Raw genomic sequence first — 72,089 nt, 5'->3', positions numbered from 1 at the left:
TGCTATTCTGAGGACACTATAAAATATGATAAATGTATATAGTCAGTGACTAATTGCTTTCTTTATTTTTTTAAAGCCAAATTTGCTTCCAAATAGCGATTCATGGGAACAACAATGTAGTGAAAAAGTACTGGAATACAAGTAGAAGAAGCTAGGTTCTTATACTTTTTCTTATTCCACCATTGTTTGACTTCATTTTCTCGTTAGTCTTCACAATTCTTTCTAGCATAATGTTAGCAAGTTGATCTTTAGAATTTATTTCTTTCAGGAAAAAAATATATCATGTGGGCTCCAGAATGAAGGCATCTAAATCCTCTTCAAAATCCTTTCCAAATACTTTTCAGACTTAACTGAGACTTCTTTAGTTGAGAATAGGAATAGTTACTTTAAGACTCTCTAAAATGCAAATAAAATTTAGATGAAAACCAAAATATACAGGCAATCAGGTTACTTAATGTAGAAAATCCCAGTATCTGGGTAATTTAGCAAATATCTTCATTTGTTTACAGTCTTGCAGACATAGCCCAAATCCCACGAGAACGGAAAAACTTCCTCCCGTGAAATTCACATCTTAAAAATGTTTTAACTTCATGGTATCCTGTACCTCTTGCTGTGATGCACTAAGAATACAGTATTACTTAACATAATATTCCTGCCAAAATACATAACCTGAATCAAATCATGAGGAAACATCAGACATACCCAAGTTAAGAGACTTTCTACAAAAAAAAAATGGCCTATAATTTTTTCAAATGTCAAAGTCATACATGACACAGAAGACTATTCCAGATTCAAGAAGAGTAAAGAGACATGACAACTACATGGAATGTGTGATTCTGGATTGTGTCCTGGAACAGGGGGAAAAAATTAACATAGAAAATATTATTGGGAAAACTGACAAAATTTAAATATGGGCTATTTATTAGATAATATTGTTGAATCAATGGTGATTTTTTGGAATTTGATAAATAAACCATGGTTATGTGAGAAAACATCATTGTACTTAGGAAATACAATCTGAAGTACATGGAGGTAAAGGGGCACAGAGTCTGCAACCAACCCTCAAATGTTTCAAAACAATTATCATCTATGTACATATCTAATGAGAAAGCAAATGGTAAAGCAATACATACATATATATATGTATATATATATACATATATATATATACACACACACACATATATATATATAGTGGTAAAGCACATGAGGCAAAACATTAGCAATTGGTGAATATGAGTAAAGGGTAATCAGGAGTAGTTCTGTATTGTTCTTGAGACTTTTCTGTAAGTTTAAAATTATTTCAAAATAAAAAAGTAAAAGAAAATAATGGTAGATACATTGGCTTCTATTTTAAAACATAAATTTTAAAGTGGAAGAGACTGAAGAAAACCATTTAGCTCAAGCATTTTATCTAAGAGGAAATTGTAGCCTACAGTGCTGAAGAAAACTTCGTAAGATTGCAGAAGCAATGAAAAAACTGCTATCTCCTGAGTCCCCACCCAGTATCTTTTTCTAGCAAACCACACGAATTCTATAAAAAGGTGATAGATCACAAATACCAAGGTATCATTTCACTGGCTAAGACACTGCTGCCAAAATCTCCAAAGTTCCTCGTAGTACAAACCATTCATCCTCAAACAGTCTGCGCAGCTGGCAGCTTGCTGGGCATGAGAATATAATAACGGAAGACCTGGCAACTCAGAGACAGTGGGGAAGGAGGGTCCTGGTGCATACATAACCCCAAATGTGGCCTTTGATCTTATTTTAAAGCTGAAATTACATGTAAGGGGGTCAAATCTTTGGTTAACAAAGCACTTATAGGCACTTTCTATAGATAACATTTTGTTGGTTTTTATGTTTTTTGTTATGTATTAAAGATGATAGAGTCAAAAGTGCAAATGCTAGAGTTCTTAGAATCCAACATTAACATGCCTTCCCATACTATGGGTTTTCTTATACCGTACAATCAAAGCTCATTAGAAGGAAAGATGAATGAGTCTATTTTCTAGATTAAAATGCCAGCAGTTACAGAGAAAGCAGAGAGGGGAGAAAGAAGGAAAGAGGGGGAAAAAAAACACATAAAGAAATAAGGAAGAGGTAAGAATTCCCTTAAGTAATCTACATTATTTGAACTTTTTAAATTTACTGACTAAACACTGAATTGTAAATAAATTAATAAAATGCCTTTTTATGTGCAAATCAGCCATTCTTTTTGTTTGTACCATAATATATGTATTTATGTTACCTATCACAGCCTCTAGTAAGGTATCAATAACTTTTATCATTTTATCCATTTAAAAGGCAATAATTGAGTGTTCAAGGAAAATACCATTTTCAAAATGCTTAAATCTCTAAGTTAGTCAAACATCTGCCAATCAACCAAAGTTTCATCTGTATTTGCTATAGCAGCACTAACATTTGAAACCACCTAATACCAAACAATCTGAATGATAATCCCCCATCCCCAAGTAATTCTTTTTCCTCCTGAATTGGCTAAAAATTTAACCAATATATAAATCGAAGAATGTGAACTTTTAGACTAGATCAGACCCATGCTTCAGCCTGCCTGCCCTGAGACCACAACTAAGAAGCATGTGGTGTGTTGTGGACATGCCTGTTGGTGCCTCTCTGGGCCCCCACATCCCAACTTTGTTTCCCATTTATTGAGGACTTTCTGAGATAGTAGTGCTAGACAGAATTCCCAGAAGCATCAAGCTATCACTTCTGGAGTATCCACAAAAAGCCAAGTACTTATGGGAGAGGCAAGATAACATGTGGTCAAAACAGTGGACTGTGGGTCAAGTCACCCACTGTTGAGTCCTAGCTGTGCTGTCTACTGTTCTCTCTATGTCTGAATTTCCTCCTCTGGAAAATGGAGTATTAAGGTAACCTAGATCATAAGTCTGGGGCACAGAATCCGGTAAATGACTGTTAGCTATTACTATACAGTTTATTAACAATATAAAATTTTCTTTTGCACATATTTTACAAGAACTTTTCATACACACCAATGTTTTTTTTAAAAAAAAAAGATTTTATTTTTAAGTAATCTCTACCTCCAATGTCAGGCTCAAACTCACAACCCCAAGATCAAGAGTTGTGTGCTCCACCACTGGGCCAGGCAGGTGCCTCCCAATGCTTCTTAAAGTAAGATCCATGGGCCTTCTGCATCTGGCACCTGGATTTGTCAAAATGCAGATTCCAGGCCTTTACCCTAGACTGGATGGAATCTTGTGGGACTGGGGGGGAAGGGATACTACATTTTACATTTTACCTAGGAGTTTGAGAACCAAGATATTATTCACTTATAAACACCCATTTACTTTGCTCATTTATAATTTAAATTTTCTATCCCACAAACCACAATGCATAATGATAAGAAGACAAAATGTAAATAAATTATCCTTGTATAACATATGCATAACATACCCAAACCTAAAAATGGTGTCTTGGCTGGCAAACAGATGGAGACTGTTTAAAAGAACTTCAGTTAAATCTGTTCCCTAGGTTTCTGAGAAGCTTTGCATTGGGCTATATTTAAAAAAAAAATTTTTTTTACATTTATTTATTTTTGAGAGACAGAGAGTGAGCAGGGGAAGAGCAGAGAGAGAGGGAGACACAGAATCTGAAGCAGGCTCCAGGCTCCGAGTTGTCAGCGCAGAGCCTGACACAGGGCTCAAACCCACGAACCGTGAGATAATGACCTGAAAGTCGGATGCTTAACTGACTGAGCCACCCAGGCACCCCTGCATTGGGCTATATTAACAGCTGGTGTTTACTGGCAAATATGGCATCACTCCTCAAATTACGTGTTGCCCACAAAGTAGCAAAGCTAGTCTACAAAATGCAGGGTTGCCAGTCCTCACCAGAAAGTCATAGAGTAACATAGCTACAAAAATCCAGAAGCCTAGTCTCTGGCTCCTCTGGGGCACTTCTCACCTATCTTGCATTTTAGAGTATATTCATTCATTCATGCATTCATTCATTCAAAAAAGTGTTTCTTGAGCACCTCCTATACGCAAGGCACTGGTCTTATGGATGGTGGATGCCCTAAATTTCTTAATCCAGCTCTTCTGCCACCACATTTATAAATTCACCTTCAGTTCTCTAGAAGTTTGTGGGAGCAGGGGTGGGTAGAATATTTAGAAAGAAAGAATTTGCAGAACTGAAATAGCCTGACATTAAGATCTGTTGTAATAATATGTATTTTGGTGGATTTTCATCCTTTTTCCCTAACCTAGAAAAAAAGCTACCTGGTGTGTACGGAGGGGTACACACTTGTAACTTTAGAAGCCATGATGGAATTTTGCTGACAGCATCCTTGGGCAGGACCGAAGAGAACTCCAATGGAAATATGCCATTATGTCTGCCTCTTCCAAATTTTGACCATATTCTCCTTCTGAATTTCCCTCATTCAGAAAAATAAGAGCTCATGAGATCATTCCTATTAGTGAGGTTGGTCTATCCAACCTCAAATTCTGACTCTGGCAGTGGCACCAAGGGATATTTGGAGGGATACCTGATGTTGACCTCAAACATGAGGAATAGACCCCCATCTAAATCTTGTTAAGGGAAATTTAAGTTGTTTTTAAAGGACAGTTTGCTCAGTATACAAGAAATAAACAATATCAAGCTTTTACTGTTTGCCTGGATTTTCCCTAGGTAAATTTGTTTGTCTGAGGTTAGAGCTCACTGTGCTTGTTCCTTGAAAAAAAGTGAAATTGTGCTGGTTTTATTGAAAGGATTATTTAGATCCCATTTACCACAAACTTTTTTCAGCTTTTTAATTTACTTTTTTCAGGTATAATTTTAGCTGTCACTGCAAATCCCCAGTATTGTCAAATACACTGACCATGCCTTGCAATAAAAAAAGAAACCACAGTCTAAAGAACTTAAGGTTCCATGAATTTCAGAAAACACTTTGGAGAAGCCCCATTTCCCTTCTATCTCAATTTCTGAAATCTTCGGACAAATTTGTTTTGGAATTAATAGCAAAATTCCAGAAGGTCATGCTGTACTATTGTTGGAAATAAAATTGTGTAAGAAAAGCCAGTGTCAGTATTTAGTTACCAAATAATTCTGCCAGGTGGTATTTGTAATACAGACTACCCATGTACTCTGAATAGTTTTGTCTTTTTTTTAGCCCTTCCAAATTCATAGATCAATCTTAATCTGACAGCAATGTTATGCTTTCTTCTGTAAAACTTGTGAGCCAGTACTTACTCCCAACAGCACATGGTGTATCCAAAAGTCATTTCTCGACATACGAAAGCTTCAGCTGTATTTGTTTCCCCTTGTTTCATTATTTTTCTTTAGGGGATATATTTCACCTCCATACCATCTCAGTTTGCTTGTTTGTTTATTAACAACTCTAAGGTATTCAGCAGGATTTTCATTCATACATCGTCAACATACTATCTGATTTCGTGGAAAGAGTACAGGGGGAAAAAAGGATTTTATTACATAAAGCCAATAAAAATTATAGAACTGCATAGCCACATTTAAAAAGTTTTTCTCTTTGGGGTGGTTGGGTGGCTCAGTCGGTTAAGCAACTGACTTTTGATTTTGGCTCAGGTCATGATCTCACGGTTTGTGAGTTCAAGCCCCACATCGGGCTCTGTGCTACAGTGTGGAGCCTGCTTGGGATTCTCTTTCTTTCTCCCTCTCTTTTTGCCCCTCCCCCACTCCCGCTGTCTCTGTCTCTCTGAAAATAAATAAACTTAAAAAAAACTTTTAAAAAACATTTTTCTTTTCATATTAACATAATGAGATTTTCTAAAAATTATACTTGAAAAATAAAAGAATTTGACAATTCAATTAACTTATTAGAGATGACTAAGATCCATTTCACCAACAAACCTGGTGGGGTCTTCACATACATAACTGAGAAGACACGAAGTAGAGACTGGTTATTAGCTGATCATCGCCAGTGGAGAGGATATAATTCTTCTCCAGTATTCATTCACCAGTCAAATCACACCCACTTGTTTACAGCCCAATTCAAATCCCTCTTTTCCATGAAACCTTCTTTGATTATCCCAAGCAACATACTTTCTCTGTCCTTTGCATTCTATTATACTGGCACCTATTTGAAGACCTAAAGGAGACTAACATCAAAGAATCTGTGAGGAATCATGCCAAAAAGGACATACATAGAGGTCCCCACTGTCAGCAAAACTGTCCAAAATATGCCATCACTTTTAGTCTTAGGAGGTTAAGTCTCCACTATGGAAAAAGGAAAATTTTGGTACTGGATATGTTTACAAGGCACAAATTTCTGAACTCAAGATAACCACAGCCTGGCTATGGATCTATATAGCTTACTTGGTGTCTTTTCCTCTCCTCTATCTTGTCAAAGATAGCTCTTTTTCTAATCTATCTGGAAATCTTACTTTTTCCCTTACAATGTCCTTTTCCCAGTTCATCTCCAAGGAAGAAGACAAAGAAAGGGATACTAGTACCTGTCCTTTCTCTCCTGATCCATAGAGAGTTCAGGGTTATGTCATGTCCTCATGGAGCACTACCTGATTGAAGGAACCTGGACTTTCATAGCTTTATGTATTTCTCTGTTGGGAACCAGATACAACAGAGTGTGCCTCAGGGACTGTGAAAGAAATGGGAGGAAAATGTGAAAAGACATAATAGATACTGAGATTTCTTAACCTGGGAGATGGAATATCAGAGGGTAATTTGATAATAGATTTTAAATATTAAGGTTAGATGCAAAAGAAATAAGCTGAGAAACACTGGAGTAAGAAATGAAAGTTAGATAAAGAAGTTAATTCTCATAGATAAAAGAGTAATAAATTACCCAAGAGGGTAGAATATGCTTCCTTGTTGGTGTTCAACAGGGGGGAGTTTCATCTGCTAGAAACAGTTTAAATAGAGCAATGTGCAAGACAAAATTTTAAGATTAAAATCTATGATTCTCTGATGACAGACTAATCAGAACTTTAATATCTAGTTTAACACATCATAATCACAACATGAATTCTAGAGCTAAGATTAGGAATAAAAACATAATTACTTCCTTCCCAAATGGAGTTAATCTATATACCAAGGCTATGGCTTTGATATTACTGGGAGTGTCAACTGATTCTGTCTTTAAAAAGTTGAATCCTATTACCTTCTATTATCTATTACCTGGTACATCTATTTTTTTTTATTCTTTATTCAAGACAGAAAGCAAAAGAGAATGCTTTTGAATATATTGATGTGAAATTCTTTTGGACATCAACAAAATACTCATTTTCAAGTAACAATGATATGCATGGTAGCATGCACATTTTGCACATTTTGTGAAATGCAAAGAGTAAATCAGTATAGAAAAGAAATGATGTTTGTTATAAAACTAGTGAACAAAAGTTCTAATTAATGGCTTTTGAATAAGACTAGCCAAGAATTCGATTCAACCTTTAAAAAAAAATTACATCATTATGAGTTAGTAAATAGTTTGTCTAAAAAATACCTGGCGTGTATTATTTTTATTTCCTTCTGATCACGTAAGTAATAAGGTTTATTGTTAAACTTGAAGATTAAAATAAAGTTATAACGGGGCGCCTGGGTGGCTCAGTCGGTTGAGCGTCCGACTTCAGCTCAGGTCACGATCTCACGTTCCGTGAGTTCGAGCCCGGCATCGGGCTCTGGGCTGATGGCTCAGAGCCTGGAGCCCGCTTCCGATTCTGTGTCTCCCTCTCTCTGCCCTTCCCCCGTTCATGCTCTGTCTCTCTCTGTCTCAAAAATAAACGTTAAAAAAAAAAAACTTTAAAAAAAATTTAAAAAAAAAATTAAAAAAAAATAAATAAAGTTATAACAAATAAAATAAAAATCATTAATATTCCTACTACCCAAAGGTAACTACTGTTAACATTTTGGAGTCAATTTCCTCCCAATCTTTGAGACCGTGTTTTATTCTATATCATTACATTTTCCTTCCTTCAAAACATTATTTGTAATGTCTGTAAGGCAGCCCATCAGAGGGATACACTACAAGATATTTAACCTTTCATTATTACTAAAGATTTTAGCCAATCCTAATGAAGAGTCAGGAGACAGAAACCTCTCTACCTATGTTAGGCAGAAAGGCATTTAATACAGAAAATTAGAACTCTATACTGTGTCAGGGAACGATTCCTAGAAAACCATGACAGAACTGATGATGCGTGTGGGAATCAGGAGACCCCGTTGGGATTGCTGACTTCAGGAACACACTGCTATAGCTCTGATATAAGAAGCTATGATCTAAGGACGACTGCCACCACCTGCCACAGCCTATCTTGATATTTCCCAAATGAGTGATGGATACTGGTATGCTTATTCAGGAAAACCCAGCGTCCCTACCATGTTTGCTAACAGAAAAGAAAAAAATAAACGTCTAGGTCAATAGCAAGATGTCTGTCATCTGCTTCATTTATACTCTCTGTGTATCACATGGGTACACCTACTTGAGGGAAACCTAATTTGCAAATCCTATAGGTAAGGGATATTGGGCTGTGTAGGTATTAGCTTTCCAGTCTCTAAAGAGCAGAGGGGCTGCCAAGAACAAGGTTGGAAGGATGATGAGCCTTAACCCACTATATCTGCTACAACTCTTGCAATAAGGCTGCAAGGAAAGTACTTGACATTGATCTTTGTTTGCGTTGCTGTTTACTTCCTTCGGGTAGATTCCTGGAAGTGAAGTTACTAAGCCAAAGAAGAGAAACTGTTTAGATTCCTGACATATAAATACTGCCAAACTACTTTCCAGAAAAACTAATCACTATACACATATAAAGCAAGATGTGAAAGTGCTCATCTCACCATACACTTCCCAGTACCAAGTACTGAATCTCTTTTAAAAAATCTTCAAGATCACCATCAATGGTGGAAATCTGATTCTAACAATCTGGTTATCCTTCTATTAGTAAGAGAAACCAAGAATTCCTCTAGGATATCTAAGGGACTTATTAGATTATACACATTCCTAAAGATCCATTACAAATGAATTCCCCAACAACAACACAGCTAATCATATTATTGCCTTCGGAAAAGGCACTTCACAGCCTGTACAGGACTTCTGACATAAAAGAACCGTGGTACAGGATGTAAACAGAGACTGTGCAATAACAGCAATTTCTGAGATAAAAGGCAAAGGATGGGATACAGATGTTTGAAGCTGTTTTTCCTACTAGAAACCAATAGCAGTGTTGAGGTGTCAACTGGGGCTTCTTTCTCCACCCATTGTAATTTCCATCAGCACTTCTAAGTCACACCTATTAGACAAACAATCTAAATAAAAACAGTCCTCTTGCTAGGCAAATTGAACTTCACAGCAAGTCCTTCTGGTTGTTTCAGTTCTATTTAGACTAAAGCCCTTGAGTCCTTCCTGTATACAAATCCTGTAGCTGCACTCTTTGGACCTATATTACCACTTCTACCCCTCTCACAGTAAGAGTAGAATGTAAAAGATTCTTAAACTTTATCTCCGCCCCTGTGTAGGTTTCAATAGCTCTAACTATATACAGCACATAGCACTAACACCAGTCTCCTCAAAACTCAAAAATGACCACAATCATCATTTCTCTGTAGAGTGGGATTCTTTTCATGAAAGCCCCTCAGAGGAGTTCTCTCTCTCTCTCTCTTTCTCTCTCTCTCTCACTCCCCTTCTCTCTCTCTCTGTCTCTCTGTCTGTCTCTCTCTCTCTCTCTCTCTCTCTCTCTCACACACACACACACACACACACACACACACACACACACACACAGTCTTCCTCTTTCTCAACCTTACTCTATGTTTCTAAACACATTCTCCTCTTGCTAATCACTGGCGAATCTCCTGTATCAGATGTCAACCTCTGGACCAATCAATGGCCACTACTTCCCAAAGAAATGTCTATGACTTCTTCTGAGCTGAGGACTTAGAGGGAGGCTGTTTGGTAGAACAGTTCTCAAAGTGTGGCACTGGACAAGCAGCAACACCTGGGAACTTTTTAGAAAAGCAAGGCTTTTCTCAGGCTTCACAACAAATCTACTGGATCGAAACGAGTTGGGGCCCACCTGTTTAATAAGCCATCCAGGTAGTTCTTATGTGCATTAAGTTTGGGAACTACCTGGCTAAAAGATACAGGTGTGGGTAGCACTGTGACAGATGTGCATGGTATGGTATCATAGGGGAAATAATTTGGCTTGGATTATATGATCAGGGGAGTGGACCCAGGCAAAGTCATTTTATAAAAGACAAACAACATGCAGCCAATTATACGACTCCATGTACTTCTACTCAGCACATTCTTCTCACCAAAAGAGAGAAAAAGATTTGAGGACATTACTCAGGAGCCAATGCCTATAGCAGTGCAAAAAGGGAATCAAAGTTCAGGATAAAATGTTAATGTGGAGTTCCATTTCTAAAATTTGTAAAAGATGACAGTACTGGGATTTTAGCAGTCTTTAATGCTTTAACTACTATCTGATGTGGTAGACCCCCAGACTGGAAGTCACAGGACCTGGGTTCTAGTCTTACCTCTTTTCTTCAGTTATTTTATCATAAGGATAAATCAGGATCTCAGTTTCTTCATTGTAAAATGAGTGTTAATTAAGGTCGCATTCAATTCTAAAATAACTTTATTATCTTATGAGACTCTTTGAGATGGAGTCTCAAAGTTGTGACTACAGGAAAGGATCCTAAAAGAAAGCAGGGCATGGTGGTATCAGGAAAGGAAAGAGTGGGGGTAATCTGAGTTAGTGGAAAGTATGGGCAGGGCCCAGCATAAAGAGAAAAAAGGAATTGCAGACATAAGGAATTTCAATCTAGGCTTTACAGCTTCTAGAGCTTCAACTCACTAGTAAATAAGCCTGGTTGAAGATTCCCTTGGGCAAAGTCTGGAGGCCCAACAGAAGATGGAGGGAGTAGGAAAGGAGCAACATAATTAAGGGAAAAAACACAGAAAAAGGTCAAGCATTGGCTATTTCACTTCCAGAAAAGAGAATTGCTTTCTGCTGAGGAACTCTGAACAAATCCCAAGTTCTCAACCAGTATTTCCTCCTCTAAAAAAAAAAAACAAAAAAAAACAAAAACAAAAAAAAACAGAATGTCAAGGTCAAAAGGAGACAACAGAAGTGAAGTTTGTAGCATGTTCTTGGCACAAAGGATCTCCTTTCTCTGCCTCCCATCCAACCCCACAAAAAAGTGACTTGTCCAGGCCACAAGGAAGAACCAGAACCCAATGCCAGCCTCAGGACCCATGAAACTCCTTTCCAACGGAACCAGTGTACTCCCACTTCACATTCCACCCTATTATCCACTTGGCTCAAAACATCAGCTTTGTTTGATCCCTGTTTTGGTTCAGAAACAAAACGCACACACATAAATTCAACCTTATGGGTACCATATAAAGCAGCGCTGGTTTCTACCAACAGCAACCTAAGGGGGAAGAAAGTCATACATCTATCTCATTTTCATCATTGTCCATTGTAGGAAAAAGTAAATTTTATTAGTGTTTATTTATGTCAAGGTTTTAGATGACTTTTTCAAAGACTGTATTTTCTCAGAGAAGTTTGCCTGGATTAGCAATTCTATAAAGTTGTTATGCACTATTTTAATCTCTTGCCTGACAGAATAATTTCTGCACAGATAAAAGCACAAGTGAAAAGCAGCTATTGTGTATGCACAGTAGCATATTTTTAAACCCTATCCTATTAAGAAAGAGAGAATAACAACAAAATGTGCCCTAAGAATCAAGGTCCACACTTTACATTACTGGGAGTTATGCCATTAAATCAATGCATGCTGGGTGAAAACTTTTCCCCTAATGTGTGTACAATTTCATAGGTTCTTCAACCTCAGAGCAAAATGCACAGGTACTGTGAGGCTTCTTAAGTCTATAATTCTTTAATAGCTTTTGCTTTTAGTGTTTCCCTCCCCATCTGTTCAGTAAATGGTTCATTTTATATTGAAAGTCAAAGATAATTGAGCACAAAAGTGCTGAGTTGGTATGCTTTCTTAAAGGGTCAATGACCAACAGGTAGCGAGTTAAAATTAAAGTAGGTGAGAGGAGGAAGAGGTCCTGGGCTGTACCCTAAAAACTGTTCCATTTTGAAGGAGTTTAATTGACTATATCTGGCGATTTCTGAACCAAAATCAATGCTGATATATGATGTCAGAAACCAGACCCTGACAAAGTTAGTGTAATCTCTTTAGTCTCTATCTTAAGGGGGTCATAGGGAACTGAGAGAGGTTTAATATTGAGCAACAAAGATGATTATAAGATAGAAAAAAAGGAAGGGCCCCAAATGGCTTTAGAATGAAGATGAAGATCCAATGTTCCAATTTCTACTTAAGGAGAGGAAATAGCATGGCTTATAACTAGCATGATATTTCCTAAACTTGGTTGGAAAAACTGGCTAAATTAAAAGAGTAGGGAGGTGGGGCACCTGGGTGGCTCAGTCAGTTAAGCATCCAACTCTTGATTTGGGCCCAGATCATGATCTCACAGTTCACGAGATCTGACAGCACAGAGCCTGCTTGGGATTCTCTCTCTCCGACCCTCTCCCTGCTTGTGTGCTCATACAGTGCTCTCTCTCTTTCCCTCTCTCTCTCTCTCTCAAAATAAATAAAATTTAAAAATTTTTTTAAAAAGAAAGAAAAAAAAGACAAGGGAGGTATAAATTTGACACAAGAGTAGTCAAGGTAACAAAAAGTATAGAGGTAAGGTGAGAAAAAAGAGAGCTAGAGTATCCTACTGGATGTAGAGGAGATATCAAGGTTTCAAATGGGAGAGAACACATTCATCTTTAAACTGCACACACTTCCTCACCTGCCAAACAGAATTTTCAGAATCATGGCAAACGTTTCTATAGGTGCCAGCAAATACAGCAAATCTGGAAAGTGAGGTCTTGTCCAAACCAAACACCTAAAGGAGGTTCTCTTCTCAGAGATCTAGAGATAATTCTTCTCTGTGGAATGTCTAGTTATAACCAGTCCAGAGCTGCAGATGTCTGAGAGCTGAAGAGGCTCCAAAGAGCAAGATGAGTGCCTTAGCAAAGACAGCTGCGATGACATTCAGCCTCAGCAGCCAGGTTACCCACCAAGCCAGACAAATCCTTAAAGAGACACACACATGTTCACTGAAAGAGGAAAAGGAAGAAATCACTCAAGGCAGAAATGGGGAGTTCGAGCTTTGTGTTTAATTAAGGTATTTATCTGTAAAGTCCTGAGAACTCAAACGAGAATGCTTTTGCTTTACTCTCCTTAAATAGTATTTTTTACTCTTTAGTTAGAGCTTATTTAAAGAAAAAAGATGAATTAGATAATTCAAGAAAGGAATTCTGCCTGTCAACATGCTTCAAATGCAGGCCAGTGCTACTGTTCACCTATACCCAGATGAATCTAGGAATCCCATCTATTTGTTCAACATGGTACATATTTTGCAACCCAAAATGTGTTCTGGGAATGAATGAATTTACCAAGAAGAAACTGGGAAATTGAATACACAAAAGGAAGTTACAAATTTTGGGGCCATCTTGTCTTTGGTTCTTTCTTTTATACTTCTCTTTCTATACCTCTCTAGCCCTTAATTTCTTTGCTAGAAAAAAAAATGTTTTAATTCCCTCCTCTGCCTAACTTACAGAGATGTTGTAAAGTTTAATGAATGATCACTCATGAAAGCCTTCTTTGAGCTCACCTCAAAGAGCCTTTGTACTCTCTTTGAGCACACCTTTCCTTTGGCCGAGGCCTATGTATACCATGTTATTATTGTCCTTTTAGATTAATAGCAGTTTTGTCCTTTTCTTCCCTCACTGTTAGCACCCAATACAGTAATAATAAAATTCTTGTGCATTTCCAACATTTTTCCTACCAACTGCTATTAGGCTATTTAAGGCCTATATTTCATTCAATAGATCACATACAACAGTATTAGTATAACAGAACTAGCAAATACATTAATCAACTAACGAAAATAAAACCTTACCACTCATATTCTCCATCTCTGATCCACAAGGTAATTTTTGAGAATAATATGCTGATGATAGATACCTGGAAATATGGATTTATTTTTCTTTTTAAAAAAAAGTTTAAATGTTTATTCATTTTTTGAGAGAGAGACAGAGCGCGAGCAGGGGAGGGGTAGAGAGAAAGGGAGACACAGAATCTGAAGCAGGCTTGAGGCTCTGAGCTGTCAGCACAGAGCCCAACGCAGGGCTCAAACCCACAGAGCTATGAAATCATGACCTGAGCTGAAGTTGAATGCCTACCTGACTAAGCCACCCAGGCGCCCCTTGAACAGTTTTTCAAAGCATCTTTGTTTTGAAATTTGGTTCAGATAATCTAGATAATCTCTTATTCTACACAAGACAATGTGTTCATCACTGAGCTCTCAATTCTTTAGATTAAAACTTTAGTAACCAGATCATGTTTTGTTAAACATGAAAAGTACCCAAACACTTTCACTGGAAGAAACTAAACCAATTCTAGTTGTCAGGGAGAAGTGAATACACAATGATATCAGATATATCAAATATCAGTGTTGCAACTACCAGAGGGCCAGTTTCCCTGAGCTGGTCTATGAATCACACTCACCAGAATCTCCAGAGAATTTGTTAAGAGGCAGATACCTGGGCCCCACACCAGACCTACTAAATTCAAAGCTGTGCTGGGGCTTCAGTTGTCAGATTTAACAAACAAAAATACAAATACAAAAATATACATAAAGCATGCATCAGTAGGGACCCAGAAGTCTATAGTTTAATAAGCACTCCAGATATACCTTAAGCACACCTAAGCTTGCAAACCACTGGCCCAGGCAATGTGGATTAGAAATAACAATGAAATATTACTACATACCCTCCAGAATGGCTAAAATCAAAAAAGACTCATAGCACTAAATGTTTCTTGAGGATGTAGAGGAACCGGAATCTTCATATGCTGGTTGTGATAGTATAAAATGGTACAAGCTCTTTGTAAAAAGGTCAGACAGTTTCTCATTAAACTAAATATATTCCTACTTAATAATTTAGCAATTCCACTCCTAAGTATTCACTCAATAGAAATGAAAACATTATGTTTACACAAAGACTTAGGAATGTTTACAGCAACTTTATACATAATAGCCCAAAACTGAAAATAGTCAATAGTAGAATGGACCAACAAACTGTCACATATTTATTCAATGGCAATATGACTTGGCAATAAAAGTGAATGATGTATCGATATACACACTAATAGGGATGAATCTCAAAAACATGCTAAGAGAAAGAAACTTTATACAATAGTGATACTGTAAGATTTCATTTATTTGAAGTTCTAGAACAAGGAGACCTGTTATATGGTGGAAATAAATTTGAAAGGTGGTTTCTTCTGATGGAGAAGAGGTAAGGGTTAACTAGAAAGGGGTACAAGATAACTTTCTGGAGTGATGGTAATGTTCTGTGTCTTGCTAAGCATTCGAGTTAAAATGATGTACACAGTTGTCAAAATTACCTGAATAGCACACCTAAGAATTGTACATTTCATTCTTTGTAAACATTACCTCGAAAGAAAAACTGTAAACCAATATTCAATTCTAGTTCATGAGACATATGCTGAAGTATTTAAAGAGAAGTATGCTGATGTCTGCATCTTACTTTGAAATGCATCAAAAAAATTTTTAATGAATAGAAGGTGGGTACACACACACACACACACACACACACACACACACTATAAAACAAACATTGTAAAATGTTAATGGTAGGGCCTAGATGATGGAAATATGAGTGTTTACTATAAAATCCTTTGACCTTCTGTTTGAAATTTTTCAAATTAACTACTGGAGAAAAAAATCACTGACCCAGAGGAACCACAGTTTTCTGACTGAGGATACCAATTTTAAAGAGGCTTCTACTTCCATCTTTAGGCACCTCTTCCTTCAGCACCTGGGAAGCACAGACTCACCCTCCTGGAAGAACCTGTCCTTCTTGTCACAGTCCTTCCTTCACTCCCTTCTAAACACTCACTTTGATTCTTTTTTTTCCTTATAAACTCGAATTTTCTGCACTTGCTTTTGTTTTCTGCTGAGGAACTCTTTTTTTTTTTTTTAACTTGTCTAAGTCATGACACAGAGAGTTGTTCTTCAAACACTTGAACCTTCACCTTTAGCATGGTGACCAACTTGCGCTTAACACACATGAATGGTGCTTGCTTCAAGAGAGAGAGCAAATAGCTCACAGTGTAGCTTTTGGCTCCCATGGCTCTTAGCTCTGGGTTCTCAAGTAGCATCAGAGTCTTGGAGGTAGCTCCATCGCTCTCTCAGATAATCACTCAAGGAATAGCTTCAGTGAATAATCCTTTGTACTGGCCACACTCTGATGAACACAGAAGATGAGAGTTTGCTTTTCAAGTTATATTTGTAATTTGTCTTACCTGGTTTCTCTCTTTCAGATCAGGCCTAATTAGCTCACAATGGCCAGCAAAGTACTGGCAATTATTAGTCTGCTACCTGCTCACTCTGTAGTAGCCACACTATGGTGATTCATTAAGCAAAGAGGGTTCCTGAATTCAAATGATTTCTTCCTGAATCAAGACCCAGCTAGGTCTTGTTTATTTCAGGTTCTGATCAATCACTGTGGGCTAAAAGATCATTTTAGTGTGTGGGAGCCAGAAAATTATAACTGTATAACAAGAACTGCTGAAGGTCAAGCTAATGCTTTCATATCTTTGGAGGATGCGTTCCTGGTTTAAGAGAGATTTGAAGAGAGAAGAGTAGTATTATTTGAAAGCTTTCTCATTTTTTAATTGCATTTGCAACATCTATACTTTAGCTTTCTACTTAATTACAAATTTATTATATTCTCAACACAGAATATTTGGAAAACACAGAAAAGAATAAAGCAAAAATAACAAAATTTATCTATCATTTCACCACTTAAGATTAGTACTATTGTCCTTTTGATATATATCATGTTTTGTTTGTTTTGTGTCAATTGCTGTCCTCCAGTAATTACTGACTTTTACACATAAGAATTATTAACTATTTGTTTTTATTGTTTCCTATTCCAGGAAGTACTCAAGACAATCAAAGTCACCAAACTATGTGCATGATTTTTAAATTGAGTATTATTTTTTATTTATTATAAAAATAAGAAATTCTGAAAAACATTGAAATTATTGAAAAATATACTTAGCAGAAGAGTATATCTCCCACTGCCCCATACTCTATAGCGATATCATTAGCAGATTGACAAATCTTTTCAACTATCTCTGCTGGTGAAACTATACATGTATAATTTTTATAAAAAATGAGATTATGCTCTATATATCATTCTATAACTTATTAGTGGATATTTAGATTATTTTCAATTCCTGGCTATTACATATAATGCTGCGATGGTGATCTTTCAACAGAATTAAATTGCACATATCAGTCTGAGTAGGGTTTTATGCTGTAATAATCAACTCAACATCTCAGCTTCTTAAGACAAAATAACTTATTGTTTGTGTAAATCACAGCCTAATATGGATTGATGAGCAATAGTGGTGATGGGCTCTGCTCCACACGGTCATTCAGGAACTCAGGCTCCTTCATCTCACAACTCCACTCTTCTTTTGGTCCTTCCCTCCTCTGCATTCTGCCCATGGCTGAGGAAATCAAGCAAGAATAGAGAATGTGCTCCACTCACAATCACCTCAGCCTAAAGGTGACCTACATCAGTTCCATTCATATTCCATTGGAATAGGTAGCCACATGTCTCTATCTTTATGGAAATTCAGACTCATGCTAGAAAGAAAAGAGCTCAGATACTGAACAACACTAACAGTTCTTATGATAGTTTACTAAACTTTCCCCACAGGACACATTCATAAACATGGGATTGCTGAGTCAATTATGAATACTTTAGTTTTGATAATGTCAAACTATGCTCCATGAAAACTGAACCGATTTATATTCTGCCAATAATGTGTTGAGTGTCTCTTACCCCGTATTTTGTCAACACATTTTTCATTATTTTAAGTATTTCTCAATTTGAAAGGTAAAAAGTACTATCTTGAGAGTTTCATTTTGCACTTATTTATGTATAAGTGACGGTGCATATCTTTTCATACATTTTAGTCATTTATGTGAGCCTGTTCCTGTCCTTTTGGGGTTGTTCATCTTGTTGATTTATAGTAGATATCCATGAATTGCATTAACTTCTGTCATATATTTTGCAAATATTTCCACAGCGGTTATTTTATGTTAACTTTGTAAGATCATTTATCATACTGAATTTTAATAGTGTAGATATTTCTAATATGTTTTTCCATTTATGGTTTCCAACTTTAGCATTATACTTAGAAAGATCCTCCCAGAGGCACCTGGGTGGCTCAGTCAGTTGAGTGTCAGACTTCAACTCAGGTCATGATCTCACAGTTCATGAGTTCAAGCCCCACATCGGCTCGCTGCTGTCAGCCTGTCAGCACAGAGGCCACTTTGGGTCCTCTGCCTCTCCCCTTACCCGCCCCCACTTGCACTCTCCCAAAAACAAATATTAAAAAAAAGACTTTACCAAACAACAAATTATAAAAATTCTCACTACTGTTTTCTTATAGTGCCTTTATGGCTTTATTTTCCATACTTGAACCAATGTAATAAACTTGGAAAACAAGTTAAGGACAATAGAAAAACGAAAAATCACTACCAATCCACCACCTAAAGATTACCACTATAAACGTTTGGGGTATTTCTCTTTGCCTGGTTTTACATTGATGTAAGACCACCTAGCTGAAAAGGCAATATCTATATACCATTTTACATTGTGATATATGTTCCAGAAAAGTATTAAGGCAACTAGCTACGTGTATGCTATAAATGGACCTTTAAAATATTTTAAGAGTTTTGATTGGCTTTTATAAAACCTAAAAAAATGTTTATTACATTGAAGAAATATACAGAAAAATAATTCAGCTGACAATGTGTATGAAAGTGAAGTGATAAAAAGAAAGGTTTGTTGTCAGTGATGTCAAAAGTGAGAGAAAGTAAATTCAAAACAAGAACCATGCATCTGACTTTACTGTTTTTGAGTAGCTATCCTCACTAGGGAAAAAAATCTTCCTATTCTGATTCCAAAACTCTTTACAAACCTTTTGTTAGGTACCCTTTCATAACTATTTTTAAATGAGGCAATCAATGCAAAATACATAGTTACTAAGACAACGTTGGAACGTGTGGGGAGATTACACCTAAAAGTAGTTATATATTTTTTTTTTCATTGAAGTATAATTAACATACGACATTATGGTCATACATTCTTTATATATTTGCCTTGTGTAAGCATCCTTGCAAATTTTTATAAATTTCTCAGGCAATTTATTTAATGGAATATTGCCATAGGATAAATTTCCCTTTCCCAATATTCCAAGAAATCCCTTGACAAAGTTATTTTAACTGAAGTAATAAATTTTAGCATCTAATACAATAACAATGAGGATGTAGACAGTATGCAGGCAAATCTCAGTCCACAAAACCCACTCCCCTGTACCTCTAAAACCATCATTGTTCTGAGTGGAGTCCTAAGGTGACACAGGGAGTGAGACCACCTCTGAGAGCAGCCTTTCAGCTCCCTAGGCCTCAACTGCTTTCATGGAATATGAGAAATCACCAGGAATTCTTTCTTACACTCCCTAGCCTCAACTGAACTTTCATCTCTTTGTGGACACTGGTTCCACAGTGACTTAACTTTAGATTGCTTTGTTTTTCAGGCTGTGAGAACCCTCACACAGTTTAGATACCTGTCGCTGCCTAACCTATCCTCTTTCACACATGGCTGAGGTCACTGGGAGGCAGACAGAATAATCACAACCCCTTCCCTTCTTCTACATATGACTTTTCCTGCTGCAGCCAGAACCACCTTTCTTGACAACTGGGCCCCCTATCTTTATTTATCACTTTATTAATTCTTCTGTCAAATGACTCTATTGAAAATATTATATAAACTTATTTTTAGAGAAATGATGGCTATAACTAAAAAAAAAAAAAAAAGGTTGTTTGTGTTTTGTTTTTTAAGCTGACAGCCATTTTTGTTGGTTGCTCTGGCAGAACAGTAGAATTCTTCCTGAAGAGAAAACTTCTATTTTGTTTGGGAGGCATCCAATGGGCTTTTTGAACTGAATGAGGCTAGACCCCAGGAGAGTCTGGACAGGAGAGGGTGAGCCTAAGGGAGAGCCAAATTTCTTTGCATCATAAAGTTACAGGAATTTTGGAGTGGGTTCCTCCCACCATTGCAGGGCTGAGGAGGATCAGACCATGAAAGAGGGATTGAAAACAAAAAGCTTTCTTAGAGTCTAGAGAGCAGAGAGCATGCCCCAGAAATGCATAATGAAAGGGCTGCCAAGAAGGAGCCCTTGAGGTAGAGATGTTAGATAACTTTAGCCTTAGTGCTGCTCCATACTCAGTTTTAAGTCATTCCCTGCTATATTACATACACAGAGGAATATGCTACAATTCCTCTGTGTTATGCATATAAAATAAAAATGTAATAAAACACTGCAACTCACCACAGCATTGTCATGAAGGTGAGAGTGAGTCTGTATTTTGAAGCAAAGCAGACTTGAACCGCCTGGAGCAGCCTGTAGGAGCCATGGACAGATGAAGAGAAGAAATCAAGAATAGTCAGAAGCAAGAGTTGGAACAAGAAAAATTGGGAGGACTAAGTCTCAACCGCAGAATCAGCAGAGAACTTGGAGAATACATTGGACTTCCAACAATTTATCGTATGGTTATTAAACAAAAGATGACCTTGGAAGGATAGAGTTGAGGACTTTGGATTATATGAATAACCTTTATATGGAATATTACATTTTCTCACTGCTTAAAAAACAATAGGCTTGCACATTTACTGGCAGTGACCTACACCAGAGAAATGGGCACAGAAAATGAGGAAAGGCTGTGTCCTTGCAGTTTGTCCCATTAAACTAAAACAGTGAAGCAGGAAGCCTCACATGTAATAATGATGAAAAAAAGCTCAACAGAATGTAATTATACTTTCAGAACTTATATAATATCCAAAGACTTTACTGAATTGGTTCATGGTTCACTTTAATGCTGTCATTTGTTCCTTCATTTCTTTGCAGGGTATCTGTAGGCATAGCTACCCTACACTCTATTGCTGCATCAATCTAGAACCACCTTGCAAGTACTACTAGGCTCAGTTCCAGAAATTCCTCTGAAAAATCTATAAAGTACATTTACCTTGAAACATGAAGAAATGTTTTTTCCAGCAGAAATATCAGAGGCCAGGGAGCTAATACAAACTCTCTCTTCAAGCAGCTCAGTATCTAAGACATCTTAAATTTTTGAGGAGTGACGTACAAAATACTGGGAGGGGGGCAGGGTGAATTAGTAATGGCCCAGGAAAAAAACACAAGGACTGAATTTTTTTTTCCTCTAGAGATAAACAGGATTCATAAATGAAAGAGGCATGAAGAGGAAAAAAGTGATCTGAGACTAATGCATTTCTTTTTATCCTACTTCTACCTCGTGTGTGAGAGAAGATTGTTCTGGAAAAGTCAACTCAGAGGCACCAGGTCAAAGGCTGAATGGAATAAGTGTCAAACCCAAGATTTTGCACTGAGAAGGAATACTCAATCATGTGGATAAACACTATTTTTGTAATATGCTAGTTTTTCTTTAGATAATGACATTTCAGCTTGTGTTGTAGCTTCCTGGTCATTAGCTCATGGTTATTGCATCTTTGATGTATCACTCAAAGGTATAATTATATTGCATCAGTATACCATTTTGGTCCACTAAGACCTTAAAACTGTACTCTAGAAAAACAACAATCTAATCACTCATGACATTATGTATATGTACATATATATATATATATATATAAATATATATATATGTATTTATATCATTTTCTTAATTGAAAAGACTCCTTCTACTTCTTTGATACTACCAAACTGCTATTTGCTGCCCAGATTTTCCTCATGTCATTGGTTTTTTCCTTTCTGGATGAATTCAATATAATTATGGGAGTAAAGCTCTTTTGGAAATTAGGAAAGCCCTCCAAAGTTATCGTCCCAGTTGCCAAACTGGAAACCTGTTTAATTTTGTAACAAAACTACAACAATGATGCTTAATCGCAGGAAGTATCTTTCAGAACATACAGTCAAAGCAAGTTACAAATATAAATTTAGAACTAGATTTCCTTAGTTTTCAATGAGGTTTCTCCAGTGATTCCAAACAAAGACATGTTAAATATAGTTGTAAGCCAAAGATTGTAGAGTAAGTTGGCAGATAAGTCATAATGCTAAGGAGTGGGTTCTTCTTTCCACTTTCTTTCTAATCTATCTAGCAAACAATGTAATAATTCATAAAAACATGTTTGTGCCAGGCACTCTGCCAGACGTGGCCTATATGATTCTGAGTTTGAAATAATTTAACAGGAACTTTTACCTAAGTTTTTACAACTGGGGTGGGGATTATGTAATGACAATGCATAGAAAATGCCATGGTGCCTATGTTTCTGCCCAATGCAGAATGTGATTTCAGGTAGGACTGAAATCAAGAAATCACTCTTGAACTTCTACTGCCAACCATGATGGGGTGATTGATACTGGATGAAGCCAAAACAATTCCAAAACTGGACAAAATATGTGAGTCAGCTGATTTCGGGCATTGTCTAACAAGCAATGTAAAACTGTGATTCTTGAGAGAGGGGAAATGCATGAGGTGAGCTGCACAATTGGCTCAGCTCTTTGCCTGGAGACAACTTCCTGCCCACGGTACAGATTATCTGGAGTCTAAGCAGAGCAAGCAGGTCCTGTTGAGCTGAGGAGGAAGATATCAGAGTTCACAGTGGCTGAAATAGTTAGAACCTGTGGAAGAGGGAGCAATGCAGAGAGGGGATCCCAGAAGTCTATTAGGGTTCTCCTGAAATCCATGGCTGAGAGCTGGACTGCACATGTGCAGAGTAAGGCAATCTGGGCCTTTAGTATCAGCTGCTATGGAGTCAAAAGTAGAACCAAGATACTAGAAGTTGAGCAATGCTTGGGGAAGAGCAGTGGCAGGGGATGACAGAGTCCTGGCCCTGCCAGAGTAAAAAGGTTATTGAAAACTGCGGACATTCAGTTAATATACCACAGAGTCCACATTTAGGAATGAGACATACCTCAGAGAGAGACCTACTCTAGACCTACCCTAATAAAGTCTAAAACCAAACTTCAAAAAGACTTGTGGGGAAGACTCTGTTTGAAGAGTGAGTACTACCAAGTTAGAGAAGTTTGGGAAGTGCCTGAGGCTTTCCACAGATATACACTAACAATACAAAACACCAAGATCACACAAGTTAAAGTGATCAGCCAGTAAATGTACTGCCTTCTTAAACAAGAATCAACTTTCTTCAGAGGAAGATTACAGACTCTAGAATTTGTAGAATCGGTTATCCACAAAGTTTAATATTTAATAAAAATTCACTAGGCATACAAATAATTAAAGGAAATTATGTTAAAAGGATTCAAAGAAAAATTCTATCTTAATTGAGAGCTCAAACAGGAAATCTCAGCAGGAAATGAAGACTATAAATACAGTCAATCAAACAAAAATTCCAGACCTAAAAAGTACAATAACTGAAATAAAAACTGATGGGCTTAACAGCAGGTCAGAGTTAGCAGAGTGAAGAGTGAACTGACACAAGCCAATAGAAATTAACCCAAAGAATAGAAAGAAAAAAGATTGAAGAAAAACAAACATTAGACAATAATGAGGTATCACTATGCACCTATTATTGGAATAGCCAAAATCCAGAACATTGACAACACCAAATGCTGACAAAGATGTGGAGTAATAGGAACTTTTATTCACTGATGGTAGGAATGCAAAATGGTACAGTAACTTTGGAAGGCAGTTTGGCAGTTTCTAACAAAATGAAACATATTCTTAACCACATGATCCAGAAACTGTGCTCCTTGGTATTTATCCAAAGGAGTTGAAAACTTACATACACACAAATAGCTGTTTATATGAGTTTTTATATGAGTTTTATTCACAATTGCCAAAACTTGGAAGGAACCAAGATGTCCTTCAGTAGGTGAATGAATAGACTGTGATGCATCCAGACAATGAAATATCATCCAGCGCTAAAAAGAAATGAGCTATCAGGCCTTGAAAAGACACAGAGGTAAGAAACATAAATGCATATTACTAAGTGAAAAAAGCTAATCTGAAAAGCTTACATACACTGTATGATTCCAACTATATGACATTCTGGATAAAGCAGAACAAAAAGACAGTAAAAAGATCAGTGGCTACCAGGGATTAGGATGGAATGAGGGATGAATAAACAGAGCACAGAGGATTTGGAAGGCAGTGAAACAACTCTGTATGATACTATAAGCATGGATATGTGTTATTATAAATTTGTCTAAACCCACAGAAGGAATAACACAAGAGTGAATCATAATGTAAACTTTGGACTTTGGGTGATAATGATGTATCAATATAGGTTCATCAATTGTAACAAGTGTACCACTCTGAAGGGCAATGTTGACAATGTGAGAGTAGAGAGTATATGGGAAGTCTCTTTACCTTCTGGTTTTTGCTATGAACCTAAAACTGCTCTAAAAAAATAAAGTCTATTAAAAAAATGAAGATTAAAAAATAAATCTAAAAAACCTCAGAGACCTGTGAGAGGATCAGTCAGCCTAGCAAGAGAGTAATTGAGTGCCAGAAGAAGAGAATAATATAGGGACAAAAATAATTTGAAGCAATAATGACTCCAAACTCCCAGGGGTCAGAAAAATACTGAATTATAGATACAAGAATTCAGTGAATCCACATAGGATATAAAGAAAACCAGACCAAGGCCCTTCATAGCCAAACATCTGATAACCAAAGATAAAGACAGAGTCTTGAAAGCAACCAGAGAGAAATAAAGGCACTTTCTCTATAGGAGAACAAGAATAAGAATTATCACTGACTTCTCATCACAGACAATGGAGGCCAGAGACAATGAAATGACTTCTTTAAAGTGCTGAAAGAAAAAAATCCCCATCAACCCAGAATTTTATATCCAACAAAAATAGCTTTTGCAAGCAAAAATTAAATAAAAACATTTGCTAGAGAATGGAAGCTGAGAGGATTTCTTTCCAGCCCAGCTGCACTCCCTGAAAGACAAACTTGGATCTACAAGAGAAAGAACAACAGAAATAGTAAATAAGATGGGGAGCTGAACTATGAAGAATTGGACAAATTTCCTCAAGACCATGGTAAAGATAGAGCTGATGATGCAACTGAAGTGCCTGCAGACTTTCAATTCCAAATTACCTCTACCTAAGAATTAACTGTCTTGGGGCACCTGGGTGGCTCATTCAGTTAAGTGTCTGACTTCAGCTCAGGTCATGATCTTGTAGTTGGTGAGTTTAAGCCCTGCCTCAGGCTGTCTGTTGTCAGCACAAAGTCTGCTTTGGATCTCTCTCCCTCTCTCTCTGCCCCTCCCCCTGCTCTCTCTCTCAAAAATAACCATTAAAAAAAACCACCTTAATATCTAGCCCTTATAATCAGAATGAGGCCAAAAGGTAGCCGGAAAGTTTTTAAAATTAAGGTATTGCTTTTCTAGTCTTGTCTGGGAAACTGCTACTTTATTTAATTTAACTTAACATTGAATATAAAAAGTTCAGACTCCAGTTTCACAGTACCCATCTACTTCCTTTGGCCAATAGAATAGAGCTATAAATCAGAGTTAAATTACTGATTGCTTCCATAAATACTTAGTAAAAGAGTGACTCATCTAATGTGTATAGAGTTTTATACTTTTATTCTCAGTACATTTTTGAAAATTCTTCTATAACCTTGAAATACTCAAGAATTATTTTAACTCACATAAAAAGAAACATAGGAACTAGCTAGTACAGAAACAGATATCCCGGTAATGTGTACTTACAGTTATATCTTTTATAAATACCTAATTTTGCTTTAAATAGAAAGCACACCATGTATCAGTCTATCTGTAGAATCTAATAAAAGGGCCTGCTATAAGAGTTTAATATTTTCATTTCATTTTTTAAAGCATCCACTATTTTTTTGTTTCCTTTATTCATCCTGGTAACTCCAGAATAATTTTTCTATTCTGGCAAAAAGATAGGTAGAATCCTAAGAACTACTTTATTAAGGATATAATCATACTCAAAGCAAATCTCAAGATTTTTTTATATTAATGAGAACCAATTATTTGATGATGAACATAGAAGTATTCTGCTACTAAGACAAAATGAGGAGGCTCTTTGGGATAGGAGAACATAAGAATTGTCTGGAATCCTAAGTTATTGGGTTAATGTGTTGGGGGTGGGGAGGAGACTGCATTAGACCAATCAGATACTGAGGTATAAAAAACCAAGCGCCAGAAATGAATGGAGTACAGATGTCATAAATAAAGAATACAGATGTCATAAATACATACTTTATGAGACATGATAAATGCAGTACTTAAAATGTAAGTGCTTAAAATGTAGTTGGAAGGCTATGGGGAGATCATTTGAAAACAAGGAACATTAAGCAAATGTTCGGAATTGGCAGGGGGAGTGAAAAACCTCTTCAGATATTACCATAATTTTCTATAAATTTCTAGTGGCTCTGGTAGTTACAGAGTTATTTACATATTTTTATGCCTGGAAATTAAATGATACCATTTTTTATTTTCTTGTTAATTTAAGAAAAGAACTAATCAAAGATCATTAGAAATTTTTGAGCTAGACTCTAATACAAATTTTTTTAAATTCTAATTACTAAAGATCAAAATCAAAATCCTCTATATTTTTAGTTGTCAGAGTAGATGAGCACAATAAATAGCTTATACATTTTCATGGGTTAGTACATTAACTAAAAATACTAAAAAATATCTAACCATCTATAGTTTTAAATATATTTACATGTCCAATCCAACCCTGGAAACCCACTAAAACACAAATTCAGATTGCAATCCAGTTACAATGCAAGCCAGGCACAAAAGCCTTCTAATGATCTTTGATTAGTTCTTTATTAAATTCATCAAGGGAGCGAAGAAAATTTAATAATCTTCACCAGTTGTCATCTTTCTGATTAGAGTTTTGATTAGAACTTTCAGCTTTTATTTTTCTCCTTGCTAGCCTCTGCCAGAGCTTTGCTACTGCATCTAGTTGGAGAGGAAGAACAAGGCAGATGGAACATGTTAAATAACTCACATGTTAATATTCCCTAGGTATGCGTGTTGGGAGTTTACTGATGGAGAAAGTTCTCTTGTAGCATTCTCTGTGCATCCCCTCCCCACCACCTAGCCATCCTGATAGTGAACTTTTTGCTTTCACCAGCTCTTTGTCCAGGAATGCATTTTGCTTGCCTGATTTTTTCATATCGTTAAGTTTACAAATAAAAATCATACTGAGGTTTGGTTAGTCATATCATACACATTTCATGAGCGAAAGCAGTGGCATTATAGGAACTACCATCCATAGGTATTTGAGAAATGTCCATTAGATTGTTCATAATAAAGGACTCTGAAAGGTCACTCAGTCTGGCATAAAAGGAGTAAGATGAACAATAATGGTGTTTACATGTTTCTTCCTCATACAGCATATGGGAGAATAATGACATTCAGATTTCTATATAGCACATTTCTTCTTAGTATTCACAAATATCGCCTCAATTATTTTTCTATCATTGCTGAAAAGTAGGAAATGTGTAGCTATTATCATCTCTATTTCCTAGTATAGTCTATTTTAAAACTACTATTTTAGTACCTGTCACCTGAAAAGAAGGGCAGCTAGGTAGTGTGTTTATAATCACACTCTATCACCATTAGACCTCAGCACTGGAGAGAGATAAGAGGAAAGAAAGTAAAAAGAAATAATGAAAATGCAAACACAGGAAATCCTTAACCTATGAAAAGGTTGTATTCCCAAAGTTCATTTATTAAGCTATTATGTGGAACTCAAAAATCTGTATTTCCATAGAAACAATACTATAACCAGTGGTTAGGTTCCTAGGCTAGCCTGTCACAGCCTATTTACTTATGTAGTTGAAAATACAATTATTACAAAGATTATAGTACCAGAAAACTATTTGGTTGGAAATATGTGGTATTTTAACTACACAGAAGGTTAAATAAACTTTTAGAGAATAACATATTAGCCAAATGTCTCTTCATAGCCCCAACTCAGTGCTTTGGACACTGGCAACAGTCAATGATGCTGTGACAACCACTCAAGATCTAGGAAAATCACAACCACAAACACAAACTCACAACCACAGGACCCTCAGAAAGAACTGCCCGACAACCTATCAAATAGGCCATCTTCCCCTTTCTAATTCCCAAAGCCACAACACAGTGGACAACCTGGGAAAAGACAGCTGGTATCAAAATTTCAATCCAGGATCCCAAGGGAATCTCCTTCCTCTCACTTCAAATATGGTAAAGGTTTCTGATTCCAAAGGGTTTCTTTCCAGTTTATTAAACTTGGTGTTATTATCAAAATATACTAGTTACATATAATATGCCAGGCACCACATTGTGAACAGAATACTAAAAATATTAATTTTGAGACCTAACAATTTATAATTTAAAGCAAAAAAATGTTTAAAAATATAGTACATAATATTTTAGAATCAGGGTGTATTTAAAGGGTGTCAAAATTAATGTCTAGCTTCATCAACTCCAATGAGCAAATGAAAATCTAAAAGGAATTGGCTGAACCAATTGTTAGACTAATTGGTGTCTGTTCAGAATATTGAACTGAGGCTATTCTTTCCCTGTTGCTACTGAGAAATGCATTTGAATTTAAACTATTAGTCATTTAATATGTATTACACACCTTCTATTTGCAAACAACAACAAAAAGATTCACACTTATAAAATGAAATAAGCATAAATAATACCCTCCCAGCATCAGAAAATCTCTAGCATTTTCAAAACATAAACATAAACCTGAGCATCTCAAAATACATGTCCTATTGCCCAGCATACACAGTATCATTTCCAGGCATAGTTCAACATTCTAGACTTTATGGTCCTAGATTTCTGGCATACTTCTATGACAGCAGTTAATATATTATACCATAAATCTTTGTTATAAATCCAATTCATCCACTAGTCTAGGGGCTCACAAAGGGCAAGGACTGTGTTTTACTTAGTGTTGTATTTTCAGTCCTTGCATAATGCCTGGACCATGGTAGGAGGTCAATAAGTGGAGAAGTGGGGATGCTTTTCCAAGAGCTTTATGTTTCCTTCCATGGGCATAGAGCTCTGCCAACTGTAATGCTCCTGGCCACTTTTTCTCTCCCATCTGGTTCTTCTATTTTATTTATTTTGTACAGAACCTGGGAGGGCAAAGGGTGCAATTTATTGCTCTTTCAAACCCAATCAGATCTATAGGAGGAAAGATGATAGGACAAATAAATTAACCTGTTCCACATTCCTACTTCACTTTAAATTGTCATTGAATATATAATAACCAACTAGAAAAAGAGAGCAAACACTTCTAAACTTCAAAAAGCTATTCTGGTCAAAGCAGATGCCAGAAATAGACAAAAGAGTTTGTGAGATTCTGATTGTACCTGAATCCATTTGCACCTCTTTCACACAAAGGAATTTGTGTACTTACACACACACACACACACGCACACACACAATACTCATTAGAGATCTAAGACACCATTAATAATGGTAATACATATTCATAAATGTTTTTAAACTGTATCATTTATGCAATCGACATAAATAGATCTTTGAGTACTATTTTAATCTTATACTACAATTATATATTTAGGACACATTACCCATAGATTTAAAAATTCAAAAAATATTTAAAATGTACTATGTTTGCCTCACAGCTGAGTTTTGAAATGGTGCATTCCAGATTTCGTATGTAAAATTAAAAGCTCTCTGACTGAATCAAATGACAGGTTCAGTCCCCTCTACTACTGATCCAGTTATGTGATTTGGGACAGATTTCTTACCTCTCTGTGCCTCATGTTTCTTCATGTGTAAAATTAGGAGTCAACTAGACAGTCTCATAGGTCCCTGTTTTAGCACCGAAGTTTCATCATTCTAATACAATTATGGTACTTGTATTTTTTTCTACTATAGTCCTAAGCTGTTCGTAAAATCTTCTGTCTTTATTTTTTTTTAATCTTTGAGTTTCTGGTAATATTATTGCACCCCAGTGGACAGGGCTCTATGTATACCTGTTATGTTATGCTATCTATACCTGTTTTGGGAAACACTCTACTTCTAACATATTATTAGGGTAATAACAAAGAATTTCTGCAGCCATGTAAAACGTAGAAATTAATTAATTATCAGATCAATAGCTTAATTAAGCCAATAATAGGTTATAATGGAAGGAATGTAAGAACATGATGGTTTATTAAAGCAGGGACATCCTTTTGTAAGGGTAAGAATAACAGAAACGGAAGCAACAGGTGGTTAATTCCACTTTCCAGAATATAGACAATGTACATGAAACTGGCCTGACAAAAAAGTGGTCTAATCAACCTAAGTCATACAGAGAAAATATCATGATAGAAAATAAACCATTCAGCAGTAACAGTTCTGAGCATCGTGTAAAACAATATTATTGGCAGGAGCTTTACCTTCAAGCTACCAGCCTCACTGGAACTTCAAAATTATACAATACATTGCCTGGGAACATGCCAGCCATCAGCAGGGGAGGGAGGCGGTATCTTTTTTTGTGAGAAAGCTTGAAATTTTTTAAAGGTACATTATGAAATGGCTTGGCAGAAGCTTGGCATGTAAATACTAAGGTTAGCATATTCTTTGTTGTAGCTCTACAGAATGTTAAGCACTGTATTTTAAAAATCTTAACATTTTAGAGTGCTTAAAATGAGTACTCTTCCCATTTAATGGGAGCCTTTTTTCCCCTCTGATGGGCAGACTATGAGGTTTTATAAGTGCTTTCCCTAAGTCTTAGAATCAAAGAGGTTTGATTGGTTCTTTCTTTCACAAGCTTATTTTATTGTGTTGGATGATGACTTGGCTTTTCATGTAACCCTGGCAGAAAGGGATTTGTTTACACTCCCCTAGGTTCTGGGAGGAGATTTAGGCCCCTGAGGAAGAAGGCAGTTCTGGCTAACATTGAGAAGCTAGGATTTGGTAGTACAGTTGCATAATGAGACCACATTCTACCCAGGACTGAACACAACTGGCAGAGTTAACAAACTCCAAGCATTTGATGCAGAAGTTAAAGTTTCTTTAGTCTTCTTTGTGAGTGAAATTGTATACTTTAACCTGTGGTTCTGGAGGCCAGTTAGAATAAACCATTTATAATGACACAATTAATCATGGCATCTAGAAGTTATGTATCGACATCTTTTCACCAGAGTACAAAGAAGCCAAGAGAGCTAACACAACAGAAAGAAATAGACCAGCTAGCTTCTTCCATTCTTTGTAATGTATTAGAAAATGATGAAGATTTCAATATAAAATATATTGGTGAAATCATAATAGGATTAATCATCCTGCAAAAAGGAGAAAACTATTAAAATACCTTTGCATTCAGCATTGTTGGATTTCAAATGGTCTTGGTTACTGAAGCACTTGTTCTAACATGTAAGAGTTTAACCTCTCAGCCACAAAGCTAATCAACAATGAAACTCATTATATTCCACATAGAGAATACAGTATAGCCCTTGTCAATCACCTTAGAATTTATAGCCAGAAGATATGAACTGCCCATCCTACCCCGACTTGTCAGACACTATAAAGTTGAGATGGTATTTTCCCCAATGGTAACTATACCATGCAAACTGCAATTTTAACCTTCTTGTACAGGCAACAGTGTTTACATTTTTGTCTATGTTAACTCTTCAACTCTTCAGTAGAAGGGCATAAATTTAGAAAGAAAACCACCAGAAAATTGGCCATCCCTCCACAATTGCCTCACAACATTAACTATTAGACAAGATGAATATTATAGTTTCTCTTTCTGCCTGACACATGAAAGTGACTATTAAACCAATGATAAACATGCATTCCCTAGTAGCTACAGAGAGATTTTCCAGATGACTGCAATGAATTATCCGCTAGATGTATGAAGTGCAAAAAGCTGGATGCAGAACAATGCATACGAGTCTACTGACATAAAAACTATGGAAATGTATACATTTCCATTTATAAGGACACACATCAAACACTTGGGCTGGGAAACAGTACTTTTGCTTTGCCAGGAATATTTGAATTGTTAACAAATTAAATGGATTAATGTATTACTTGCATTAAAATGAAAACAATTTATAACATTTAGAACTAAAACTTCAGACACAGCCAAGACTTAATAATTCACACATATTCTGCTTGTTTTGGAAGGATTATGTTTAGTCATTACATTCTCTGTGGCATATTTTACTGAAAAGGCATCAAGAACTTAGTCTAAAGTCAAAGGAAATTTGTGAGCATGCTGTTGCTCTACAGTACCTAAAATACTTTAGCATACCACCTAGCATTAAATCAGGCATGCCACAGACACTGGATGGATACATGAACAATAGATGGAGGAACAGATAGATGGATAAAGCAATAATAATAAGACTTCTTGAATTTACCGTTCATCTTGGTTGACTGATAAGAGAAACATGCAAACCTTTTGGGATGGTAGTTCCTTTGAGCAATTTTGATTGTGCAATAGGTTTAGAATTGCTCATTTTTACAGTGCCTCTAACTGCATTTGAAAGAGAATTTCTCATCCTGTTCACTGATAGCTTTTCAAGGTTTGATATGTTTCAGGAGTCACCAACCACTAAGCAAATTTTCAAGAGTTTTCAAAGGCAGTAAGTCCTATAAAAACTCTATTTGCCTCACCAAATGTGAAACTTCATCCCGTGAGTTCTTCTACTGCTCCAAATCACTAGTTTCATTATCTTCCGGTACCAGATATTCAAAGATTCTATTAATTTCTACAAAAATCAAAAAGGAAAAATAAATAGGAAATACTTGTCTAATTATTTCATTATACTTAAGGGACAGGTAATCAGTAAAGTACCTATAACATTTCAAGTTTTCTTTAAATAATTGTGGTAACTGTCTTTCTTTTTGACTCATTCTTAAATTTAAATAAATGCTTTTTGAGATTAGAAGCAAGGGATTGGTTTATTTATGTATGATTTTATTGTGATAAGAACACTTAACATAAGACCTACCCTCTTAAACAGATTTTTTAAGTGTTTAATACAGTATTGTAAATTATAAACACAGAACTCTAGAATTTACTCATCTTGCATGACTAAAACTTTATAACTTTTTTTTAATGTTTGTTTAGTTTTGAGGTGGTGGGAGGGGCAGAGAGAGAGGGAGGCAGAGGATCCAAAGCAAGGCTCTGTGCTGTCAGCAAAGAGCCTGATGCGGGGCTCAAACTCACGAACCATGAGATCAAGACCTGAGCAGAAGTCAGACGCTTATCCGACTGAGCCATCCAGGCACCCCTAGAACTTTATACCTGTTGATTAGCAGTTCCCCATTTCCACCCACCTTCCCCCCAGTTCCTGGAAACCACCATTCAATTCTCTGCTTCTATGAGTTTGACTATTTTAGATGACTTACATAAGTAGAATCATGTTTACATGATTCAATCAAGTCAAGAAACACTAGTGTTCTGTGACTGGCTTATTGTACTTAGCACAATACCCTCAAGGTTCATCCAAGTTGTCATATATTGCAGGATTTCTTTCTTTCTTTTTTATTTTTTGTTAACTCTCAATCTGTTGTAATTATGTTATGCTGGGGGTAAATAAATGAAGGTAATGGTCAAAATGGAAATAATCACATGCATTCACACACACACACACAGACACACACACACACACACACACACAACTGTTGAGTCACTTAAAGAGGTAGTAGAGACAGAAAGACCACAGGATTTCAGAAAAACATGTAGTTTGTTCTATATTCTAACATTGGGGCGGGACAGCTGTGCTTGATGTAGTGGGAGTGTGTACATAAAAAAGACACTACCCTTTGACTACCTTCTCCAAGCATCACATATTCTTGCTTTTTCACTGCTTCCTCCACTGTCCTTTCATCACAGTCTTAACATAGTCTTATGAACTTATTCCATCTGCTCTCTACTCCCTCCACTTCCAGCCATGCTGCTTTTGACTTGGTATCCCAGAGAATATTCCTTCACTAGCTGTGTGATCTTGGAGTAGTCAGTGATCCACTGTGGCTCCTTACGTGTACAATAAGAGTATCAGCCTGGACAGATCAAGGTTACTTCCAGTTCTTTTTTTTTTCTTTTTCTTTCTTTGTGTGTGTGTGTTTTATTTATTTTTGAGAGAGAGACAGAGCATGAGTGAGAAAGGGGCAGAGAGAGAGGGAGACACAGAATCTGAAGCAGGCTCCAGGCTCTGAGCTGTCAGCACAGAGCCCGATGTGGAGTTCAAACTCACGAACCGTGAGATCATGACCTGAGCCGAAGTCAGATGCTTAACTGACTGAGCCACCCAGGTGCCCCTTTCCAGTTCTAACATTTGATATTTTCATGTCTTTTATAGAATTATTTCAGATGTAAATATCAAGGCTTATCAACCTTTAATGTCCTATCTCTTATCTTGCTGCTGTTCTCTCTTATCAATAATACTGGCAGATCTCAGACTGTTCTCACAAACCCTGTCTCAACAATTCAGATTTTCTTGAGTGTCTAGTGATGATTGAATCCAATCAGGAAAACATGCCAATGGCTCATGGTCACAAGAATTAAAAGATAACATATGTGGGCATGCTATAACAAATACTGATAAATGTTTACATTAGTAACATCAGCACTAAAATGATAATAGTAACCAAGGGTTGGTAGACATTACGTAGACTCAAGATTGGGTGAATTCATCTTTAAGATAGCTTTAATTAATAGACCTTTAAGCCCTGTGAGTCTATGACTACCAATACATTGCTCTAGTAATAGAGTGAGATAACTGGGACTAGTCCCACATTCTGGTCAAAGTAAGATGCGAGGTCACCTGAAGAAATGGCTTGTCCTATGATATCAATTTCATCAACATTAAATACCAATACTATGAAAATATCATCTTCCAGTTGTTTATATTCTGAACATATTGTCTGATGACTACTGGCAGCAATGCAGAACTGCTGAGCAATTTAGTTAAAGGAGTGGGGACATAGGGTATAATGGAGAAATGTACAGATTAAGGTAAGCAGTGTTTTTTAATTATTCATCTAGATGTGAAAACTAAGAGTCAATAAATCTACAAGTGTCCAAGTAAGGATAGTTGTTTTTAAACATACTCCTAATTTTAACCCATGTAAAGCCTTTTACTGAAATTTTCTAATTTAGCATGATGAAAAGAATGACTAGCTTTAAATTTTTTTTAATCTTTAATTTTGAGAAAGAGACAGAGACAGAGTGTGAACAGGGGAGGAACAGAGAGAGAGAGGGAGACACAGAATCCAAAGCAGGCTCCAGACTACCAGCCGTCAGCACAGAGCCCAACACAGGGCTTGAACTCATGGACTGTGAGATAGTGACCTTAGCCGAAGTCGGACATTTAACTGGCTGAGCCACCCGGGCGCCCCAAGAATGACTAGCTTTTAAAGTGCACTTGAATGGCAAATTCCCTTTATAAAATAACATATGAATGCAAGCTCAGTTTAAGACTGCAACTTTGAAATTGTCTAAAATATTTTCTACCAATGAACAATGAAATTCATTCATAACTATTTATATTCCTCTTTTCAAATAAATGCTTTAACCTTAGTATTTTTATAGCTCCTTCCTTTACATCCTCACAAATAAAATCTCTTAGTTCCAGACAGACATTTAGTAAAAATATAATTCATCTCGCCTATCTCATTCTATCTATATGGCCTCTAAGTCTTACAAGTATAGGTAGAAATTGTCCATAGAAAATTGTTCTTGTCTATAGTTTTCTGGAAATTTCCGTGTTCAATTAACCACAGTTTAAGTTAATCAGAACATCTAGGAAATGAACACTGGTGAGACTGAATGAGGCAGAAAATTTGATTGTGTTATACATGAAATTCAGCTATTCAGTGAAATTCTCCAATTGTGGTAATTCCACTGTCCTGATTACAATTATTTCATCTATGTGGTGCATATATATTTTAATCTTCTCCTGACACTGTCTGTTTTTGTAAATGAATTTGTCTTCCCAGCTATTCACAAATACATTTGCATTATTGAGGTCATGTCTGACTATAGGGCTTGGTTCCATGATTTAAATAATATTTAATCTTAGCTCCTAGGATTATTTTTGCATTAGATAATAATTGATTGGAATCCACTGGCAAATAATAAAGATACCATTTTCTGTTAATGAGTTTGACAAAGGAGGATTCATATCCTTATATTTTTAAAAGAAACATTTCTTGACCTTGAATACATTGATAAAACTCCTGATATCATTAAACATTCATAACAGAATATTAGATTTCACAGGTTTTAGTCAAAAGTCCCTCTAGGTATGGGCAGAATTCCTCTAAAATCAGAGCCCAAATAGGATTTCAGCCTATGTGGCCTTATCTTTTGGAAGTTAGCCCATTCCTGTTATATTTCACGTCTAGATTTCCCTTCCCTCCTTCTATCCTTTCTTCCTGCTGCTCTCCCTGCCTTCTTTCTTTCCTCCCTTCTTCCTTCCTTTCCTAGCACCTTTTTTCCTTTGTTCTTCCTTCCTTTCTTTCTACACCGGGTGTCAAAATTGCTTTTTCCACTTTTCACTGTTGAGGCTGGATTCCATAAGGAAAAGGTACCAAAAAAAAGCTGAAAATTCTAACTTGATCAGAAAAGCAAGAAATATATGGGGGCAAGTGACATATTCTATAATGTCCCCTTCTAATTCCTCCCCACTTAGGCTTATTTTTATTTTATATTTCAATCAATTTATACAACAAAACCTAAGACAAGCACTTATGCTTTAGAGGTTTTAAACTTGTTTCATTTTTCAATTCTTAAGCAGCTATTTATGTAAAGATTGTTAAATTTTTCTTCAAAAAGAAAAAATTCCATCATTCATAATTTACTGAAATTTTGCTAAGTTTAAAAACATTTCTGTCCCCTTCTAATTCCTCCCCACTTAGGTTTATTTTTATTTTATATTTCAATCAATTTATACAACAAAACCTAAGACAAGCACTTATGCTTTAGAGGTTTTAAACTTGTTTCATTTTTCAATTCTTAAGCAGCTATTTATGTAAAGATTGTTAAATTTTTCTTCAAAAAGAAAAAAATTCCATCATTCATAATTTACTGAAATTTTGCTAAGTTTAAAAACATTTCTGTTGGAGAACTGATGTGGTCTTGAATCAGTACCTAGATGTTCCCAGTACCGGTCCAAACTCCATTACTGATTGACTGACAGCATGGTCTTAGAAATGATGTAATTTCTTTATTAGCATTTTGGCTAAAGTAGGGATAGTGATAATATCCTAACAAAAAAAAAGGTGATTTGTTATAAATGGACTGTGTAGGAATACAAATTGCTTTCACTGACAGTTTGGTCATACAATTCAATAACCAAGCCCTGAATGATACTGGAGTAGCCCAGGGATTCCAAGTCTATTGTGAAGTTGTGTAGGGGACAAAGAAAGAGAGGAAGAGATTTTCAATCAAGCAAATCTAACAATAAGATCTGGCAGACTTGGGCAACTGAGTGGCTCAGTGGGTTAAGCATCGGACTTCAGCTCAGGTCATGATCTTGCAGTCCATGAGTTTGAGCCCTGCGTCAGGCTCTGTGCTGACAGACTGGAGCCTGGAGCCTGCTTCACATTCTGTGTCTCCCTCTCTCTGCCCTTCTCTGTGCCCTTCTCTGTCTCTGCTCTCTCTCTCAAAAATGAATAAACATAAAAAAAAAAAAAAAAGATCTGTCAGGGTCAACTGTGCAGATGGGTTGAATATGGACTTCTTTAATTATTAATATATTGTTTATTCCTGTGTCATCTAAGGACAATGGGTCTATTCAGATTGTCTCATGCTACAAATGACTGCAATTTAACGACCAATGATACATAAAAAAATAATATTAGGAGAGCCACTCATGAACTCCTGGGGAGTTGAGGTAACAACCAGATATTTATACATCTAAAGTAGTTTGTATATCATCATCTGATTAGGTTTTCTTGATAAAGGAAAGTTTTTACTGTGTAATCCCAAATTGTTATAAAGGATTCTCTCTTCTGTCTCTTATCTTTTCCGTTGATTCACACTGGGTGTATAGATAGATAAGTAGGAAAAATATTTCTTAGTCATATAATTACCTTGGAGCTCCAACAGTATAATTGTAAACTCCAGAATCTTTAATGATAAGGTAATTACATCCTTTGGTCATTTAATCTTCACCTCTTACAGAGTTCTTGCAAGAATTTGTACCTTTTTTCTGAGGGGGAAATTTGTGCCATGAAAATTCACCTTAAGTGGGATAAAGCACTGGTGGAGAGCACGATATTCGTTAAGGCACTTGTTTCTTATTTATATGATATAAGAGATTCTTATGTAAAGGAAGGTGTTACAGGTAAAATGATTTCGTTTGCTGACTCACTTTATTGAGCCTTGTTGAGCTAAACAATCAAATGACAACCACAAATGTTGAAATTAGACATTTGACCTGTTTATGAGACATTTCTACCTGGGTATCCCAAAGGCGCCCAATCCCGACATGTTTCAAACTAAGCCTACGTACACATATACAGTCAGCCAAACCTGCTATTCTTCTTGCACTCCTGATTTCAGCTAACTGTACCAACTTCCTCTCTAACCACACTACCTTAGTTCAGGCCCTCTTCACATCTCACCTGGCTATTGCTAATGACTCCTGATCCTTCATTCCTACCTCTTCCCAATCCAACCCGCACACTGTTCCTAAGGCAATCTTTATTTTGAGTAACATTTAATAAGATTTTCTTTTACCTGGGTATCCGCTTTGAGAAGTACCTGGTCAAGATCTTAGTCCATTTTAAAAAGTGGGCTGTCTTTTTCTTTTTGACTTGTAGGAGTTCCTCTCATAATCTGAATGTAAGTCTTGGGTACCGGAGTTCTTCATGCTGGATGTTAATCTTTGTACTGCCAAAACTATTAGTACTGTCAATACCTTTTCCTACTCTGAGTTGTATTTTCACCATCTCAAAGATGTCCACTGATGAAAAGAAGTTTTAAATTTTAATGAAGTCCAATTTATCCACCTTTTCCTTTATAATTAGTGCTTTTTTTGGACCTGTATAAGAATATCTGTCTGCCTCAAGTGATGAAGATACATTTATATGTGATTACTACAGAAGTTCCATTACTTTACTTTTCATATTTAGTTCTAAATTCTATGTAGAAGGCTTTGGGTTTTCACTCTTTGGATGTGAAAAGTTTGGAAGTCATCACTCCTGTCCTCACAGCAAGAAGAAACCTGAACAAACAAAAAATCAGTAACTCTCCTTAGATTCGTAAGAAAGTTCTGGTCACAGAGCAAACCATTTCCTCAAAAACTGGAGACAGGCAAATACAGAAATTCACCACTTATCAGGAGCAGAAGCTACTGTCTGAAGCCAGCACCCATAGGGATGCTTAAATTGTAATTGACAAATTGCTGGACACCCAATATGAACTAGCTTGAAAGTTAAAAACATCAGAGGGCCCAGCCTTAGGGAGACTCCAATACTTTCATAAGTTTTACCTTCAAGGTTGTCATAGTGAGTGAGAAAAATCGCCTCTTGCTTCCAGCACGGAGAGGAGGAAAAGTAATCTTTTTGAAATATACACACGGGGAAGTTATCCATTTTGAAATGTGCCTACAGCATTCTATTTCTCTTTCTAGTCTCTGTAATAAAGCCAGCTCCCAAGGGAAACTACTTTGCAAAAGCCTTATTTTACCAGGGCAAGGACAATTAGCCAATGCAACCCTCGGCTAGTCTCTCAGTCTCACATAGTGGGGGTGGGGAGCAGGGAGGAACCCCAAGAAACTGTTCTGAAAGTCACAGCCCAGGGACTCTTGCCAAAATACATAAACATATATGTATAATTTATGTAAGTGTGTGTGTGTGTGTACACACAGTTATGAGATAACAGAACATTTTCCCTTCCTAATATCTTACCATCATATCAACAGAGCTCCAGGATAAATAACAAAGGATTACAACTAAGACAGCTGCAAGACACAGACTATTTAAGAAGTTACTAGGAAAACCCAAATACACAGAGGAAACAAAAACAAGATACCAGAAGAACCTGAAGCCTCTGATACCTGTAGCCATAGTCTAACTTCTAGCCAGATAAACAAAATTTCATACTAAAGACCTATATACCACGGTTCCTCTTGCCCAGTCAATACATTCTGTCTGGCTTTCAACAAAAAATCAAAAGGCATACTAATGGGAAAAAAAATCATAGTTTGAATAGACACAAAAAGCTTTGCAGCAGACTCAGATTTGACATGATTTTAGAATTATCAGGCTAGTATTTAAAATAACTATGATTAGTATGTTAAGAGCTCTAACAGGAAAAGTGAACAACATGCAAGAATTTACAGATAATGTAAGCAGAGAAATAGAAACTCTAAGAAAAAATAAAAAAAAAATACATGGAGACAAGTGAAAATGAAAACACAATGGTCCAAAATCTCTGGGATGAAGCAAAAGCTATTCTAGGAGGGAACATTATTGCAATATAGGTCTACCTCAAGAAGAAAGAAAAATCTCAGATAAACAACCTAACCCTTCCACCTAACAGAGCTAGAAAAAGAAGAACCAACAAAATCCAAAAAACACCAGTTATTAATATAAATTCTGGAAAATGTTCCATGTACACTTTGAAAGAATGTGTATTCCACTGCCTTTTGATGAAATGTTCTAAATATATCAGTTAGGTCTACCTGGCCCAATGTGTCATTCAAAAACAGTTTCCTTGTTAATATTCCATCTGGATGATATATCCACTGATGAAAGTGGGGTGTTAAAGTCCCCAACTATTATTGCATCACTATCAATTTCTTCCTTTATGTTTGTTAATAGTTGCTTTATGTATTTGGGTGCTTCCATGTTGGGTGAATAAACATTTACAATTGTTACATCTTCTTTTTGGACTGTTCAGCTTACAATTATATAGTGTCCTTCTATCTCCTATTATGGTCTTTGTTTTAAACTCTATTTTGTTCTATGTAAGTACTGCTACCCCAGATTTCTTTTTGCATTCATTTGCATGATAGATGTATCCCTATCCCCTCACTTTCAATCTGCAGGTGTCTTTAGGTCTAAAATGAGTCTCTTGTAGGCAGCATACAGTCGGGTCCTGCTTTTATATCCATTCAGTAGCCCTATGTCTGTCTGTCTGTCTGTCTGTCTGTCTGTTTATTTATTTATTTATTTATTTATTTATTTATTTGAGAGAGACAGGCAGAGAAAGAAAGGGAGAGAGAGAAAGGATCCTAAGCAGACTCTGCATTGTCAGTATGGAGACTGACACAAGGCTCGAACTCACAAACTGTGAGATCATGACATGAGCAGAAATCAAGAGTCAGATGCTTAACCAACAGAGCCACCCAGGTGCCCCACCTTATGTCTTTTGATTGGAGTGTTTAGTCCATTTACATTCAAAGTAATTATTGGTAGGCATTTACTTCTTATCATTTTGTTACTTGGTTTACAATTGATTTTGTAGTTCTTCTCTGTTCCTTTCTACTCCTGTTCTCTTTCATGGTTTGCTGGCTTTCTTTAGTGATATATCTGGATTTTTTTCTCTTTATTTATTTTTTTTTAATTTTTTTAACGTTTATTTATTTTTGAGATGGAGAGAGACAGAGCATGAACAGGGGAGGGGCAGAGAGAGAGGAGACACAGAATCTGAAACAGGCTCCAGGCTCTGAGCTGTCAGCACAGAGCCCAACGCGGGGCTCGAACTCACGGACCGTGAGATCATGACCTGAGCCGAAGTCGGACGCTCAACTGACCAAGCCACCCAGGCGCCCCTCTCTTTATTTTTTTATATCAATTATAGGTTTTTTATTGTGGTTACTATGAGGTCTATATATAATCCTAAGCATATAGCAGTCTATGAATACAATCCCATTTACAGCTGCACCAAAAAGAATAAAATCCCTAAAAATAAACCTAACCAGGGAAGAGAAAGATCTGAACTATGAAAACCATAAAACACTGATGAAAGAAACTGAATATGACACAAACAGGTAGAAAGATATTCCATGTTCACAGATTAGAAAAACCAATATTATATCCATACTACCCAAAGCAATCCATATATTTAATGCAATCTCTATCAAAACACCAAAAGCATTTTTCACAGAACTAGAAAAAACAATCCTAAAATTTGTATGGAACCACAGAAGACCATAAATAGCAAAACAAACTTAAAGAACAAACCTGGAAGTATCACAATCTCAGATTTCAAGAAATATTACAAAGCTATAGTAATCAAAACAGTATGGTACTGGCACAAAAATAGACACATAAATCAATAGAGAGCCCTAAATAAACACATGACTATATGGTCAGTTAATCTACAACAAAGGAGGCGAGAGTATACAATGGGAAAAAGACAGTCTTATTAAGAAATGGTGCCAGAAAAAATGTCAGCTACATGCAAAAGAATGAAACTGGACCACTTTCTTTTTTTTTTTTTAATGTTTTTTTGTTTTTGTTTTTGTTTTTTTGAGAGAAAGAAAGAGAGAGACTGACCAGAGGAGGGGCAGAAAGATGGGGAGAGAGAGAAACTTAAGCAGGCTCCATGCTCATCATGGAGCCCAACACGGGTCTCAATCTCATGACCCTGAGATCATGATGTGAGCCAAAATCAAGACTCAGATGTTTAACTGGATGCTTAACCGACTGAGTCACCCAGGTGCCCCTGGACCACTTTCTTTCACTATACGTAAAAATAAACTCAAAATGGATTAAGGACTTAATGTGAGACCTGAAACCATAAAATTCCTACAAGAAAACATAGGCAGTAATCTTGACATCAGTCTTAGAAACATATTTCAGGGCCTCTGGGTGGCTTAGTTCGTTGAGCATCTGACTCTTGATTTTTGGTCAGGTCATGGTCTCAAGGTTTGTGAGATCGAGCCCTGCATCGGGCTCTGTGCTGACAGCATGTACGTAGCCTTCCTGGAATTCTGTCTCTCTCCCCCTCTCTGCCCACCCCCCTGAGGTCTCTCTCACTCTCTCTCCCAAAATAGATAAACATTTTTTAAAAAAGAAAGAAATGTTTTTCTACACATGTCGCCTTTGGCAAAAGAAACAAAAGCAAAATTAAACTATTGGGAATAAATCAAAATAAAAAGCTTTTGCATAGTGAAGGGAACCATCAACAAAGAAAAAGCCCACGGAATGGAAGAAGATATTTGCAAATGATATATCCAATAAGGGGTTAATATACAAAAAATATAAAGAACTTATACAACCCAATAGCAAACACAAAATAATCCAATTTAAAAATGGGCAGAACAGACCTTTTCCCAAAGAAGACATACAGATGGTCAACAGACACATAAAAAAGATGTTCGACATCACTCATCACCAGGGAAATGCAAATCAAAACCACAATGAGATATCACCTCACACCTCTCAGAATGGCTAACATCAAAAACACAAGAGATAAAAAAAAAAAAAAAAAAAAAAAAAAAAAAACACAAGAGATAAAAAGTGTTGGTGAGAATGTGGAGAAGAGAGAACCTTCATGCACTGTTGGGGGGAATGCAAACTGGTGCAGCCACTGTGGAAAACAGTATGAAGGTTCTTCAAAGAATTAAAAATGGAATTACCATATGATCCAGCAATTATACCACTGGGTATTTATTCAAAGAAAATGATAACACTGATTTGAAAAGATATATGCACCTCTATGCTTAGTGTAGCACTATTTCCAATAGATATGGAAGCAACCCAAATGTTCATTGGTAGATGAATGGACAAAGAAGATGTGGTATATGTATATGTATAACATATACACAATATTACTCAGCCATAAAAAAGAATGAAATCTTGCCATTTTCAACACCACAGGATGGATCTAGAGTGAATAATGCTGAGTGAAATAAGTCAGAGAAAGACAAATACCATATGATTTCACTGTGGAATTTAAGAAACAAAACAAATGAACAAATTAAAAACAAACAAACAAACAAACAAAAGAGACTCCTAAGTAGAGTACAAACTGGTGGTTGCCAGAGGGGAGATGGGGCGGCGGTGATGGATGAAACAGGTGAAGGGGATTAAGGGTACACTTATTGTGATGAGCACTGAGTAATGTACAGAATTTTGAATCACTATATTGTATACCTGAAATGAATATAACATTGCATGATAATTATACTAGAATTTAAAAAATAAATAAAAATTTAAAAATAATCAGTGGTTGCCAGAGATTCATGGAATGGGATGGGAGGGATTAATAGATGAAGCACAAGGGTACTTTAGGGCAGTGAAACCAGTCTGTACGATTATGTAATGATGGATACATGACTTTATGTACAAAACTCATAGAACTGTACAGCATCAAAAGAACCCTAATGTAAACTGTAAACTTTAGTTTTAAAAAATATATCCATATTGGTTGACCAACTGTTAAAACTAGGAGAAGCTGTGAGCAGAGAAGAGGGAGTATATGAGAATTCTCTACACTGTCTATTTTTCTGTAAAATGCAGAAAACTAAAATATGAAACACTATTCTAAGATATAAAATCTGTTAATCTTTTAAAAGATCTACATAGAATTGATTTGTGCATATATTCTGAATTAGACATGATGACTATATATATATATATATCCATATATATATGAATATATGGATATATACACATATAGAATATGTACTTATATTCTATACACACATGGTATATATACATATATACGTGTATATATTCCATATACATTGATATTAAATTTACTCAGCAATGGGGTGCCTGGGTGGCTCAGTCAGTTAAGCATCTGACTTCAGCTCAGGTCATGATCTTGTGCTTCGTGGGTTTGAGCCCTGAGATGGGCTCTGTGCTGACAGCTCAGAGCCTGGAGCCTGCTTTGGATTCTGTGTCTCCCTCTCTCTGCTCCTCCCCAACTCCTCACACCCTCTCTCTCTCTTTCTCTCAAAAATAAACATTTTTTTAAAAATTAAAAAAAAAATTTACTCAGCAGTAAGAAATATTTAACATGAAACAAGTGACAAGTGTCATCTCTTTCTTATTCTGTACTCTTTATTCTATTTCATGTTTTGTTTACTCTTTAATGATTTTGGAGGTGTTGATATCAAAATAATGCTGAGGACATAAAATAATTAGAAAGAACTCTCTCACATCCTATTCTCTAGAAGAAATGCAAGATTTATCTTATTTTTTCCTTAAATATTTGGAAAAATTGACCCTCTAGGCCTGTAGGTTCTTTGTGGAAAGCTTTTCAATTTTCAATTTCCTTAGAAGTGTTTCCTAAAAGCCTTCTTTTCTTAGATGTTCAATGTTAAACAATGTTTAAATTTATTAAATAAAGAGAAATAAACAACGTTTATTTAACATTAAATTTAAATTCAATGTTTAAATGTTAAACATTCAATATTTATTCATTTCCTTTTGTAATCACTACCAACCCACACCCTCACCTCCAGGTCACCAATAACCATTGATCTTATTTCTGCTATTATTGATTATTTTTGTTCATGTTAGAATTTTCTAGAAGAGCAATCATGCAATATATACTATGTTATGTCTGGCTTTGTTCTTTCAGCATGTTTTTGGAGCTCATCCATGTTGTTTCATGTATCAGTAGTTTGGTTTTTTAAATTGTTCAGTAGGATTACATTGCCTGAATATTCCATATTTAATTTGTTCTGGGTTGTTTCCAGGTTTTGGCTATTATGCTATTATAATAAAGTGGCTATCATCGTTTGTGTACAAGTCTTTGTGAGAACATATACTCATTCCTTTTGGGTAAATACCTATAAATGGATTTGCCGAGTCATACACTAAAAGAATGTCTAACTATATACTAAACTGCCAAACTATTTTTTAAGGTGGTTGTGTGACTTTACATTCCCAAGAGCAATGCATGAAAGTTTCATATTTACACCAAGACCTGCTCCTGCCAATCTTTTAAATTTTAGACATTCTAGTAGGTGTGTAGTGATAGTTCATTGTGATTTTAATTTGCATATCCTTAATGACTAATGGTTTTGAACATCTTTTCCTGTGTTTTTTGGTCATTCACATACCTTCTCTTATGAACTGTCTAAAATTTTGCTTAATTTTTGGGCACCTCGGTGGCTCAGTCAGTTAAGCATCTGACTTTGGCTCAAGTCATGATCTTGAGGTTCATGAGTTTGAGCCTCGCATTGGGCTCTGTGCTGACAGCTCAGAGCCTGGAGCCTGCTTCAGATTCTGTGTCTTCTTTACTCTCTGCCCCTCCCTCGCTCATGCTCTCTCTCAAAAATAAACATTAAAATTTTTTTCTTAAATTTTTGCTTGATTTTTATTGGGTTTTTTGTTTTTATTGAGTTATGCAGTTCTTAATACATCTTGAATATAAGACCTTTGTTAGTTATATGCATAGCAAATAATTTGACAGTCGTAGTTTGCCTTTTCATTTCCTTAACAGTGTCGGTAAAAAATTTTGAAGACCAATTTATTAATTTCTTCTTGTATGTATTTTGTATTCTATCTAAGAAATCTTTGGCTACCCCAAAACATGAAGACATTCTTCCATGTTTTCTTCTCAAAGGTCTATAATTTCATATCTGATGTTTAGGTCCATTTTTAGATAATTTTGCATATGAAATGAGTTAAGGGTCAAGATTTGTTATTTCTCCACCAGGATATTCTGTTTCTAGCCCCATTTACTAGAAAAAACTGTCCTGTCCCAAATTGAATTACCTTGCCACCTTTATCAAACAGCAGTGGACCATACATGTATAAGTCAATTTCGAACTCCCTACTCTATCCTTAATCTATATTCTATCTTTACACAAATTCCATTCTGTCTTGTTTACTGCAGCTTCATAGAAAGTCTTGAAATTGGATATTGTAAGTCCTTCAACTTTGTTCTTAATTTTCAAAATCATATGGCTATTCCAGATCCTTTGCATTTCCACACACATTGTAGAATCAATCTGTCAATTTCCATGGAAAGGACTGCTGGAATTTTTATTAGAATTGTATTGGAAACATCAATCTATTTAAGAAGGACTGAGATCTTACAAATATTGATTTTTCTAATCCACGAAAATGGTGTACCTATTTAGGACTTCTTTAATTAATGTCTTTTCTGTGTACAGGTCTTTCACATATTTTGTTAAATTTATTTCCAAGTCTTTCATATTGTTTGATGCTCTTGTAAATTATTTTAAAAATATTATTTTCCACTGTGGGGTGTGTGTGTGTGTGTATGCATCACATGTATTACATATGTAAGTATTATGTATGCCTATCTACCTATTTATACACACACACATGCAGTTTTTGTAAACTGACTTTGCATTCTCTGTTTTGCTAAAGACAATCATTAGTTTTAGGTTTTTTTGTAATTCCTTATAATTTGATCCATACATAACGATGTCTATTGAGAATTCTTGTCTCTATGTTCATGAAGGTTATTGGTCTATAATTTTCTTTCCTTATGAGGTCTCTGGTTTTGGTATTAGGATGATGCTAATCTCATAAAATGAGTTAGGAAGTGTTCCCTCTTCTATTTTCTAGAAGAGATTGTGTAGAATTAGCATTACTTCCTCCGTGAAGGCTTGGTAGAATACTCTGAAGAGCTAACTGAGCCAGTCAGAATTTGAACATCTCCTAAGCCTATGTGAGCAATGGGAATTATTCAGTTTACAACATCCTGGTAGTTCTTTACCCTGCCCCGTAGAGTTTTACTTTATTCAAGCTCAGTTTAGCATTCAGCAACACACTTAAGAACCAGACATCTGGAACTATTTATTTGCACACTTCCCTTCTCCCTGATATACTCTGCCCCACCCATTCCAGCTGCCTTATTAGACTCCCTGAACTTTAATCTTGGTCTCCCAGTTGGGATCTCTGCGCTCTGTTCTGTTTGCCGTTTCCTATGCTGCAATCTGGAAAGGCTCTCCAGTCAGAGAGCAGAGTGATCATGGGGTTCACCTTGTTTGTATTTCTTCACTCCAGGATCACAGTATTGTGCTATCCGTAGTCCAATGTCTAAACAGAGCAGCATCATAAATTATACCCAATTTCCTAGTTGCTTATTTATGGCAGGAGGACAAGTCTAGCATCAGCTATTCTCTATGGCTAAACTCCTATTATTTTTTAAATGTCTTTACAATTTGTTGAGATATTCCTCATATTGGTATTTAATACTTTCTTTTTTCATGATGATTTTGCTAAAGATTTGTCAATTTTATTAGTGTTTTCTAAGAACTAACTTCTGGTTTTACTGATTTTCTGTAAAATGTTCCCTTACTTTCTATTCTTGTCTTTATCATCTCTTCCTTCTCTTTTCTAGGTTTAATTTGCTGTCTCTTTCTAACTTCTTGGGATGGGTACATAGATCATGGATTTTCAGATCTTCTTTTCTAATATATATATATGCAAGTAAGACTATAAATTTCTTTTGACATGTTATTTAAGTTGCATTGGACAATTTTTCAAATGTAATGTTTTCAATATTATTAAATTAAAATGTTTTCTAACTTCTACTGTGGTTTATTCCTTATCCTATTGGATTTTAAACTTATCTTTAGGGGCACCTGATTGGCTCAGCCGGTTAAACATCCAACTTTGGTTCATGTCATGATCTCTCAGTTTGTGGGTTCAAGACCCACGTTGGGCTCTGTGCTGACAGCTCAGAACCTGGAGCCTGTTTCAGATTCTGTGTCTCCCTCTCTCTGCCCCTCCCCCACTCATACTTAGTCTCTCTCTCAAAAAATTAAATAAACATTATAAAAATTTAGAAAAAAATAAACTTATCTTTATAGTTCTCATTTCTGACTTGATTCCACTATGTAAAAGAACATACTTTATATGATTTTAATCCTTGAAGTGTGTTGAGACTCGTTTTACAGCCACGCACAAGGTCAATTTTGCTAAGAGGAGGTTTGGGAAGATATATCCTATAGTTGCTGAATAAGTGCTTTATAGATATCCGTTAAGTCAGTTTATAATTGTTATATTCAAATTTTATTTTTTTTATTCTTCACTTTTCCTATCAGTGTGTTAAAAAATTTTTTTATGATTGTAGATTTTTCTTTTTTTCCTGTTTTTCTTTTTGGTTTTGTCAACGTGTGCTTTATATTTTTGAGGTTGTGCTGTTAACTGCATACAATTTTAGAAATATATATGTACTTTTTATCACAAGTTGCCAATGGCATTTTATTTTTTCCTTTTTCCTTTTCAACATCCTGTTTTTCAGCTTCCTTGGTCCTTTTTGCCAACGAGCTTGGCATTGGCATGAGTCATGCAAATGCTAGTGAACCATTGTAGTTCTCTGAGATGACTCTGGCCTTCTCCGTGTTGTAGACATTCTGTATGGGCATGACTGGTCCTATCAGCTGGGTGGCCAATTTGAGTTTTTCAACAGAGCTGTCTCCCTTCTTGGGAGCTGAGGGCTTCTTGGGTCAGAGAATGATTTTGGAGTGGTACTCCTTCAGGGGCCACATGTTTGCCTGCAGAGACTCTGTGGACTTGTTCCACCTTCTTGGATCCACTGAGATCCTAATGGTCCATGCCACTTTCTTGTGAATTCCAGCCACCCTTAACTCACAAACCAAAGCCCCTGCCAGCCTTCACCTCACTATAGGCTGGAAGGGCCCAGACACGAGGCACAGGGCAATGTGGCCTACCTTGGCTTGCTGGGCCTTGGGTCTTCAGATCTTCTGTGCTATCTGGTTGAGCCACAAAGCTGCTGCCAAGCTTGTGGAAGTGGGGCTCAGGATCAGGCTATTCTAGATGGGTACCATGGCTATTGCCTATGGGCCTCTGAGGAAGAATGGCCAGCAAAAAAGATATAAATAGTATATACTATTAATTGTTTAACACTTTCATCAACATATAATGCCTCTCTTTCTTCTTTCATCAACTGGCAGGTAAGCTGGCTGGATGTTCAAGGATGGCCTTAGTTACATGACTGGTGGTTATTGGGCTGTTGGCCAGATCCTGACAGATTATTGGCTGCGGCACCTTGGGTCTCCTCAACACAGCCTCTCATACCTTCAGCATATGGGTGATCTATGAGCTTCAAGTGTAGCAACAGGGTAAACCCCCTTAAAATGTAGCAAGAGGGCAAACACCCAGCTTCAAGACAGAGTAGATACCAACTTTTGTTAGAGGATTTGAAAGGTGACATTGCAAAGGGACATGTTTACAGGAATGGGAAGAATCTGTGGTCATTTCTATAATCTACCACAACTCCTAACCCAAACATGATGACCTTGTGTATAGTCTCTAACTCCACTTCCTCCTTTCCCCACCACTTCTCCTCTCTCTCGATCAAACAGCAAATATATTGGCTTTCCATTTTGAAAGAGATAGCTTAGATAAATTATTGAATTTATATATTTTGTTTTATAAATACTACTGGATACAAACAAATAAACTGCCCTTTTATTAGAAAGATTCCTCATGTTCATACATAACCTGAATATTTCAAGAAGTCATATTTGTCAAATGCCTAAATACTTCCCACTTCATACTTTGTGCTTAGTTCTTTTATTTTTTTTAAGTATTTATTTATTTTGAGAGAGAGACAGAAACAGCACAAATTGGGAAGGGGCAGAGAGAAAGGGGAAGAGAAAGAATCCCAAGCAGGCTCTGCACTGACAGCCCAGAGCCAGATGTGGGGCACGAACCCATGGAACCACGAGATCATGACCTAGCCAAAATCAAGGGTCAGATGCTCAATCGACAGGGCCACCCAGATGCCCCCTTAGTTCTTTTAAAAGAAGGAAATAAATTAGCATATATATTTCAAAGTGGGAAAAGTGAGTGGCTATTTTTAACCATATCTGTCTTTATAGCAATAAAATTAGTATTTAATAAATGTTAATGTTTAAAAAATATTTCCAGCATTATACTATAAAATTACCATTTTACAGAAGATATAAAGCATCCACTTACTAATGGAAACATTATTATGGCATTCTTATTTTATATCATGAGGCTCTCTATGGATTTGGTCAGAGCAGATGAGCCCTGGAAGTAAAATACTCATACATGGATTAAATAACAAAATGTAACACCCTCTTAGGGACTAAATAGATCTATAAGGAATAACTTTTTAATAATAATTCTGGGAGTCTTAAAATACAAGCCCTTTCTCTAACAATCTTGTCAAATACTTAAAAAGCATTTGGTTCTGAAGAAAGCACCGGTTTTAGATAATATTTCATAATCAAGCAGAACTAGACATAGAGCTCCTTGTGGTTAAGCAGACATTGTTAGTGTATGTACTCTCACATACAGTCCTTAACCAGAATCCAACTATCTTCTCTCCATTAAAAAAAAATGTTTCTAATTTTTCATCTATGAGATCTCTAAATCTCAGTTTTTCTAATGATTCTTCTGCCATTAACTACCTCTTTTTCCTGTATGCCTAACACCCTTTTGATACATTTCTGCATAAAACATTTCAAAATTTTGCTCAAGGAAGCATTTCACAAGTTTTTCCTTAAGGGAAGATGGCAGCAGAATAGGAGGGCCCTAGGCTCACCTTGTCCCACGAATACAACTGGATAACTATCAAATCATCCTAAATATCTCAGAAATTGACCTGAAGACTGGCAGAACAAACTCCACAACTAAAGGCAGAGAAGAGGCCACACTGAAGAAGGTAGGAAGTACAGAGACATGGTGTGGGAGAGAAATGGAGAGTGCCACTGCAGTGGAGAGGGAGCCTCAGACGAACACACAGGGGAGTGTATGGGGAAAACAAATCCCCATAGATATTGTCTTGGAAAGCTAGACAGATTGAATTTTGTGAGTTCTTGTCACCAGCAGGGCTTAAAGACTGTAGTTCCTAAAGGTCAGCAGGCTTGGCTTGAGGAGAGCCCAGAGGCATTGGTGCTCCTCTTGGAGAAAAGGCAAGACAAACAGCCCCTGGATACACAACTTAGAAATAGTGATCTGAAGAACACCTGAGTGGCAAGGTTATTTGCTCATCTTGGAGTGTGTGCCAGAGAGGCAGCATTCATGGAGAGATCCCTCTGAGAGCCAAGGAACTAGCAGGCACCATTTCCCTCACCTGTCCCTCAGCATAACCACAGGGCCACCTACAGGAACCAGCACAGCACTCACACTTACTACTTCACTTGCTTACACTAAGCCCAAACACCCCCATGCTCTTTTGGAACCTTCCTCTGAAACCAGTCACACTTGCCTCAGTCCCAACACAGTGGGACCCTCCCCCAGAAGACAGGCCCTACCAACACTGTGTCTCCCATCCTGAGAGTTTTGTGGAGCCTCAGTTTCCACAGCATGGCAACAGGTCTCATTTTATAAGCAGACAAGAGCACACCTAGTTAAAATGCACCACAGTCAGGCCAGGAACCCATCACTGCTCACAGCAGGTAAGGAGAACCTCTGCAAATGACCAGCCCAAAGGATAAAGCAGCTAGGACACAAAAGCAGAGCACATGCAGTACACATTGGAGACATTCCCGGAAGTGCCAAGCCCTAGGGAATAAGGGACAATACATAGCAAGACACTACAGGACCTCTTCTTCATGAGGCCGTTACTCTCAAGAACAGGCAATATAGTTGACTCTCCTAACACAGAGAAACAGGCACAGAGATTTAGACAAAATGAGAACATAGAGAAATTTATCCTAAATGAAAGAAAAGGACAAGCATAGCCAGAGATCCAAGTGAAACAGATATAAGTAACATGCCTGATGGAGTACCTAAAGCAATAATCATAAAGATACTCAATAGACCTGAGAAAAGAGTGGGAGACATCAGTGAGGTAAAAAAGAACCAGAGATGAAGAGTGCAGTAAAAACATGCTTAATGCAATGAACAGCAGGCTGGAAGAAGCAGAGGAACAAATTAATGACCTAGAAAACAGAGTAATGGAAAGCAATCAAGCTGAACAAAAGAGAGAAAAAATAATCATGCAAAATGAGAACAGACTTAGGGAACTTAGTGACTCCATCAAACATAATAACATTCATATTATAGGAGTCCCAGAAGAAGAAAAGAGAAAAGGGAGAAGAAAATTTATTTGAAGAAATCATAGCAAGAAACCTCCTTAATCTGGGAAAAAAACAGATATCCAGATCCAGAAGGAACAGAGAACCTCCAACAAAATCAACAAAAGCAGATCCACACCAAGACATATTTTAATTAAAATGGGAAAATATAGTGATAAAGAAAAAAAACTTTTTAAGCAGCAAGACAAAAGAAGACAGTAACATACAAGGATAATCCCATAACTTTATCAGGGGATTTTTCAGCAGCAACTTTCCAAGCCAGAAGAGACTGGCATGATACATTAAAAGTGTTGAAAAATGAAAAAAAAATCTGTAGCCTATAATACTCTATCCAGCAAAGCTATCATTCAGAATAGGAGAGATCAAGAGTTTCCCAAACAAAACTAAAGGAGTTCATGACTACTAAACCAGCCCTACAAGAAACATTTAAAAGGACACTTTGAGTGGAAAGGAAAGCTCAAAAGTGACAGTATGAAGGTAGGAAACACAAATACAGTAGAAATAAATATTTCTTTAAAAAATGAGTCAACGAACTCACAGAATAAAAAGGTGTAATATGACACCTTATATACCTAAAATGTGGGAAGGAAAAGAGTAAAGAATTGGCTCAAACTTAAATGACCATCAACTTACTACAAACTGCTATATATAGATGTTATATAACCACAAATAAAAAACCACCAATAAATATGCAAAGAATAAAGAGAAAGAAATTCAAATATATCATTAAAGAAATCCAGCAAACCATGAAAGAGAGAAAGATAGGAGATGATCCGTGAAAAATCCTCAGAAACAACCACAAAATGAGTAATCAAATGTCAATAAATACATATCTATGAATAATTACTATGAATGCAAATAGACTAAATATTCCAATTAAAAGACCTAGGGTGACAAAATGGATTAAAAACAAAAAGACCCATCAATATGCGGCCTACAAGAGACTCATTTTAGACCTAAATATACCTGCAGATTAAAAGTGAGGGGATAGAAATACATCATGCAAGTGGATGTCAAAAGAGAGCTGGAGTAGCAATACTTATACCTGACAAACTAGACTTTAAAACAAAGACTATAACAAGAGACAAAGAAGGACACTACATAATAATAAAGGGCATAATCCAACAAGAAGATTTAACAATTGTAAATATTTATGCACCCAAAATGGAGTATCCAAATACATAAACTATTAACAAACAAAAGGAACTAGAAATGATAATACAATAATAATAGAAGACTTTAATACTCCACTTACATCAATGAACAGATCATCTAAATGAAAAATCAACTGGGAAACAATGGCTTTGAATGACACACTGGACCAAATGGATTTAACAGATATATTCAGAACATTCCACCCTAAAAGAGTAGAATACACATTCTTTTCAAGTGCACATATTAGGTCATTAAAATTACAAATCACATATTAGGTCATTAAAAAAAAGCCTCAACAAATTAAAGAAGATAAAAGTCATGCCATGCATCTTTTCTGACCACAATGCTATGAAACTCAACCACAAGTCAACCACAAGAAAAAATCTGGAAAGACCACACATATATAGAGATTAAATAACATGCTACTAAACAATGAATGGGTCAACCAGGAAATAAAAGAAGAAATGAAAAAGCACATGGAAACAAATGAAAATGAAAACACAATGATGCAAAACCTTCGGGATGCAGCAAAAGCAGGTCTAAGAGGAGAATTTATAGCAATACAGGTCTACATGAAGAAGCAAGAATAATATCAAATAAACAACTTAATCTTATACATAAAGGAGTTAGAAAAAATACAACAACAAACAACACCTAAAATCAGCAGAAGTAAGCAAATAATAAAGATTAGAGCAGAAATAAATGATACAGAAACTAAAAAATAATAGAACAGATCAATGAAATCAGGAACTGGTTCTTTGAAAAAAACAATGAAATTGATAAACCTTTAGCCAGACTTTTAAAGAAAAGGACCCAAATAAATAAAATCAGAAATGAAAGAGGGGAAATAACAATCAACACAACAAATATACAAAGGATTATGAGAGAATATATGAAAAACTATATGCCAAAAAATTGGACAACTTAGAAGAAATGGGTAAATTCCTAGAAACATATAACCTCTCAAAACTGAAACAGGAAGAAATAGAAATTTTGAAGAGACAAAGAAATTGAATCAGTTATCAATAAACTTCCCACAAACAAAGTCCAGGACCAGATGGCTTCACAGGCAAATTCAACCAAACATTTAAAGAAGATTTAATACCTATTCTCAAACTATTCCAAAAAATAAAAGAGGAAGAAAATCTTCCAGATGCATTTTATGAGGCCAGCATCATCCTGAGACCAAAACCAGATAAAGACACCACAAAATAAAAGAACTATAGGCCAATATCTCTGATGAATATCAATGCAAGAATCCTCAATAAAACACTAGAAGAACAAATCCAACAATACATTAAAAAAATCATTCACAATCAAGTGGGATTTACCCCTGGGATGCAAATGTAGCTCACAAATCAATATGATACATCATATCAATAAGAGAAAGAATAAGGACTACACGATCACTTCAATAGACACAGAAAAAGCATTTGGCAAGTACAACATCCATTCATGATAAAAAGCCCTCAACAAAGTAGGACACAGCTAACATCATCCTTAATGAGGAAACACTGAGAGCCTTTCCCCAAAGGTCAGGAATAAGACCAGGATGTCCACTCTCACCACGTTTATTCAACATAATACTAGAAGTCCTAGCCACAGCAATTAGACAACAAAAAGAAATGTAAGACATCCAAACTGGTAAGGAAAAAGTAAAACTTTCACTATTTACAGATGACATGATACTATATATAGAAAACCTGAAAGACTGTACCAAAAAAATGCTAGAACTGATTGATGAATTCAGTAAAGTAGCATAGAAAATCAATCAACAGAAATCTGTTGCATTTCTATACACCAATAATGAAACAGCAAAAAAAAAAAAAAAAAAAAAAAAAGAGAGAGAGAGAGAAATTAAGAAAACAATCTAATTTACAAGTGCACCAAAAGGAACAAGATACCTAGGAATAAACCTACCCAAAGAGCTGAAAGACTTGTACTCTGAAAACTATAAAACACTGATGAAAGATACTGAAGATGACACAAAGAAATGCAAAGACATCCATGTTCATGGATTGGAAGAATAAATATTGTTAAAATGCTTATTACCCAAAGCAATCTATACATTTAATGCAATCTCTATCAAAATACCAACAGCATTTTTCAGAGTCAGGATACACAATCCTAAAATTTGTATGGAACCACAAAAGACCCTGAATAGCCAAAGTAATCTTCAAAAAGAAAAGAAAAGCTGGGGCATCACAATTCCAGACTCCAAGTTATATTACAAAGCTGTAGTAATAAAAATAGTATAGTTCTGACTGGGACAAAAACAGACATATAGATTACTCTTCAACAAAGCAAGAAAGAATACCCAATGGGAAAAAGATATATAGTCTCTTCAACAAATGGTATAGGGAAAACTGGACAGCTACATGCAAAAGAATGAAACTGGACCACTTTCTTATACCATACACAAAAATAAACTCAAATTGGATTAAAGACCATCATTTTTCTGCTCAAAAGACATCTTCTTAATAAAGCCATTTCTATATATACCCTATATAAAATAGTACCTCCCCCACTACACCTGCTCTTTTCTGTAGCCTTTACCATATCAACTGTTCCATGTTTTTTAAGATTACTTATCAACCTTACAGTTGCTCCATGTCAGAAATTTTGGAGTCATCCTTGACTCTTCTCTTTTTCTCACATCTTATACCCAATTCAAAATCAAATCCCCTGGGTTCTAATTTTACAATACATCAAATTCCAAGTATTTCCATTATGTTTGCTATTACCACTCAGATCTGAGCCACCATCACTCTTCAATTGGATTACCTTGATAATCTACTAACAAGTCTCCCTGCTTCCATCATTACTTGCGCCCTCTCCAATGAACACATAATCTGTTCTTTAACCATCAGTATAATCATATTTCTCTACTTAAATCGAGTGATTTCTCACCTTGCTTAAAGTAAAATCCAAAGTTCTTATATAGGCTACAAGACCCTCCATAATATGGCCCCTCAACATCTCTGATTTCATATTCTAATGCTTTTCTTCATGCTTGTTTTATTGCAGCCACACTAGCCTTCTTTTTTTTAATGTTTATTTTTGAGAGAGAGAGAGAGAGAGTGAGTGGAGGAGAGACAGAGAGAGAGGGAGACACAGAATCCAAAGCAGGCTCCAGGCTCTGAGATGACAGCACAGAGCCCAACATGGGGCTTGAACTCACAAATCATGAGATCATGACCTAAGCCAAAGTCAGATGCTTAACTGACTGAGCCACCCAGGTGCCCCACCACACAAGCCTTCTTGATGTATAAAAGATCCTGAATAGTCAAAGTAATGTTGAAAAAGAAAACCAAAGCAAGAGGCATCACAATCCCAGACTTTAGCCTCTACTACAAAGCTGTAAGCATCAAGACAATATGGTATTGGCACAGTAACAGACACACAGACCAATGAAATAGAATAGGGAATCTAGAATTGGACCCACAAATGTATGGCCAACTAATCTTTGACAAAGCAGGAAAGACTATCCAATGGAAAAAAGACAGTCTCTTTAGCAAATGGTGCTGGGCGAACTGGACAGCAACATGCAGAAGACTGAAACTAGACCACTTTCTTACATCATACACAAAAATAAACTCAAAATGGATAAAAGACCTAAATGTGAGACAGGAAACCATCAGATCCCTAGAGGAGAAAACAGGCAACAACTTCTTTGACCTCTTTGCAGCAATTTCTTGCTTGACACATCTCCAAAGCCAAGGGAATTAAAAAGCAAAAATGAACTTTTGGGACCTCATCAAGATAAAAAGCTTCTGCACTGCAAAGGAAACAATCAGTCAAACTAAAAGGTAACTGACAGTATGGGAAAAGATATTTGCAAATGACATATCAGATAAAGGATTAGTATCCAAAATCTATAAAGAACTTACCAAACTCAACACCTGAAAAACAAATAGTCCAGTGAAGAAATGGACAGAAGACATGAATAGACACTTTTCCAAAGAAGACATCCAGATGGCCAACAGACACATCAAATGATGCTCAAAGTCACTCATCATCAGGGAAATACAAATCAAAACCACACTGAGATAGCACCTCATACACACCAATCAGAGTGGCTAAAATTAACAACTCAGGAAACAACAGATGTTGGCGAGGATGTGGAGACACAGAAATCCTCTTGCACTGTTGGTGGGAATGCAAACTGGAGCAGTCACTCTGGAAAACAGTATGGAGGTTCCTCAAAAAATTAAAAATAGAACTACCCTACAGCCCAGCAATAGCACTACTAGGAATTTATCCAAAGGATACAGGAGTGCTGATTCACAGGGGTACATGTACCCCAATGTTTATAGCAGCACTTTCAACAATAGCCAAATTATGGAAAGAGTCTAAATTTCCATCAACTGATGAATGGATAAAGATGTGGTTTATATATACAGTGGAATACTACTTGGCAATGAGAATGAAATTATGCCATTTGGAGCAGCGCGGATAGAACTGGAGAGTATTATGCTAAATGAAATAAGTCAGTCAGAGAAAGACAGATATCATGTTTTCACTCATATGTGGAACTTCAGAAACTTAACAGAAGACCATGGGGGGGAAAAAGTAGTTACAGAAGACCAGGGGGAAAAAGTAGTTACAAACAGAAAGAGAGGGAGGCAAACCATAAGAGACTCTTAAATACAGAAAACAAACTGAGGGTTGATGGGGGGAGGGGAAAATGGGTGATGGGCATTGAGGAGGGCACTTATTGGGATGACCACTGGGTGTTTGTTGTATGTAAGCAATGAATCATGGGAATCTACCCCCAAAACCAAGAGCACACTGTACATACACTGTATGTATGTTACAGTAACATACTGTACACACTGTATGTTAGCCAACTTGACAATAAATTATATTTTAAAAAATAAAAATAAAACATATCAAGCATGCTCCCACTTCTGGGTCTTCGTGCTTGTTCTGCCTGCAGTGCTCACACCCCAGATATCCACATGTCTTGCACCCTCTTCCATCATGTTTCTGCTCAGAAGACATCTTCTTAATAAAGCCATTTCTGTATATACCCTATATAAAATAGTACCACCCATTACTTTGAACTCTTGTTATTCTGCTTTATTTTTCTTTGTAACACTTATGAAGAAAAAAGAAACACCGTATGCTAAATTTCTGTCTTTTCCTTCCAGAATGAAGGCTCCTCAAGAGCAAGGGCTTTGTGTTGCTTGATTCTGTATCCCCAGCAGCAAGAAGAAATCCTGCCACAATATAGGTATTCACTAAATATTTGCTATAAATGAAAAACTTCTACCCGTCCTTCAAGACCTCTTTTCCAGAGACTTCCCTGATCTTCTCAATAACAAAGAACTTTCTTATCTCTCCAGACTCCCAAAGAATTGTTTTGCATCTCTTCCATAAACCTATTATCTCTTTTCACTGTTTGATGGTATCCTATTTGCATTTGACTCCCTGCCACCTAGCGTAACATCATTTAACAAATATTCAATGAATTAATGAATGGATGACTTGATAAAAGGCCTGTATTATAAATACACATTTTGGGTAAATAGAATAAATCCTCCCCTCTCTCCCATCCTCATACTTCTGCTCTCATTTTTTTTCCAACCATGCCAACCTGAACTCTGAAACTTACTATTACCCTCTCCTTTGCCCATGCCTTCCTACAATCACATTTTCTTACTCTTACCTCTAAGTAATCCCAGATTAGTGATCTCAGAAACTTAAAGGACAAATAGAAAACTTCTAAAGCACAAATAGAAAATTTAAAGCAGCACTGAAGTTAAAGATCTAACAGTAACCTTTACCCCATGCTTTCTCTAGGGAGACAATATTCAAAAGGAAATATATCACCAATATATCATCAATAAAACAAAAGACAGTGGGTATCATGGGTGGTTATGCTCCCAGTAGTAGTATTTCTTAAGACATTCTTAGAAGGCTTGATAATAAAAGAGATTTAAAACACAACAAACGTTCAATTTCATGCACTTTCAACTGCATTATCAGCACTACCTTCATCACCAAAAATTATTAAAACCCAGGACACATCACGAGCAGCAGAGAGAAAATCATGAGGCCAGTGCCTCTGAGGATCAGAGTTGCAGGGACAAACATCACAGTTGTCAAGCAGTTATCCACAAATGAGACATTTGTCAAGTGGGAATTGATCACCCCTTTTTTTAATACAAAGAGAGATTACAGAACTGTGGAATATTAAAGCAAGCAGCCCAAGAGACAAACTGACTTGCCTAAGGTCACTCAACAAATGGCCAAACCAGAATTTGATTCATACTTGAACTCAATTTCTAATTCCTCATAATGCATGTTTTCTACTAACCAAAGTCTCTGTAGGGAAGATTACCCATGCACATGCACACATGCAAATTCTATTCATATTAAGGTGTGTTTCCTTTTTTCCTTATGGTAATAACAAGAATTAAAAGCTCTTTGATTATAAAGTAAACTTCAATTTTTCCTTCTTGATAGGTTTTCAGGTTTTCCTCTAAAAGTATTTAAAAGTACTACTCAAGTTGTTCTTAGTTGTCTAGAGTGGTTTATGCTGCCATTAGCTTCTATAGCACCATCATTAGAAAAATGGGCTGTACTTCTTCTTAAATCTCCACATGCAGCCAAAATTGGGTTGCTTTAAAGGGCAAGATGTCAAAAGCAGATAAAGCCTTTGTACTGTAATGAGCATAATGATGAATAATGGTACTTATGTGCAATAAATGATGCCCTGCCCATAAACAGCCTTTCCACCCAGATACTCTATTTAATTCAATAATATATTCCAGGTAATTTGTGGAACTAGATGAGAAATTACCTCAACCAAGAAGACTAACTGTGGAATTTACTAAAACATACCATGTTGAAAATAATTAATGGAAGCAGAGTTTGCAGAAGTAAAATTATGGCATTAAAAAACCCCATTACATGAATTCTTCTTCCAAGTGGCCTGCCTCATAGCAGCTGTAGAAATAAGGGCATTGTGGCAATAAAATGATGTTGGTAATAAAAGACATGCTAATAATATCCATGTGCCATAGTATTCAGTGCTTTTGTGTTTGTTTCAGGAAAAGAGACGATAATCAATATAGTAGCCTATCTGGACTACTTCAAAATCCAGCTGATTCCCTTACTAACTATATTCCATAGAACAAACAGACAAATGTAAATCCTATCACATCATTCCTCTTATCAAACTATGTTATGGTTTCCCACCAAAATCTGAATAATCCAAAATCCTTACCATGCCCTATAAGACTGTAACAGGACCTATCTTAGGCCTACCTCTCTGACATTGTCTCCTACTACTCTCCCCACTCTACTATACCATGTTAGTTATACTTGCTATATTGACAGTTCTCAGATACTCTAAACTATCCCTGCTCAGAACTTCTGTTCTTTCCACAGAACTAATTTTTGCATAGATTGCTTCTTTACCACATTCAAGTATCTACATATATATCACCTCCAACTTCTGTTTCCAGCAATGCAGCAAACTAGGTATCTTGAAAAAACGCCTCCCCAGTAGAGCTAAAAATGCTAGATAATATATTTTAAATATTTTAATGCACATTATTTCAATGTATTATTTTTATATTATGTATTAATTTGTAACGATAGATACTATATTTATAATAGTTAACTGATAGTAAATTACCTCACCAGAATGCTAGATAATATATTTTTAAATATTTTTAATGCATAGTTTAATGGAAAAGTTTTTTCAATCCCAGAAACCAAAATGTTAAGCAAAAACATTAATCTCAAGAGGTAAGAGAACATTGGAAACAGTATTTTGTAATTAATGTTTTTGCTTAAACATTTTGGTTTCTGGTGTTGAAAAAAACTTCTCCCATGGGGAGTTCTATAGTATGAAAGCACCATATGGTTATCCCATGAGAGGCAAAATGTTCTGACTTTTTTTAAAGACCAAGCTTGTATTTATTAATTCTTTACATCAAGTATCTTCCTCATCAACAAATTTTTAACTGGAGTTTTACAGCCATGTTAACACAAATAATTTAGGCATAATTTAAAGCTTTATTATTTTCATTGTTCATTTTAATTTTTTCTATATATTTTTAACATGTGCTGTTTTTTAATGTTTTATTATTATTTATGCCAAATAGAAAACTATAGGAAATGTACCAGATATTGATATGCTCACTACTGAGATTAAATCTCTATTAATATATTGCTTCTATTTAATATCCTCTTTAGATTATCTTTATTTTCAAAGAAACAAAACACTACAAATACAACTACAGTCCCACTTTCCACCCCTATCTACCCAGAAATAACACCCCACTTAAAATGAGTATTAACAAACTTATACATATTTTGTTCTTCTTTTGAGTAAACTTGCTAAATGTTTGGTACCATATCTATACTCAACCTTTTTTTTTTTTTTAACCTACAAGTTTTTGAGATTTGTACACATTGACACATTCAAATCTAGTTCATTCATTTCATTCTTATGCTTCCCACTGGACCAAACTACAACGTATTTTTTCATGTACAAATATCTTTGTACATGCCTCCTTGAACAAGAGTTTCTCCCTGATAAGCAAGCCCCAGTAGCAGAAACGTTGAGTTACAGAGAACATGCATTGTCAATTTTATTTGCTAGTTCTAAATTGCCTTCCAAAATTATACCCATTGCCCTCCCTCCAGTCCTGCATTAGTGTTCTTATTTCTCCACATTATCACTAACAGTTGATATTAGCAAAATTAATAAATATGAAAATATAAAATGTTATATCTTTGTTTTAATTAACATTTTCTAATTCCTAAAGAGGCTGGACATCTTTACATATATTTATTGGACATCTTTCTTCCTCTCTGAATTTACTATTACATCTTTTGGCAATATTTCTTTTGATATTTTCAATTTCTAAAAGCATTTTATATATTCTGGACATAGATATTTCATTGGTAATATGAGTTGCAGCTGTTTTCTCTGTGACTTGTGTGTTCATTTTTTTTTTTACGTTTTATCATGCAGAAGTTTTTTGTCTTAATGTAGGAAAATGTATAAATATTTTCCTGTTTGCGCTTTGCATTTAAGAATTATCTACTAATGGCATAAAGAATACCTCCCATTTTTTTATTAAAAGTTTTAGAGCTTCTTTTGGTATTTATTTAAAAAAATTTTTTTAATGTTTGTTTATTTATTTTTGAGAGACAGAGTGTGAGCAGGGGAGGTGCAAAGAGAGAGAAAGACACAGAATCTGAAGAGGCTCCAGGCTCTGAGCTGTCAGCACAGAGCCCGACACGGGGCTTGAACTCACAAGCTGTGAGAGCATGACCTGAACCAAAGTCAGATGCTTAACCAACTGAGCCACCCAGGCGTCCCTGGTATTTAGATTTTTAACCTCACTGGAATGTATTTTTGTGAATGATGTGGTATGGAAATCTAAATTTATCTTGTACTCTTACATAGCCAGTATCTTCAGAAGTATTTGTTAAATAGTTCATCCTTTCCTATGGATTTTATCAGCTCTCAAATATAAAGCTCCCAAATATACATTGGTCTGATTTCAGTCTCTCTATTCTCTAGCAGTCTATTTGTCTATCTGCCCAAGTACCTCACGGTTTTAAACAATACATTTTCATATTACTGCCTAGGATCTGATAAAATGACTCATTGACCTTTTGTTGTTTTTTTCCTAGTCACTAAGGCTAATAGACTTTTGTACCCTGCCCCTTACATCAGTCAAAGGCTTCAGGCTGCCCCCTGGATGAGAGGGCAAAACTTCCAGGGCATTTCTGGGTAAGGTGGCTCCGTGAGCCTAAAGGCAATTCTCTGAAGTGTGTAGTCATAAGCCATTAGCAGCAAATACTTACAGCAGTGGAAAGATGGGTGAATAGTAGAAGGGATCTGGGTAGGTTTCTGGTACTGGGTCTCAAAAGTAAATAGATGGCACATTCAAATTGGGATAATTTATTTTTTTTTAATTTTTTTTTAACGTTTATTTATTTTTGAGACAGAGAGAGAGCATGAATGGGGGAGGCTCAGAGAGAGGGAGACACAGAATCTGAAACAGGCTCCAGGCTCTGAGCTGTCAGCACAGAGCCCGACTCAGGGCTCGAACTCACGGACCACAAGATCATGACCTGAGCTCACGGACCACAAGATCATGACCTGAGCCGAAGTCGGCCGCTTAACCGACTGAGCCACCCAGGCGCCCCTCAAATTGGGATAATTTAAAGACAGCGTATTTGCAAAGAGACTATAAATGTGTGTTTAGGGTTAGGAAAACTACAAGGGATAGAGGTGTTACTATTTCAAAAACTGGGTGGGGGTGAGGGGGGGCAGAGGGTAATGGCATAGAGCAGTTACTGGAACCATGAAAGTTTCATGAAGAGAAAGTTGCTTTGAGAGAAGTAATGACCTTCATCAGCCCAGAGTGACTACTGGTGGGGAAGGGAGGGAGGTTTAGGAAAATAAATACCCCAATTTCATTCTCTTTCCTCCCTCTGACCTCCTGCTGGACTCTCCATTTGCTAAGCTCAATGGGAAGCCAGAGGAAGTTTTTAATACACTGCATATAGAACAACCCCCTGGAGGAGAGCTCAATGGGAAGGATGGAAATGAATGCGGACATTGTTTTCCATAAAGGCAAATAAAAGATGTTTCAGACAAACAAATGTCACCTTCTCTGAGCAATCTTTTCAACCATGCTATCTAAAATAATGTGCCTCTGGGGTGCCTGGTTGGCTTGGTTAGGTTTCCAACTCTTGATTTAGGCTCAGGTCATGATCTCACAGTTCGTGGGGATGCTGGGCTCTGTGCTGAAAGCATGGAGCCTGCTTGGGATTCTCTGTCTCTCTCTCTCTCTGCCCCTCCCCTGCTCACCTGCATGTGCTCTCTCTCTCTCTCTCAAAGTAAACTAGAAACTAAATTAATTAATTAATTAATTAAGGTGCCTCCAATCTCTGTCCTTTGTCACTACCCCAACCCCCTACTCAGCTATCTCCCTTCAAAGCACTTATATTTACATGAAATTATATTAAAAATTTCCACAATAATGAAAAAGCAAACCCAAGATAGCTGGGCAAAGTACAAAAATAAATAATTCACTAAACAAAAGTATAAATGTTTAACCACATTAATAGTCAAATAAACAAAACGCATTTTAAAATACATAATTTTTTACCTATCAAATTGACATATATTTTTTTTAATTTTATGATGTTTATTTTTTGAGAGAGAGAGAAAGTGCAAATCCGGGAAGAGCAGAGAGAGGGAGACACAGAATCTGAAGCAGGCACCAGGCTCTGAGCTGTCAGCAAACAGCCTGAGGCGGGGCTTGAACTCACAAACCATGAGATCGTGACCTGAGCTGAAGCCCGGCGCTTAACCGACTGAGCCACCCAGGTGCCCGGACAAATATTTAATACGGCAATTTCCAATGATATGGTTTGAGGAAAATACCTAAGGCCGGAGTATAAAATTGGTGAAATATTTCTTAAGAGTAATTTGAGAATTTCTATCAAAAAATTTTAAGATGTTGTTTTACCCAGGCATTCCTCTCTTAGGGATGTACTGTGGGAAATAATTCAAGATGTTCCCAAAGATGACAGTTATTTACAATGGCTAAAAACTGCCAACAATCTGTCCAATAACAGGAAATAGTTTATCGATGTTTCCCAAAATGTGTTCCTTAGAGCACTAGTGTCATAAGATTCTGCTTGAGAAAGAGTTCCACAGTAATTAAGTGTGGGAATTCCCTTGGAATGAAAGGAAAAATTTACAAGCCAGGCTCACGTGACATAAAAGCTAAGCGACTACGTGGGTTCATAGTGAGTTCAAAATTCTAAATTTCGTCTTATTAGCCCTGAGTGCCAACCATCAGAACTAACAGAAGCAGGTCCACTATGAAGGCGTTTAGCCCTCCACAAAAGTACCTTGTGGTCAGGTGGAGGGGTGACCCCCCCGCTACAGCCACAGCGACCTCCGACTTCTGTGCTTTTGGCTCTCCCGACTAGAGCCTAGCCAGCCAAAGGACACCACACCACGCAGGCGCAGGAGCAGGCGCAGGCGCAGCGAGCCGCCAGTAGCGAGGCCAAGCCACGCCCCCTGCCCTGCAGCGCAGTTACGCCTGGGCGGGGATTTGACAGCAACTTTCGGTCATCGCACTACAGACGGTAGTGTGCCCTTTCGGGTCTTCAGCCCAGCACGCACACTGAAAGTCTGACTGGTGAGTTCTGATGTCTGCAATACGGGGCAAAGTTAACTAATTGGTTCACTAATTAAACGGATTGATTATCATTTTAACTGAAATTCATTTTTATGTTTTACATGAGATAATTCATTGTGTCGTTTGTTACCCATTTAGAATTTTAAAAGAACGAACATTTATTATTTCACAGTTTCTGTGGGTCAGGAATCTGGGCACAGCCTAGCTGGATGGCTCAGACTCAGTCATGAAATTGCAGGCAGGCTGTCAGCTAGGTCTGGGTTCACTTGACCCGGGAAGGTTCAGTTTGGAAGCTTACTCCTGTCATTGGCATGATGCAGTTCTTCACCAGCTGTTGGCTGAAGGCCTCCTTCTGTTCCTATCCATAGGACATACCCAATATGGCAGGCAGCTTCTCTCAGAGTAAGCAAGAAAGAGTGCAAGAGCCTAAGAAAGAAGCCACAATCTTTTTGTAACCTAATCTCAGAAGTGACATCTCATCACTTTTGCCATATTCTGTTAGAATCCAGGCACTAGGTGCAGCTCACACTCAAGGAGAGGGGTTACACACAGGCAGAACACCAGGAGGTGGGGATCACTGGGGCCCTTTAGCTGCTGCCTGTTACAGTCATTAACATGAAAGCCCTTGAAATTCTTAAGCGACTAAGACTTGCTAAGTAGCCCCTTCTCTAATCACAACGGAGATCTGACAGAAGGGTGGAGGAAGGGGCCACAAAGAGATACTGAATTTGTGAAATAGATGGGTAGATACCTAACATTGGGTTTTTTTTCCAATTTAGTTTGGTGAAGATTTTCACTGACTGGAGGAGGTTCTTGGGGCCCCGGGGAAGGAAAATGGGAGTGGATGGGTACTGACAGGAAAGGCAAAGGGTGGAGAAAAGAGAGAAAAGGTCTCAGAAACAATTTTCCCAAGGGCTAATTCAGCTTTATCACAGCAGTGTCACTTCAACCCATTCTGGGCTCATTTCTGGTGCAAATAATCTAGGCCTCTTGTGACTCATCTGCTTCCTCCTGCTTTTATGTACATTTTTTGTCATGTCTTGCTCCTTTGTACCTTAAGAAAATTCAGAAAGGAAAGAAAAGCTGGCAATATTCAAAGCAATCCAGTATTTTATTGCACTTAATCTCCAGAGTGAAAGAATAACGTTCTCCACTCTTGTTTCCAATGCCTATGTAGTTACACAGATAATTGGATAAGTTAACGGGGAAACTCTAAATAATTGCACAAGTCAGCACAATCAATTGAGGAATTAAAAAAAAATTGTTTTGACCTTAAATCCCTCAAATGTGGGACCTCAGTCAATTTATTTGTCAATAAATTGGTACCCCTCTTTCTCAACATTTGTGGGAATACTGTTTTTCCTCCTGAATTGACACAAACGATCTCATCCTTCCACCTACAATTTACTCAGTGAGACATATGAAAGTGGGGTCTATTTTTGGCTCCCTAGCAAAGCTGCTAAAGGGTATAATCTTTTTCTCTGCCCTGCCTGGGATGGACTAGGTGCCATAGGAGGTCTTTTCTATTTCTAATTTTTACAACACCTTTCAGCAAACAGCAGGTAAACAATTTTAATACAAGGCCATTTTCATTATGTGTCTGCTAGAGAATATGTCCCTGCATTAAAATAAACAGTAATAATATAAAAAAAGTTTGCTCATACAATAATAGCAACCTTCCTAAATTACAGTGATTGTGCCACCCAGCAGTATAATACAAAATGTGGTTTTTATCCCAAAAGACACAGAATTTATTATTTTCCACCTACCTGGCATTTTAGAGCACTTGGAACCAGGTTTCTGAAAGAACAATTCAGTACATTAGCTCTCAAATACAAAAAATATATTTTCAGCATTGAAATGACTCATTTAAAGCAGCACTTCAACAAAATGCTGTCCACCCTGCCCTGGTAATTATGTCACGTCTGGTGTATACTAATTTACACAGTGTATTGTTTTCCTGCGTAATTAAGGCTATTAAGCCGAATTCTGAGGCTGTGGTTAATTAATTAAACAAGCACGCAGAGAAGTTACTGACAGAGTCAGAGCCTTGTTTCCACTCTCCTGGTGGGCAAGATGCTAAAGAAATGGCTGTCACCTGGGACTCTCCCTCAGTCACAATTTTCTATTCACAGGGAAAAGTACAAAAGTCATTTCCCAAAAAGTAGACATTTCAATTCATTGCCCCACAATCTCTCACCACGGAATCACCAAGCATGACATAGTATTTAGAAATAAAAGCATATAATGAAACTGATTACCACTTCTCCATACTTTCATCAAAGTGAAGGGTGTTCCAATATACTTGCTTTGGGTTACCTTCAGATACTATCTCTTCATGGATTATAAACTAGATTAAGTCAGGGGGAGGTGCTTTGTACAGACTTTTCATTCTTTTCAAGGTGCTTTCTCCAGACTTTTCATTCTTTTCAAATTCATCCAGAATAGTAGATCTAAGCATTCTTTGTGTCAGCCATGAACACATATGAGAAAATCCTAACTGGCTTGGGTTTCACAATCCTTAAACAATTGTAACATTTCTAATTTTTTTTACACCACACCAATGCTGTGCTTTCCACCCAGTGCACTAGCCCAGGACACTGCCCCCAAAGCACTGGAGAAAAGTGGGATACCCAGAAGCAATGATCTTCAGTATCTCTTTTTCAGTTATGTAGCCTTTTCAAACATGTCCTTAAAAACTAATCTTTAGACATCTCTTTCAAATGTTCTGGTTTTTTTTTTAACTTTTTATAAATGTAAATTTGTATTACAAAATAAATATTTGTATTTCACAATGACTCCATATTTGGAAAATGTTAACTTCTCTCTTTCAACTATTCATAGTGATTATTTGATTATTACTAATCATTGCAGGAGTAGTTATCGAATCTTACTACTGTTACTGTGTCCAAGAACCCAGATCTTCAGGAGAAGTGGGGAACCCACTGTATGAAGAAATGCTATAAATCAGATAAATGCCAGTGTATGGTACTATTCTGTGTATGTTCTGGCAACATAATTAGGAGATCAAGTATAAGACAATTCAGAATTCTTTAATGCACTTAAAATCACTGTCATGAAGCAATGGATGGCAAATTTGCATGTGAAAGGAGTGTGAACAGCATGTAGGAAGAATTGTGAAATTACTATAGTATTTATTATTATAACTTGGTGTCATGCTAGTCTCATTTTAGAATGAACTATAAGAATGGATTAAATTAGTGCCATTTTCTTTCCTTGTTAACATCTTTGTCACAAGAGCAAGCTGTCAGAATTTTATCTAAAATAGGCCATGGATTATTCCTCATGATAGTTGGCCATTTCTAAACTGTGGCTTTGATTGGTTGTTCTTACCCCTGTCCATGCAGACATGTAGGTTGAACACAGGGAAATAATAATCTTTTAAGAAACTAATCAGGTTGCAGACACCCTGATAAAGGTAGGAAGGACAGTATTATGTTACGATTTCAAAACAGCCTTTGCTCATAAAACATTATCTTCCGAGAAAATGCTTTTGACTATTGCTAAAAAAAATACTCTTTGACACATGACTTTAGAATAAGGACTACTCAGAGATGTGTAATCTTACTAGTATTTCTCCAAGTTTTTTAACTGTCAGAAGATAATGTACAATGAACATTTCTCTCAGGGGTCAGGAGCACCATGGTCTAGTCAACTTTAAGATAAATGGTGATCAGAATTTGATGATTTGTTACTTTCTTCCTGTGTCTTTATCTCACTCATTGGTCCCCTAGGCCTCAGTTTCTACATATAATGTGGAAGCTCTATTAGTACAGCTTTTTCAGAGAAACAGAACCAGTGGGATATAAAAGGAGATTTATTCTGAAGAATTGACTCACCCAATTACGGAAGCTGAGAAGTGCCATGACCTGCCTTCTGTGAGCCGAAGACTCAGGAAACCCAGCGGTGTAATTCAGTTCAAGTACAAAGGCCTAGGAAACAGGGCAGCTGATGTAAATCTCAGTTGAAGGGCAAGAAAAAAGGTGATAAGCCCACCCACTTTCGGGAAGGTTAATCTACTTCACTGAGTCCACTGATTCAAATGCTAATCTCATTCAGCAACATCCTCACCGACACATCTAGAAATAATGTTTAACCAGATATATGGGCATCCACTGATTCAGTCAAGCCAACACATAAAACTATCACAGATGCCCCTTTCCACTATGATTTTCCTCCCTGCCAATTCCTCATAACAGGGGTTACTATAGGTCTTGGTTTGCCTGGGACTGTCCCACTTTATGCCTGTTGTCTTAGTTAAACTATTAGAAGCATTTTCTTTCACTCTCAAAAGTACCCCAGCTTGAACAATACATTATATGATCATACAATCATAATACTTTCTAAGAGCCTCTCTGAGACTCATCACTGTTTATATTTTACTACATAGATATGTCTTTATATTTTACTACATAGATAGCTCCCTTACTAGACTGATTTGAGGACAGAATCTAGCTTCACTCATCATTTTGGTTATCACAGGGCCTTGTACAGAGTATATACCTAATAAATATTTTTTTAATTAATGAAAATATAGAGTGCTAAATCACTACAGTGCCCAAAACTATAGTCATTAACAGTTTTGAAAAACTAGTATCTAGAAGAAGATAGCCTTATTTTATACTGAGTAGATCAAACCCCACTTGAAACATCTGTGTAGTAGGTGACAAGGCTTCTGGGTAGGATTTTCATGTGTACCTTAGATGAGAGCACCCAGCTAAGGAAGCGAGTGCAGCTAGCATTCAGCCTTACTCCATTTGTCATTAATATATGTTCTATTTGGTCTAGTGGAGACCTGCTACCTAGTTTCCAGAGGTCAACACAGGTTTTATAGGACCTGAAACTTAAATAGTTTGGTGTGGGGGTGGGGGGGCGGGAGCACTTTCAGAATAAACAAAAAAAACTTATGAATACAAAACTAGGTATGAAGGTCAATACTTATTTAGAATAAGAAGTCAAATTTGGAAAAGTTATCAAAGTATCACAAAATTCATAGGAATAATGCAATACTTTTGTTATTTATCTGTTTGGCATACCTCTATAATACTGTTTCTCCTGCTTTTTGGCTACAGAAACTTTTTCTTAAAGACTATTATATTATTTCTTTTTTAAGTAATCTCTACCCCCAACATGGAGCTCAAACCCACGACTCCCAACATCAAGCATCTCATGCTCTACCAACTTAGCCAACCAGGCACCACTGGCTACAGAATACTTAAGTGATTTTTTGGCATGTGGTACCCCTTTCCCCAGTGCCATCTGTTGAAGAGACTGTTCTTTTCTCATTGAATGGCCTTGGAGCCCTTGTTGAAAATCAACTGTCCATATACATAAAAATTTATTTCTGGGCTCTCAATTCTATTCGATCAGTCCATATGTGTATCATTATGCCAGTAACACACTGTTTGGATTACTATATCTTTGTAGTAAGTTTTGAAATCAAGAAATATGAGTCTTCCACTTTGTTCTTCTTTTTCACAATTATTTTGATTATTCAAGGTCCTCTGAAATCCTATATATTTCATTTCAATTTTCAAATCAGGACTAAAGCAGCTAGAGTAATTTAACTGTATACAGAAGTGATTGCAAACATATAAATGGATCCCACTGAATCC

General features: G+C 36.5%; 1 long non-coding RNA gene across 1 annotated transcript; it reads right to left on the bottom strand.

The window, feature by feature from the left end:
- Nucleotides 1-32,149: 32,149 nt before the first annotated feature.
- Nucleotides 32,150-66,238, bottom strand: LOC109253286 (uncharacterized). Its single transcript, XR_002074318.2, has 3 exons — nucleotides 66,161-66,238; nucleotides 49,742-49,877; nucleotides 32,150-32,878 (listed from the first exon to the last, which is right to left on the bottom strand). It is a non-coding gene; the product is annotated as an uncharacterized LOC109253286 (long non-coding RNA).
- Between the last annotated feature and the right edge of the window lie 5,851 nt (nucleotides 66,239-72,089).

The sequence above is a fragment of the Panthera pardus genome, unplaced genomic scaffold, assembly GCF_024362965.1.
Source record: "Panthera pardus isolate Hobbes unplaced genomic scaffold, ASM2436296v1 HiC_scaffold_24, whole genome shotgun sequence".
NCBI classification, from domain to species: Eukaryota; Metazoa; Chordata; class Mammalia; order Carnivora; family Felidae; genus Panthera; species Panthera pardus.
The sequence above is the reverse complement of the archived record's forward strand: the minus strand, read 5'-3'. Positions and strand labels throughout refer to the sequence as shown.